Source organism: Colias eurytheme, chromosome 15 (assembly GCF_061535395.1).
Source record: "Colias eurytheme isolate Ceu_HAF_F1 chromosome 15, ilColEury1 Martin Lab GWU primary, whole genome shotgun sequence".
Lineage (NCBI taxonomy): Eukaryota > Metazoa > Arthropoda > Insecta > Lepidoptera > Pieridae > Colias > Colias eurytheme.
In genome coordinates, this window is record NC_142994.1 from 1,958,281 (window position 1) to 2,030,369 (window position 72,089).

Sequence of the window (72,089 nt, forward strand, 5' to 3'; positions counted from 1 at the left end):
TTTAATGTAAGATTAAATGTTAACCTGTGTATCGTGTTATAGCTTAGAGCACGTAATTAAATACCAAAACAATTCCAAACAAAATAATGTCAACAAATTGTTTGTAACGTATCCATTTGAGCACTTAAACGCTTCCACTAACCCGCTTCTAGTAAAATCTAGAAGGTATTCGCAATATGTAGGTACTCCGTGTAAAAGCTTATGAAATAACCAACTTTATACGTAACACACGTACCTTACTTAGTCATTAGTTTGCTAACAGATGACTCACTTCAGTAACGAGCCACGAAGTTGTGCCATAATCCAATCTTACCATATTACTTATGAAAGAAACGCTTCATGCTAGATTATCATTGAGTAGTTCTGAGAAAGTTGCGCGTTGTTTTTGTGTGTGAAGTTTATGGGCGGGGAAATTGATTGGCTGTAATATGGTATGTTTTAGAGATTCTAGTGGCGTCTGGAATATAAGAGGAAGTGTTAGATTTTGTGGAAATGTTAATCTTTAATATATGTATATAAATCTCGTGTCACAATGTTTGTCCTCAATGGAATCCTAAACCACTTAACCGATTATAATAAAATTCGCACTCCATGTGCATGCAGTTCGATCCAACTTGAGAGATAGGATAGTTAAACATGTAGGTATCACGAGCGAAGCCGGGGCGGATATATAAATGTGCATTATACAACTAATAGGTATGTGTATTGTAATATTTATTGCATGCATTTTCCGATGTAATCATATCAAGCTATACACTTTGATTGACGATAACTTGGAAACAAGATTAATCTTTAACAAATGATTATCATTTATCAAATGTTATTGAAAACCAAATGCACTGTTACCTATAAAACAAGAGCGTATAAATTGACTTTAACATTATTTTTTATCTACAAACAATATTCCAGATAATTAGTACGTAACAACACCAATACATTATGGATCATAATAGTGGAATCATCGGCGCGTGTCGCAACACCCACGGATTGAATTTCAAAGCGGCATTCAAATGAAAAATACACCATATTGCTGTGCAGCGGCAATTGTCCTACTTCGCTTGGCTGAAGTAAAGGAAACGAAAGGCATAAAAGCAAAAATATGCTCCATTTTGTTAAAGGATCAGCGCTTATTTCACGGATTCCGAAACGGCAAATACGAAAATTCCTTCTGAGAAACTCGGTTTCTGCTTCTCAACCTATTTATCACAAATTATGCTTGGAGAAACTGCTGAAATTCTTGTTCGCGTTTACTTTTCTATTTTAAATGTATTTTTAAGTTTTTATTGCCGTGTACGAACTGGCAGGTGCGCATTGAAAATATAGAGGTAGGTACAGTTACTGTTAAATAGTTCTTCAACGTTAAATAGTTCGAAGTATAATTGTTTCTGCAATTCTGCATGAGTTACTTTGGTTTTGGTTGTGTTGTTTTTCCTATTAGTAATTTAAATTCTTATGTAAAATTATTATACATTTTATAATGCTATTATATTAACATACTCTGATTCTCTTGTTATATATTTTTAAGATAACAATATGTTATCGAAGATAACATACGAATCCGCTCGTAACTTTTTGTTTTCCTCCTTCTTGACTAACCATAGAGGATGTATGACAATTAATTTGCTTTTTCGGATATTAATTCAATATCGTTCCTCATTTGGGGAGACTCACGAGTCTACATAAATAAACTGACATTTTACATAATGTTTACTGAATGTTATTCACTTGAAACTAACTTTTTATTTATTACTATAAAGAATATAGAGCACATTCTTTATACAGAGCATATATCACATTTCCCATAAGTATCTAACAGGTGATACATTACTCCATATTATAGTGAACTTAGTGAATTCTCTAAGCGGTCTTATATAGGCTGTTACATACACTCGGCTTGGGAAGACCCTTTATGGGTTGAACATAAAAATGATAGATCACCACCTCTTGCTTCTTGCAAGGCTGTGAGGAATATCAGCTCATGTTTAGGTAAGGTTTATGGCAGTTTGATGCAAGTGATATTAAAATTATGGTAAGGTGCGTTTAAGCGCCCGTGATTTTCTGAGTAAATAGGTATGCTGTGGTGCTTTTATTGAATAAGTACGTATATTTTGAATTCTAACCTCATCTTGTTTAAAACAAAGTATTGTGTAACGATCTTCAATTTGTTTAAATACATAAAATGATTTTCTAATTGAATTTACGTTTTTATGATCAGAGCTCAGCTAAGAGCAGCTTCTTGCAATTACTATTCATCTTTATTTTTATTTGCTACAATCTTTAAAACATTTTGCCATATTTTGCATGATAATAATTATTAATAATTCAACTATAATTTCACTTAAAACTTTTGGATTTCATTTCGAAATTCCATAATTTTTAAATTTCATAAAGATAACAATTGGAAATAAATCACAAGCTAAAATACAGAACATACACTAGACACATAACCGATAACATAACGTCAAGATATCCAAGACGCCAATGCATTGACCCGACGATAGAATCAAATATCCGCTCGCCATGTACTGGGAGATATACGAATCTGAACAAGATACTCGATATCAGACATATGGCGAGAAATATCTTCACGACATAGCGTGGTTCTTGTATGAAATATTGCGTGGTTCTTGTAGTAAGGGTAAAATGATATGAGAACCTTATTGATTTCTCGCGTTTTAAATAGATAAATATAACTTTGGAACTGGCGGGTTAAGATAATAATTAATCAGAGATTACAGTCCTATAATAATGTCACCACTTAAACAAAATTAAAACTTAAAAAAGTACCCTACTTTTCTCCAACAACGTTGAAAAATAAATCCCTTGCTATTATTAAATAAAAAGCAGTATCACGTCTCGAAGTCGCAGTCGTTTAAAAGGCTTATTCACTCTTATAAAATGGACACTTTGAAATGTCTGCCTTACCTGCAGTTCGGTACTTAGTACTATCGCGAAATAAACTGTAATTGTTTGTTGTCAGTGTCATTTAATAAGTACACTTAAAGCTTATTGAGGTCCCTTCACTTCCATGTAATTGAGTTTTGTTTTCCAACCGCGAGCTTTTAGTAATGTTTTTGTAATAAAAATAAATAAAGGTACAAAAAGTTTAGTTTTAACCACACCGAATTAAATTGTATTTATGATCTGTCTGCAATCATAGAGCAATAGAAGTAATTTTATTATTTCACCTATCCTATCCTATCCTACTAATAATACCTATATTATAAATGCGAAAGTTTGTGAGGATGGATATGATATGTGTATGTATGTATGTTTGTCACCCCTTCACGCAAATACTACTGAACCGATTACAATGAAATTCAGCACACATAATACAAAATTGGATTAACACATACGGTTTTATCCTGTAAATCCCACGGGAACGCGGGTGCGGGTTTTTCCTTGAAAACGGGGGCGAAGCAGCGGGCGGAAAGCTAGTACTAAATATTTTAACAATTATAAAGATTTATAATTCAGTTATTTTACTTACTATTAGTTACCAAGTTTAGATTCAAAATAATGAAGCATTGATCTTCGATGGAAAGCAGTGTGGCATGCTGTCCAGTGGCTCGCACTGAAGGAACACTGCATCTGACGGTATGTGCAAAATTGTTCATGTTATTGGTAAAATGTTCCTATGGATATTGTAATGTTGGTTCGTTTGGTAAGTGTTGTGTGGAATAAATGTGAAATAGATAGCTTTTTGGTTTTAAAGGAAATAAGCGAAATAATTTTTTAATATTGTACCTACTGAATGTGCATTGAAGTCTCATTTTCTCGCTTGATACGAAGTTAGCCAGTTTAAAATCTAAAGGTACTAATATTATAAAGCTGAAGAGTTTGTTTGTTTGAACGTGCTAATCTTAGGAACTACTGGTCCAATTTAAGAAATTCTTTCGGTGTTAGATAGCCTATTCATCGAGGAAGGCTAAGACCAACAGGAGCGGAGCCACGCGGGTGAAACCGCGAAGCGAAGCTAGAAAAAAATTTAACCGATAACATAAAGACAAGATGTATGTATATCCTTGATCATTCACAATTTTTGAATCTTTTAATAATAAAAAAGAAACCTTCGGAAGGCGGAATCCGAACCCGCGTCCTTCTCTTTACCGTACACTCACTCTTCTGTTCATCTTCAAATAGTCATAAATTAAGGTTATAAAAATATTATTCTATGGAAAAAACATATGTTTATTAATATGTAATCCCGCTCGTGTAACCTTTTAATTACAATAAAGCCCTTCAAACAATATTTACATTACATGAAACTGTTCCACGCCAGTGCCACGAGGGAGTTACCTAGAATTCATCAAATTTAACTAAGTGCGTAAATTGAATGTTTTCATTATATAAGAAGTGTTGAATTTGTATACGAAAACGAGGTAGGTACATGGGAATACACACAATCTATACTAATATTATAAAGCTGAAGAGTTTGTTTGTTTGTTTGTTTGAACGCACTAATCTCGGGATCTACTGATCCGATTTGAAAAATTCTTTCGGTGTTAGATAGCCCATTTATCGAGGAAGGTTATAGGCTATATTTCATCACGCTACGGGCAACAGGAGTGGAGCCACGGGGGTGAAACCGCGCGGAGCAGCTAGTATATAATATACGTAGCAATAATAATGAGTATTAGCGTAAAATAGATAATACTAAAATAAGAAGAAAACTCCATATAAGTTTGGTTTCGACATTATAATATGTAACATGAGTATTGATATCAAAACAATAATTGTCAGAGACGATTTTATACAAGCAAATACGATAATAACAAAAAATATATTATATTGCGAATAAAGCTAAAGCTAATTATATACTTTACGTGAAATCTTATACGTGAATTTCGAAAATAACACGAGTAAATCACGAGCAAACTTCATTGTTACACGTCATGACGAAAATTTTAATAAAACTACCACTATGAATGCACAATGTAACTCTTAAACTATTTAATTACAAAACTCAACCGCGACATAAATAGAGCCATACAGTGCTAATAGCTTGCAAACGTCTACATTACCACAAATTGAAGTTTGAAGGCACAGTTTGCACCAAATACCTTACGTGTTTTAATGTGAAAACTTTCTCCATACACCCCACCATAACGACCGCGACGCTGCTATATTATTAAGTCGAAACTTTGTTAATTTTATAACTATTTTGATAGAGATTTATTGTTACTCCATTTATACGTAAACACTGCTGCTTCCTAATATTATAAGTGCTAAAGTTTGTGTGTATACTTTGGTGTGTTTAATGCCTTGTGTTCGCTGCATCAAACATGGAAGGAATATTCAGGGAAAATTGTTTGCGAAATTACTTGTGAGAAACAATTTTATGGGTTTATTAACCGAATGTATCTGTAAATAAAGATTAGTATTAGGTTGGTTAGTATCTCTACATGAAAGCGTCAAAAAATTGCGGATTGTTGTACCCAAATCCTTTTTTCTTTCTTTCTTGAGGCAATTTTGTTTAACTGTTTACTTGGATATTATATAGTACAAAGCAGATAGAAAACTGTTCAGAATTTCTTTTATTTTCTATTTACATACATTAACATTGAATGGATACGTTTTACCACGGGTCGAGTGGGCCTACTTCGGGCCTGTATGTCCAGATTCCCACGAAATAGGTACTCTGATATAATATATTATAATAAAAGGATAGGATATAATAAATAAAAAAGAATAAAATAAAAGGACTTTCTAAAGCAGGTATAGGTAAATACATACATAAATGGAAATACTGTGTATAACATCATTCTTTTAATTCTCTGTGGTCTTTTAGCACATAATTATATTTTTAAATAAAGTTAAAACAACTGAATTGACTATTTAAATTATGTTGAAATAAGAAGACAATGTTGTTTATACAATAGAATACCAAAACAGGCATTAATATAATATTTTCCTGTTTTGTGTGTTCGTGAAATGCTTTCAAAATCATTATAATACGAGTATAATATAAGTAGATTCCATCCTTCCCCGAAAAAAGGTGATCTGTATTTCATACCCCCACAAAATGCTCATGTACTTCATTACAGTTGTAAATTTATGCCATAAATTTTAATACTCAGAAAGTCAAAAACCCCATCCAATAGCTAACTTATAGAAAACTTTGTTTCAATCATAATAGGTAAACAAATCTTCGCTCTAACGTATTAACTGAAACGGTTGTTTTTTTTAAAGAAATCGTATCAATAACTATCATATTAGAACGATTACTATTTATTACTAATTACATTATCTTTATAACAGACTATCTCTTATATATAAAAATGAATCGCAAAATGTGTTGGTAAGCGCATAACTCGAGAACGGCTGAACCGATTTCGATAATTCTTTTTTTATTATATTCCTTGAAGTACGAGGATGGCTCTTATGTAGAGAAAACGTAAACATGTACCACGGGCGAAGCCGGGGCGGACCGCTAGTGTAATAATAAAAATATAAAATGTAACCTATGTTACTTCTTATAGATGCAATGTTTCTATTGGCTAACTGACTTATCAAATCGGTATCGTATTTTTAAAGTTTATTCGCTAACAAAAATACACACTCCTCAAAACATTAGTAAAGCTAAACTTTAGACTATCAAGTTGTGCACAAATATTTCCCCAAGTAAGATCGAATCATCTGCAATAGTTGATTGCTCGACGAAGCCCGAATTTGGTGAAGTTTGTAGAAGCCACTCAAGGCAATTAGTGACGCCAATAAGTGTTCGAGGCTCTTGTTGGTGACGTGATGCTTTAGAAATGTAATTATCATATTCATTATGGAGCACTACGCTTTGATTTTGATGAAATATTAATGGATATAATGTAGTGGTGGACTGTTTGGTTTTAGACGGTGTTCTGATAATCGTTTTGAATTTCGTATATTGGTATTTTAGATTCACGTTTTAATGTTTGTTTTAATTATGTTATCAATAAAAGTTATATACTTCAGAATACTAACTAATATAGAACTAAGGAATAGATATTAAGTTTCCAGTTTGTGTTTTAGACAGAAGTTTAATATTGACGAAAAATTTACTCTACTAAAGGTAACTATTGACAGCAAATGCTTTTCATAATCAGAATTTATTTACTTTGTTGTTCGAACATAAACCTAACGAACAGACAATCATTTTTATATTTGTTGTTACCAAATAAATTTAACTGTTTGATTTTATGAACATGACACTATTTACATATTAATATTCTCGAGTGTTGTACATCAAATATGAGCCTAGTATATTTAGTTTTAGCACTCAATTTATACCGATATTTACACACAGTAACCGCGTTGTTCAAACAGCGTGATTTGCACTACAGTTTCAGAACGAACACAATTTGTAAATAAATGAATATATTAGGGATTTATTTTCGTTACATTAGCAACCTGTTTTGATCAGCTGGTATTTTATTTTTTTTATTTTTTTATTTTTTATTTTTATTTTTATTTTTATAAGAACACAACAGTCATACATGATTAATATAACAAAGTTCTAAAACTAATTATGACCACACAACATGTTCTATTATTAAAAAGAAAGACAACATATATAAAAAAGAAAACGAGCCTCACGCAAAACGCAAATGAACTAACTACTAATCTTAATCTTAAAATAATAAATAAAGCCCACATTTCATTACAAAGTTATAAAACTAAATAGTTTAAACTATACATAAGTTATACATTAGTTATACAATACATAAAATGCTATTTCTTAATAATTGATGTCTATAACTATTACAAGAACATTGAAAAATATCTATGCCTAATAATTCATCATTATAAAATTTGGCTGCTCTTTTTAAGAAGGCATTCTTGGCGTAATTTGTGTTACAGGGTGTGACCTCAAATGTATATCTGCAACGTTTTTGTTGGTTATTTAGATTTTTATAAAAGAACTTTGGTTTGTTGAAACATAAAAATAACTACATACGTTAAAAACCGACTTCAAAAACGGAAAAGTAAAAAATAAAAAAGATTCGATATTATTAATTACTACATAGTATTTATATGTGCTATTTACTAAATAGGTTTGATATGTTAGTGAACTTAGGAGATCATTTTTAGGAGATCAAAAAAAAATGTGAGTTCTTATCGCGTGCAGTTGAGTTCTACAGTTCCTGATACTTTTTAGAAATAGTTCTGGCGTTTTTACCTTAAAAAACGACATTTAAAAAAATGATCTGCCAACTTCCCGTAGCAGATCATTTTTAGCAGATCAAAAAAAAATGTGAGTTCTTATCGCGTGCAGTTGAGTTCTACAGTTCCTGATACTTTTTAGAAATAGTTCTGGCGTTTTTACCTTAACAAACGACATTTGAAAAAACCCGACCTGGACCCGGCTTAACGTGATGCTACGACGTGATGCTACGGCATGATGCTACGGTGTGATGCTACGGCATGATGCTACGGCATGATGCTACGGCGTGATGCTACGGCATGATGCTACGGCATGATGCTACGGCGTGATGCTACGTCATGATGCTACGGCATGATGCTACGGCGTGATGCTACGGCATGATGCTATGGCATGATGCTACGGCATGATTCTACGGCATGATGCTACGGCATGATGCTACGGCATGATGCTACGGCATGATGCTACGGCATGATGCTACGGCATGAAGCTACGGCATGATGCAACGGCATGATACTACGGCGTGATGCTACGGCGTGATACTACGGCGTGGTGCTACGGCGTGATGCTACGGCGTGATGCTACGGCATGGTGCTACGGCGTGATGAAATATGACATAAATAAATTTTCTAGTGTTTCATTTTACGCGAGTATTTATAAAAAGTATCAGGAACTGTAGAACTCAACTGCACGCGATAAGAACTCAAATTTTTTTTTGATCTGCTAAAAATTTAAGTTGGCAGATTATTTTTTCAAATGTCGTTTTTTAAGGTAAAAACGCCAGAACTATTTCTAAAAAGTATCAGGAACTGTAGAACTCAACTGCACGCGATAAGAACTCACATTTTTTTTGATCTGCTAAAAATTATCTACTACGGGAAGTTGGCAGATCATTTTTTCAAATGTCGTTTTTTAAGGTAAAAACGCCAGAACTATTTCTAAAAAGTATCAGGAACTGTAGAACTCAACTGCACGCGATAAGAACTCACATTTTTTTTTTTTGATCTGCTAAAAATGATCTGCTACGGGAAGTTGGCAGATCATTTTTTCAAATGTCGTTTTTTAAGGTAAAAACGCCAGAACTATTTCTAAAAAGAATCAGGAACTGTAGAACTCAACTGCACGCGATAAGAACTCACATTTTTTTTTTGATCTGCTAAAAATGATCTGTTAGTGAACATAGGTTTGATGTCAGTGCACGGGCTAAGTCGTTGGGCTAAGTGCTAAGTGCTTAGTGCTTGGCAACGACTTCAAACCTATTATTGTGAAATAATTAAAGATAACATTTTATTTTTTACTGATGATAATAAATAACAATAATAGAGATAATCGTTAAATTGTGAGTATGTAGAATTTTCTATATACCTATTTAAATTTACTTTGAAAAACAACAATAATTATTTAACGAGATAGTGCTAAGCTTGAATTTTAAAATATTAAATTAATTTAGATGCAAGCAGAGTTAAATAAATAGCTCATTAAGGTTTTCTTCTTTGAGAATATTTTATTTAAAATTCTCTTGAAGAAAACTGTTCACAATTAGACACAAGGCTATTCCACTTTCGAATCGTCATTACATAAGTATTTTTAACATTTACCACCGATTCGGAAAGCAATATCTATGGAGAAGAATCGGCAAGAAACTCCATAGTTGCTCTTTTATTTCTTAATTAACTTTACATAATAAATAATTATTATTTTTTTTCCCCAGCTGATCCCTATTTGGAGTCCTATATAATAACATCAAAAGGATCAATAGAAAACGCAAAAAAGCTACTCGACAAAATGTGCACAGTTAAAACTCTGATGCCTGAATTCTTCGAAGAACTAAATCCTAAGAAGGACTTGGACGTAATGTTCATGTCATGACAAAAACATGTACTACTTATATACATAAACATTATAAGCTCTAATTTTACAAAAAAAAAAATATGTCATTACATCCTACTTAACCGATTTCGAAACCCATTTTACAAGTCGAAAGCTAAATATTATCTTTTCCTGTAAACCCGGGCGAAGCCGATTGACTAGTATTTAAATGCCGTCCAAACTAAAACATTTATAAATTCAACCATGATTTTTACCGTTACTTTAAATCGTTAGCGTAGATCGATTTATATATATCTACCTATTCGGAAATTGCCAATTTATAAATTAGTTAAAATTCTAGTTTCCTGTAAATATTAACAAAGGATATTAATACTTAACCCATGTGAAAGAAGCCGGGGCGAGTAGCTAGTATGACATAATCAAGATTGATTCCTGTCTCCATGAATATTCATAAAATCTATGAAGATTTCACTTTGTTGAAAATTGGAATGGTCAAGAGGTCACCTATACCCGACTTGATTAAAGGTAACCTAGATTTCAACATGCTCCCAATAAAATTAATAATTTTAATCACGTTCCTAGAATGCTTATAATAATATTTTATATTAAAATTCAAAAATATCTGGCATAAATTTGAGTCTTAACTTTTTTAATTTAATAGAGTTGTCCAGATTCTGGATTGAGTAATTGAGTATTCGACGTTGAGAAAGTATTAAACTATACTAAAATGCTGCTTAAATATCTTCGTTGTATAAGCTTTCTAAAACGTATCAAATTAATTCACAATTATTCAGAAATCGGCCTTTCATTGTATAAAACAACAAAAGGCTGATAAAAATAAGTATAAGTGCATTATTTGTTCATCTTTTGTATTGTAAATGTACAATGCTACAGAAATAACAATAAAGTAAATTATAGTCTTCTAAGAATTGCAGGATGTTGAACCGACCTTCTTCGATCTTTGAGCAAAGCGCATTGACACTAGATAAATAATATTATACTTTAAGTACTATTTTTAGGAGTATATTCATAGAAAAGTATGTGCAGATACACGTTTTTAACTTATTACGTGGGTTATTTCATACGGTTATTTATAATCAAAATCCTACCAATAAATCTCATCCAATTAATTTAATAAAGGACTTTCTCACTTCACATAACTACGTATCTATAGATAGCTAGTCCAGCTTTTCGTCACTTTCGTCGCAAAATGGCAGCAATTTAAAAAGGGTTAATAAAAGACCGCTTAATGAAAATCACCCTAGCGATCTAAAACCGCCCTAGCGTATCACATGTCAATTTACCGAAGTAATATGGGGTCATGTCCCTATATTAAAGTCCTAACTCAAGTGTGGTGACGTCACTTGGACCCTCGTTACTCAAAAATGGATCAACACGTGTTTAATTTAAAGTTAAGGTGCGATGAATTCCAAAATGTGGACGAGCCATAAATTGTTTTGTCTCGTGACACGGGATATCGAGGTAACGTAATATGATAGTCTTGTTTCATGCGATAATTTGAATTTGACATCAAAGTAAAAAACTATGATCACTTATAATAATCTAACGCAGTGCACAACGTACGAGATTTTGTTAATGTTTCTATCACTTTATAGACCTTTTTTATACAAATTAATGAAAAGTTTTAAGCTATTGCATAGCTTCTATCGCGGGCCTTGAGCGAAGGGACTGAATCTAGAAATTCCGTATTTAATTTTGTTTATACGTAAGTTCTATCTTGCTTCTTGGAAGTAAAATTTAAATTAGCGAAGCCATGAACAATGTTTACTGCAAATAAATAATATCATTATAATTAATCTTATCAATATAAGGCCGGCAAAGCACCTGCAACACTCCTAGGGTGACAAATCAACATCGAGCTATGCTGCGCTGTACTGCGTTGTGCTGTGCTGTGTTTCTTAAGCTACGTTTTTTTAACAATTAAACGATGCTGCGCTGTACTGCGCTGTGATGTGCTGTGTTTCTTAAGCTACGTTTTTTAACCTGCCTATACTCGCGCGTTGGTCTGTGAGACCGACGAAACACATTTTCGTAATTATTTTTATGAAGGTAAATCCTGTGAAGTCGAGTTCCTTGCTAGTTTCCGGATTTGGGGCTAACTTCATTTTAGTGCACGTCGCGTGGTCGGCAGAAGTTCACGTGTGTGTGCGATTTTTTTTTTGCATTTGGCGCCAATCGGTCCATGAGACCGACGCGAGTATAGGTGCAACTTTTTGTGTAAGTATTAATATTATATACCTATTTTGTACATTTATATATTTTTACAGACTTTGAATTCTTTATGAAGTATGTATAGTAAAATATATGTATGAATGTTGCTCTTAATTATATTTTGGCCAATTTTTTAGGCCATACTTCATGTCAAAATGAACGATGATCAAATCAGATTGTTGCTGGAAGAATCAAGTTCTGGTTCTGCTATGAAGACGAAAATGACAGTGAGGTGGAAGACAACGTGGAGGTACAAGAAGAGACATACGAAACCGAGCAAGACGATGACAATGAAGAGATATCTGAGGAAAAACACAGTGAAGTTCCAGTGATTTTTACTTGGGAAAAGATGGACAGACAAGGCTCAAAACTAAGCCAAACATAGATAATTATATTATGTGCTTTGATATGTTTATTATTATTATTTAGAAGTTTATTTTGTTTTGAAAAAGAAGTTCTGTTTTTAATTTAGTTTTCCCTAGTACTTAAGAAAAACATCTCAAATTCGAGGACTGATTTGTGATAGACTATAAGTCAATAAAATAATTAATAAACTAAGTATGATCAATACTATTTTGTTTCAGTACATCCTAAACAATCTAGCTCAGTATAAAGTAATCAGCAGCTCGTGTAGTCGTTTATCTCGTCAATTATAACCCTATTTTCAAAAAAAACGTAAACATTACGACATAGTTGAATCCGATGAAGATGAAAGTGAAGAAGAAGCGGATATGGATATTTTATGTGTTATTTTGTCGTTAAAAGAGTCCAGTCACGGTAGCTTGTTACCTCACACCATACGTGAAAAAAAAGGAAAATTTTAATGAATTTAATGCGGCGATGGAGGGGCACGCAGCGTGCTCCAAACCTAGCATAGCTCGACACAGCGCACATGGCAGAGCTCCATAAAAACATAGCACAGTTCGGCACAGCGCGGCTCAGCACGGCGGGTAGCGCGCCTCGCTCGAGACTGCTGCGTTTTTAAACAGAGCGTAGCCTCACACAGCGCAGCACAGCATGGGTTGTTTGTATCCTCATTAAAATATTAGACGAGCGAGTTGACCAAACACAGCACAGCGCAGTACAGCGCAGCATAGCTCGATGTTGATTTGTCACCCCTAGTGTTGCAAGTGTTTATGGGCGGTGGTGACCACTTACCATCAGGTGGCCCACCTGCCCCTTTGCTTGCTCTGACATAAAAAAAAAATTGCCATAACATCTTCTAAAACATAAACTCAATAAAACTACATCCTTTATTACAAAGTACAAGGTGTTAAAATGCAAGTGGTGTGTCTGTTTCTCTCTAGAAGCAAGGTTTTAGCGTTGCTCCTTAGAGTATTGCAAGATGGTTTATATGGTTGAACTCGCTCTGGTATAATTGATTCAAACTGAATAAGAATTGTATTATGTTTCAGAAGTGAAACTTCTTTAGGCGCGTTGATAGTGAAATTTCAAGGTCCCGTCATGGCAATACCGTCATGTCATGAATTAAGGTATCTTTGAATCTTGCCAAAGAAGTTTCACTTCTGACTATGCTCACAGATACATATTCTTTTTTATCATATCATGAAGAATAATCTTCACACAAATCACAAATCTCACATAATAATATAATAGCTAGCTATGGATATACTTAGAATATAGAATTGATCAGTGCCGTGTTTACTTACTAGTAGTTTTCAAAACTATTTTACTTTCAATAATTTTGTATAAAGCGTGATTTATAGATTCTAGTCCATACTCATTTAAAAACTCTAGATATCACAGTAAAACATTGTGCTAGTAGATCTTATTTTATCCACTTCTTTTATAAACTTGATAAAAATATAAGAAAACATAAAAATTGCATTACATTATGATATATGAGAGAATAAAACGCTCTAAAAATAGTACCTCTTTAATCTTGATTTCATTCACACCTGCATGTAATGTGCATTACTAAGCACAGTATGAAATTTAAAACTAGGCAACATTTACTAGAGATTAAACGTAGAGCCTTTGGCAGTGAACGTACGTAATTCAATGCACGGCCGAAGTAAGTTTGCTGAAAATATACAGGCGTTTATTACATCGAGTATTCTTATAATATTATGTTTTGAGGTGTTTTAACACGCTTTTATAAGCTTTACCTGTTTTTTTTATGTAACTGAATTCTTTAGACTCGATTTGATCTACTATAAACTGTTGTACACTAATCAAGGATCGGTTACGATACAATTATTTCATGACTCTATATTCAAATTAGTCAATGTAAACAATTTGGTTTTTCCTTTATCCAATATGTTTTGGTACCTACTATTTTTGAAACTCTTCAGTAAAACGCAAACAGCTGTTGATACTTCAGTAAAAGTATCAACAGCTTCCATCTTGATGAAGATCTTTCACTTTAAAAAAAGAATAATTTAGTGTCAAATACAATTCCAATAAAAAAGGGAGAGATGTCTAGCTTTCTAGTTTACAGTGTAACATAATATAATAATAAAATTATACAGCTCTTATACCTAGGGAATTGGTAGCCACAACTTCCAATCAGGTTGTCTCCAAGTATATTAAATTTTTATTCCTTATTGATTGTATATAAATCACTCCATATAACACCTCGTATATTTTCCAAGGTACGTATTTACATAATGTTCATTGAAAAATAACTCCTTGTGTTCGCAGTAAAAAGTGCAAAGGCGTACATCAGAGCAGCGTTTTGTCAAAGCTAAAATGAAACAGAACTTTTTGCGTCCACTATTTTAAAATCGTGTTCACAGCGTAGCGTGGAGTAAAATGTTGTTTTATATTCGTATACTTTGTATTTTCATTCTGTTTTTTGTGGATTTTTTCTTACGTACTAATCGAATGCATGGTCGGTTTTCAACGAGTCTTTGTGCTAGTTGAAGTGAAGTCTCGTGTTTTAAATACTAGAGTTACAAAGTAAAACGGCTGGTAACGTTTTAACATTGTTGAATTTAATTATTGGTTCTTTAAATACATTCTATTTACTCGTTGATAATATGTAAATATTCAATCTGTAATTTGTTTTCGTATAGTCTCTTTATGTATTAAATTAGCTTTCAAATAAATTTATATGCGTACCTTTGGCATCCCTATGCTACTTACTTATATCTGTAAGAAAGAGTCCCTACTCTTTCTTCTTATAAGTAAGTCTCGTATTTGGTAAAAAATCTGAAACTTAAACACAACAAAAATTATTATTTGCCGATTTACTGATACTAGCTGATACTTACTAACATGAATAAATAAATAAATGAAATAAATAAATAAATGAAGTGGATTCATAAATAAATGAAAATGAAGTGGATGCTTCATATAGGTATGTGTGTTCGCATATTCCTAGATTTGATGTGGTACTGCTGACACGTAGGAACGTGTGTTGATAAATATTATACAGGTATATATTTGACCTTTGAAATGTCCTTTTTGTTATGTACGACAAAAAAGGACCACTTAGTTGCCTATTTATCTGTCTATCAAGACCCCTTTTCTCAGAAACGAGGAACGTTGACCAGGATAATAAAACATCTCAACTTTTTTGTCGCACGATGAGACGAATGAGAAAATGTGTGACATCAGAAAAATAACATTACTTATAGTTCAAAATTTTTTAAATACCAATTAATAATCTGTCATAATATCATGTTAATGATGAACCATTTCAATATCTTTATAAAAACACCAAATAGCATTTTACATTAATTATATATTTTTAAACTATGTAGGTAGATCAAGAATTATATAGACAAAGTAAAAACCATTTACATCTATCTATAGAGGTATACAAAATTCATCCTAAATGCTCAGAACGTATCAAAAATGCAAGGGAAGCACAAATTCGGTGACATAGTCACGTAACTGACCCATTGCAGCATTAATTTGCGTAGCTGTCGGTTAGTTTTTAGGGTTCCGTGACTTAAGATAGAGAAAATATTTTTTATAAATTTATAAAGAATATAAAAAATTCGATCACGAGGAGGGACTCGAACCCGCATCCTTTCACGCCAATCCGGGGCCTGAAAATATTTTTGTTTGAAAACTACTGAAATTGCCATGAAATTATTTATTATAAAACGAGGTTATACTTTATAAAAATACTAGCTTTCCACCCGCGGCATCGCCCGCGCAGTCAAAGAAAAACCCGCATAGTTCCCGTTCCCGTGGGATTTCCGGGATAAAACCCATCCTATGTCCTTTCTCGGGTATCAAAATATCTCTATACCAAATTTCATGCAAATTGATTCAGTAGTTAAGGCGTGATTGAGTAACAGACAGACAGACAGAGTTACTTTCGCATTTATAATATTAGTATAGATATATTATGAATGAAAAAATAAAACCGGCCAAGTGCGAGTCGGGCTCGCGCACAAAGGGTTCCGTAGCAGCAAATATAATAAATTACAGTTAAATCAACCTATCTCAAAAACTATAAGAGATACTTTGATCAAACCAAAAATCGTTGAAAGAGTTAATTAGCATGCATCACCTCTATTTTTTTTAGAATTTTATACCCCGTAGTTATAAAAATAGAGGGGGGGGGACATACTTTTTACGACTTTGAGAGCTGATATCTCAAAAACCGTTCACTTTAAGAAAAATGTTTTTTAGAAAACTTTATATCATTTTAAAAGACCTTTCCATTGATACCCCACACGGGTATGTACATCGAAAAAAAAAATTTCATCCCTCAGTTACATGTATGGGGGGCCCCACCCCCAATTCTTTTTTTTACTATTTAGTGTCATATTTTTGTAGCGGTTCATACAACACATATTCCCATCAAATTTCATCACTGTAGTACTTATAGTTTCCGAGTAAATCGGCTGTGACAGACGGACAGACGGACAGACGGACAGACGGACATGACGAAACTATAAGGGTTCCGTTTTTGCCATTTTGGCTACGGAACCCTAAAAAACAGAGTACGTAGGTTTAGGGAAACTATTAAAAAGTTATGTAGAAGATTTAAACATATAAATATATTTTTCAAAGCATGTAATAATGAGTATGTACCGGTATGAAATGTTGAACGATGAATTAATATTTGTACCTCCTTTAAAATATTATAGTTTTAAATCTAAATCAATGTTAACGTACGACAGAATAAAGAAACGTATACTAGCTAAGTATATGTAATATGGTAGGTACTTGCCTGTGGTAGGCATATTTTATAGCAAATTTCAAGCTTCACACGAATGAACAAATTATTATGTAAAAATTCAAGATACAAATACGGACTTTTGAACGCGCGTTCGATCACACTTGACCGGTTTTACGATTTCTTCAAATTGACACGTAAAGCTTGTGTGACAGTTTCGTGACAGAAAAGGGAAAATGAGACGTAGGAAATATTTTATGGTAACGAAAATCGCTTTTTTAATCTATTTCCGTACTATATGTAGTCTGGAGAAAATGGCTTGATAGCAAAGATACCATAAATTTATATTAATGGATCTTTTAAATATCTATTTCTTTTATATGAACGCGCTAATCTCAGGAACTACTGGTCCGATTTGAAAAATTCTTTCATTATTAGAAAGCCCATTTATCGTGGCTATATTATATTATCACGCTAAGACCATCAGGAGCGAAGCACTGCAGGTAAAACCGCAGGGCACATCTAGTGTATAATATAATAATCATTATTATACTAGAACCGTTTTAAGACATAGCTGGTAATATCTGGTTTAGTATAATAATCTGACTTCGTTTCTCAGAAATAATGTAATCCTCTATGATGAAAGAATTTTCAATAGGTATAGTTTAATTGTTCCAGGAATCACATATTTCACCTATTGTTAGTATCGATAAGAAGATAATGTATATTTATTTGTCTATTTATTTATCAATTTAATATACCACACCAAGTAAAATATATTTACAACCATACAAAATGGATTAATACGGTAGGTACATAAAAATCACTTTCTAAGTTTAAGTAGTGATGTGCTTATTATAAAAATATTCTTCGTTTCCGCCCCAACGTTAAAAGCGCCTTAGGTTAATATCTCAACTTTCATACAAAAACGAATTAAAAGCTCCAATTCCCATCACACAATTCGTAACAATTGTCTTAAATCCCTGAATTATTTGAACGAGTAACTTCATCGCATAAATCAGAGCTTTCATAATACCATATCCCCACTATTCAGAGGTAATTGAATTCTAGCTTCGGTCGTACCTTGTTCAAACAGTTTGCCACTGCCCACATGTTCTTTGCATGTACGGAAATTCACACTTCAATTTTATATTGAGTTAATACAGTTAATATAGTTATAGTTGGTCAGTAAGTTTGCATAACTTGCGCTGTGATTTTGATCCGAGGGGGATGATTCGATTTGTGTTGTACTCGGATATTATATGACGAATTAACATCTCTTGGCGTTTATTATTGACAGAAAACTTTTGGGATTGTTCAACAGTGTAGCTATCACAATAATTAAAGGTATTATTTGCGTTTACAATATTATGGATCAGCTGAATTAGCTTGAAATTATTAAGTCACTGATAACTCTTTGAAACATATATATTTCAAATATTATTCCTCATTTTAGAGATCATTTAAAAATATCATAATATTGTCTATTTACTGTTCTATTATTTCATATTAGTAGAACAATAATTTATGTTTTGGAATCTCTTGCCGCAGTGTTCACATATTGACCTTGAAGCTTCCTTTAACGTTCGTTTTCACAAACAGCTTATAATATCAGCTTCAAACAGGCTCAAACGTGATGAATAAAATATTAATTTCCGCGGTATATCTCAACCAATTAATTCCCGAAAATTGTGCCATCGTTTCTTCGAAATACCTACTCTAATCCCGTTTCGTTTAGCATGCGTCAGATAACAAAATTAATCCCTTTGAAATTCAGCGAATAAATCGAGAAAAGACAAATGGTCGGAAATAAAACAATAGTGAGTTAAAAAGACATTAAAGCCGAGTTGTGATTACAGTAGTAAATTAAGACGGAGTTACAGGTGTTGAATATTTAAAAGAAACGGGTCTCGTAAAAGCCACTTATTTTTCCAATCACGTAGAGCGTAGCGTTTAAAATCGCTTACTGACTGTAAATTTGACTATTTTACAGACTTTTTTGGGTAATATTAAGTAAATTCTTTTAATGTATATGAGAAGGTCTATTCAAGTTTGCTGTATATAGTGAGGACAGTACCTGAATTTATATTTAACACTATATACTCATTGCATTGTCTCAAAATATACAATCGGTATAGAAATCAAAGTGAATCGAAATTGTGTACATGTATCGTCTTAAAGTAGCACAATAGTCTTAACATAGAATACATTGGATGCTATTCTTAAAGTTTATTTTATTGCCTCCTCACATGATCAATCTGTACGTGTAATAAAGTTTTTCGACAGATTTGAATTTACAATAAAATCCATTATATTTTTCACACAGTGAATAACTTATACATAAGGACATTTAACAATTAAAATTTATATCAAACATAAATGTTACTTAGAGCTAAATTGCTCTTATTAATGTAGTAATACTTATTGCAAAACTAATTCCACGATGCATATATTCAACATTTTATTTATAAATTAATCTGGACATATTACCAAACTCAAACTTAATGAATATCAGCAATATGAATTTGAATATTCAGTTGCCATTCCGTTAGCAAGGGATATAGATAATAGAGCGTATAATAGAGCGTAAACGTTTAATAGCACAGGCCTGATACCGTACAAGCCTTCGAACATAGTTTTAACGCGCTCTAAAATTTCCTATGAACATCGTTAAACTTGCAGGACAGAATGAGGTGTGGAAACTGTATTGAAGTATATGACTGTATTGTTTTATCTGAAAATGAAAAAAAAAACGTATAATATTATAATGAAGCACCAACGAGGCCTTGATGTTATCTAATATTGTTTAATAGGAATCAGTAGGTCACTGAATTATGTCATCTTGTTAACTGTGAAGAAAAGATCTTATCATTTTGATTACGCATAATAATAAAAAATCAACATTAGATTATCTCAAATAAATTGCCAAGTACACATTATTGTTATATTTTAAAAGCGAAACATAATTTTCACAAACTACATGTTTGATAAAATCCAAGGCTGGGCCTTGGATTATCTCTATCTTTGTTAAGTTATTTATAAGAACTTAACAAAGATAGAGTCCATTTGAATTTATCTTAATCCCATCCCATCCCACTTAGATAAATGTTTGAAAAAGTGCATTGAAAATATAAATCCCATAATCCAAGATTTAAATAGAACAGAATGTCTGGATGTCCATTAACTATGAATTACTTAAGCCCGTTCTTCGTTCCTTTATTTTTATCTCTACAGAGTCGTTAATTTATCTGTCGATTCGTTAATTGAATAAAATCCTTCAGGTTTAACCGGTTTTCTATTTTCAATGCGGACGTGTCTTTAATGCCTTGCGTTTAAGTGAAACAATATTGCTTTGGGAGTTAAATAGTTTTGGATTGTAAGCGCGATTTATTGCTGCTGGAGTCCACCTGTAAAATTCTGAAGTCGGGATAAATAGACTTACTGATAATATTATAAATGTGTTTTAGACTACAGGCCCATGTTGAAAAAAATATGGGTCATTTACACCTGACCTATCTAGAACGATATAAGAGCATAAAATAATAAGATTCAGCACTATGCCGTCACTTGTACCTAAGCTGTCCACCTGAGTGCAGATGAGAATTTGAAGGTAGAGGTAGAGATTTTTTCCCCTTGTCCCCATGATTTTTGTACGGCGTTGCGGAATAATGGATTAATATTTGTGTGATTGATTGGATTGTGTGATGAACGTAGATGTTTGCTCTGTGTCTGGGTGTTGATTATCTATATAAGTATTTATTTAAAAATTCTGTGTAAATATGTATGCTTATCAGCCATCTAGTTTCCATAACACAAGCGAAAGCTTAGTTTGGAATCAGATCGTGCCGTGTGTGAAAATTGTCCTGAAAGATTTATTTATTAAGCTATTGCATAGCTTCTATCGCGAACCTTGAGCGCGGAGACCGAATCCAGAAATTCCGTAACGAAGAAACCTCACGCTCCCCACTCCGACGGGCACGGAGGTGTGGCTTGAAGGCATGCTAAGCAATAGTTTTACCGCGGCAGTCCTCGAGTGCCACATGTCTTTTTTTATTATTTTAATGAGATATAGCGTTGTTCACAATGTTAACCTTAAACACATACACATAAAAATACAACAATAATCCCTCGAAAACGACCTAAAAATTGAAACAACAAAGTTCGTAAGCCAGACAGCGAGTCTCCGGCCCACAACAAAACGACCACAGAATTTCATAGTTGCATTATCCACTCACTTACCTAACGTTTAATTAACAAAGTTTAGCACTTAACCTAAATCCTTCTGCCAAAAGCCAGGTCAAACGAGTGTATAGTAAACACGACGTAATTATAATTAAATTAGAGAAAGCAATTTCGCGTTAATAAGCAGGGTAATTAGAAGATATAATTTGTTTTGTTCCTGTTTTCTTGTATCATAAAAATAATTATTGTATGGGATACGGGAAATTTTGATCAACGGTAACAATAGGCGGAGTAAATTAGGATTTACAAAAATATATTATTATGATGGTATAATAAGGAGGGAATTTATTATAATAATTTTATACACAAATTGAGGTAAATTCAAGTACAGTGTGAATAGACTGAAATAATTCATGACTTTAATCAAATTATTATGCAAAGAAATATAGAATAGAATATCTATAAATCCAGTGTCGGATCAATTTTATCGTTTTCGTTTTTCTACAAATAATTTTAAAAATATTTTTCTACTTATTTTGAACCCAACTTATTCTTGGTGTATCAAAATCCGATATACACGTTCCTGGTTCCACGAATTTGAAATGTCCGCATAATTTTCATAAAAATCTGAAAGATTCAAAGGGAAGATTTCAAATTTACCAACAAACCGTTTATTTTTGCTTCCATTCACTATTAACAATCTGTGAGGTTTTAATATAAACACAGCATCGCGTTCATATGACCTGAAAAGATTTATATCATCAGCCAAAGTCATCGGTAATGATACAAAATTATGCCAAACTTCTGACTACTATTGTGAACACATCTTCCATTACTCGCCCATTACCAGAAAACAAATATCTACACCGAACAAACGCCGTAATGGATCTTATTCCCACATCAACTTCCACTGCACCGAATATTTGTTGAAGAATGAATATTAAAGACTTGCATCATTCATCAGCGACTTGGTTATGATCGATGGAGCAAGCTGGCTTACGTCAGCCGTGGAACATTATGAACACTCATATTTCTTAACTCGTTAAATGAACTTTTGAATAATTTCTTCCGACGGCTGCAGAATTTGCAGTTGGAATAACATTAGCTCTGCAGTTGAGAAAACAGAGATAAGATTTATGGATTGGAGACTTTTGGGATGTTATTTATTTGATTATGCTAAGGAGATTATGACTTCCGAATATTTTGCAGCGTTGGCTCTGCGAACTTTTAGTTTAATATACATAATATTATGTAGTTAATTAGTACTGTGAAGTATTGTAAATGCTCAGAGATATTTTTCATAAGAATAAGTATCAGAATTATTTGAACTAACTATGACAAAACTTATAAAAATATACATATTTATACAGTGTCTAGATCCAAAGCAGACTCTTTACATAGTTGGAATTAGATGCCATTGTAAAAAGAAATTAATTGAAACATAAACCTTTTCATTTTGTACATCATTTTTCCTATAATACCCCGTATACAATAACAAACATCACATCTAACTAGTCAGTAAGTAATCAGTTCCATAGCCGCGTATATTTTTAATAAAACCCTAAAAGTAACTATCAAAAAGTAAAAATAGCTTTTATACATCTTCGAGGGTTTTCATATTGACCCTTATTATATACGTCTTTCAACGCTTCAAAGGAAATTCTTGTTATTCTTTTATCACAAATATTTCTGTATAAGATACTTCGTTTTTATGAGTTTTTGTTGAAATCAAGAACCATGTATTACACCCCTACTATAGTATTATTGTGGATGGAATTTACAAAGATTTTCAATACATTTTATTAGATACAAAATAAACGTGTTCAAAGACAATTTTGTAAGATAATATGTTAAACCGGTTTATAAAAACTAATAGTAAAATTATGCGTACTGCATTCATTTATTTATTTACTTTGTTTGTAGAGCACTATCTTTCAGCCTGTGGCCTCGTTCGCCTTATCTAAAACATAATAAATTATATATATTTATAATATATACGAATGCATAATGCATAATAAATATATACGAAAACATTTTTCAAGAACCACTATTAGAAAATACCGCATCAAAATCTGTTGCATAGTTTTAAAGATTTAGGCATACATATTACATATAATATTTAGATAAAAATATATCAAAATACCTGGAAAAACCATCAAAGAATGCCACATTCATACCTTAATTTCCTCAGTACAGCTTCGAGTGACGTTAGAAGGGTGCTCCAGTAATCTTCGGGCCATGTAACAAGTGACATGATAATGCTTCGAGATTTTATTGACTGTGAGAGGGAATTGAAATTCCCCGTTTGTGTGACTCTTGATTTGGCAGTTATTGAAAATCGCGGCTTGATTTACGAAGGAACGTAAGTTTTATGGGCGCGATTTCTGTTCAATTCTTCAAGTTGATAATGATTAGATGTAGATTTAGGTTAAATAATGTTTGGATCTGTTATATTGAATTGGAATGTAATATATCTGCTAATATGGAAATAGTATATCACTATATGTTGGAGTTTGTTCTTATAATTTTCTTTGTTAATAATGAATAGATTATTCACGGTTATAGTTGCTAATCATAACGGCAATTGCCTCTAGGGCAATTTCATAAATATGAAATTAACATTCAAAACGTTGGGTAATTGAACCGAATTGGTGATGATACTAGTATGAAATGGTTCAAGAGTGCTTGTCCACTAATAATGTGCAGCGAAAAAGTGTTTTTGTAAATAACCTAGTATCGCTTCAAGCGCTAAACGCTAATCGCTAACGCTAATCTTCAAAATAAAATAAATGAAGCTTTTTGATAGGTGGTTTACAAATAAATTCATCGCTACACATCCTCGCAAACTATTGGTGGAAAAGCAACCTAAATAAATTGAAAATAAAGCACATAATAATGTAATTTATGACAGTCAAAATAAAATCGTCGTTTCATAAAGTGAATAAATGCATACAAACAAAGTCGACACTCGAATATTTCCATTACGTCAAAGGGATATCTTGTGTTAAAAAGCACGAAAGCGTAAACAATTTGAGATTGTGCCGTCTACCTAAACGGAAGCTCCTACTCAGTGGACTTTTCAATTTTGTCGAGTGCTGAGGAATTTATGCTGGCTGCTAGTGTTTTCTTTTCATTTCTAAAAGAGCATTCGCTGCGGGATCTTTGCTGACTTCTTAATATCTGTGTTGAATTAGTATTTGTGTTATAGATTTGCGAAAGGATTATAAATGGTACTCAGCTGTTTGGGTGTTTTGTTAACAGAATATTGAATTATGAGACTGTGTTTTTTATTGTTTATTTTTTGTGTTGAACCAGAAGATTTTTAAAATGTTGTTTCTCCATGTTACTATATACATTTTTAAACATTAAATTTCCTAATTATTATTATAAATTTAAAAGTTAAGGAGTATTTGCTATTACTTCACTCTAGTAGGTATAATTATCCAAGTCTATTTTGATATATTACAATATCATCACAGCTATTATTAATATATTTAAATGGTCTAAAGTCTTAGTGATATAGTTAAAAATAAACTTACTACTAGACAAAGTTCGTTACTTCATTTACATTTTCATACGAAATTCTCAATTTTGCGTTTATAATATTAGAAGGAAGATTTAAGCCCGAACTAACCGAATCAGAACTTTTACGTTGAACTTATAAGGAATGTTATAAAATTTTCCGAGTATATTCTCCTTGGAATTATAAAATCAGTGAAGTATTTAACTATCTACCTGTATACATCATCTCATTAATAGATAATTATACAAGATACTTCAACTCTTTATTCATTTACTATTACCATAATTGAAAAATAAGAAGTTGGTAAAATCTTTTAATCAACACACAATAAATTAATTTATTTCACACATTTCCGTGCGATTTTAGGAATTATATACATTTCCTAGGAATTGTATACAATGACGGATTACAGACATTTCCGGTAACTCAATGAATGTACATAAATATTATAATTTATTTCCAAACATAAAGAAGTTTAAGGAAACAATATTTTTAACGGTAAGTATTATGCCCCAGGGATTCTGTATTTCTTGGGATAACATAAGATGAAACTCCAGTGGGGTTCATGTCATCACCGCTCTGAGCTTTGTGCGGAATAAAAATGCGTGTGCAGTTAGAAAAATAACATCTCACCTTTATAGAAAAAGCTACATTATTTTACTTTAGCTATTTTCATAAAATAAGTACAAAAGACTGGTTTGTCGTAGACAGACAGATGTCCTTTTTTATATACTTTTTTAAATAAACGGTTATAGCCAAATAATTTTCAATAAAATCGCTCAAACTAGTTCTCAAAACAACGTATGATTACGTCTTCAAGACACACATGATATATTTCAAGTAACACCAACATGAGATTTCGTTCCAAAGGAATCAAGACACGTTTCCCAAATCACCAAATTCCGTTATCCATTATCCAGCTATAGCGAATAAAAATGATAATTCAAGATCCCATTACATAATCACGTCTTAAAATGACTTGAGTTCCGTATCTCTTGTACTTATCTTCAGATTTCCCTCGGCAATTTGAGAGCAGCTGTTACCAGCTTGGTCGAATTCTCTAAAATTCATACGCTGAAGCTTTATAGCTTGCAGTTATTTGATTTTTTTCTAGAAAATAGCTAATGTGAAAACATGCGGATGTTCGTTGCACGTTATGGAAATGATACAAAATAATATATGCACGTTTGGATGGTTCGAATGAAATTTAAATTTGTAATTGTGGAATAGGAATGGGTTAGGTTGAAAGTATTATAATTACTATTTACTAAACTATGTAAAATAAATATTTGATTGTTCAAGTGTATTCTTCATGACGAACTTAATAATCACAGAAAAAAGTTTCAATTCTTTGTAACTGAACGTAACTTTGAGGCTAATGCGATTCGTATTGCGAAACGATTCCTATCATAGTGGTAGGAAGCTTTACAGCTGTTTCTCGTAGATATTTAAGAATATTTTCAACACATAGGTAATGGGAAAAATACACATCTTAAAGGAGATAGGGCAACTTTTCAATGTCATGACATTGCTCATAGACAAATCGCCCTTGTTCATCAAAACCAGTATTTAAAAATCGATACACGCATATTTATAATCACTAGAAATTAAAGCCCACACGCATTCGTTGTTTGTTGAAATGAAAAGCCATTCATAAGAGTCGGATTCGCAGAAATGCAAAGGCAAAGATTGCCTCCGATTATGCAAGCGTACCTCGGGGTTGAACTATACCCTGAATGAGTGCGTTTAGCGATGTTTACAGACCCTTCGCTACGCATACTCCATCTCTAGATGATATGGAAACGGTATACTGAATAGAGGTACCCTTTCTGAGATGCGATGAAAAGAGATTGAATAACTGAGTTGCTCTTTGATCGATCTCAGCTTGTGAAGCCGCTTGGGGTAAAGATCTAGGTAATGTTGTCAAGATGGTGAATTTAAAATTATACAAAATGAACAAGTTTAATGTTGCCACTATAGTTTTTTATCTAGGAAAAGTCTCAAACCCTCAGCGTATACCACAGTGCATCATTGCCCTAAATCAAATTATAAATTCTACAAAACAAAAGAAAGTTTAGAGCATCGTCGTCTTGTACCCGCTACATAACTTTCCTCAAGACTATAGTGCTGAATTTTTAATGGCCGACTACAATGAAGTTTTGTATACTTCTGAGATTTCGTTCATGAACATAGACAGCTTTTATGTTCGAAGTGCACGGTGGACTTAACATTTTATCTGTCATAAGACTTTTATTAAATACTGGAAGCTTCTGACTTCGCGGGATTTGAACATTGATCTATGAAAGATATGATTTGGAATTTTTGAGTGAATTCCCTTTAGGGGTGACAGTACATTATAAGCTTAATTTATACCCTGTCAGATGGAGATTACGGTTATATTTTTCCAGTGTTTACCGGAAGCATCTTGGCCTTTTCTGATTGCATCACAAACGCGGTCGTTGGAAATTGAAATGTTATAATCACAAAATGCGTAGAAAAAAATTCGTGATGATAAAGTTGCCCTTTAAACTTTAACCTTTAAATATGACACGTACACAATTTGCGCTCTTTATTGAATAGAATATCTATCTGAAAACCTTTAAAGTCATCACTGAATAAAACGAATTTATTTCAAGCCGAAATCACGAAAAAGATAAAGCCGCAACAATTCTCATAAGAAAATTACACCACCGTCAGCATAATTTCTTGTTTATTATTAGATTGCCTATCCCATGGCCTATTTTTCAGATTTTATAAGAGCGTCTATAAGTCTGCGTTATAATATGGTCCCTTGAGGGCGGCATTAACACTGATATAGAACAAAAAACCGTGGCTCCGTGTGTAAAACAATCAGTTCCAGTTAACAAGATGCGACGTCAGCACGACACATTGTACTCATTCCGCCGTTCTGTTAAACCGTGTTGACATTATAGTCCGAGATACAGCTGTGTTTACAAATTATGTTACTTATTTTATGGATTATTTTATATGGTTTGACTGTCAAAACCTGGGAGATTGTTTATAAAGGTTATAAGCGTGTGCTTTAGAATTATTTATTTGCTTTGATTGACAAAACAAAAAATTTTTTGTAAAGGTTTTAGGAAAGCTGTGATAAGTTATAATATGAGCAGCGTAATAAGTGCCGCGAGCGTTAAAAATGACTTTAGAGTAACGCTCAGTGCTTATGCAAAATTTAAGCAGTAAGTATAACATTCATAGTGGCTCTCTTTTCATGATCATTTATTTATATCATACATAGTTATATTTCAAATTATGTCATTTTTATAAGCTGTACTAGGTTTTATATTTACTTGGTAATCTTTAATTTAAAGCGTAAAAAATAAAATTGTATAGAACATTGAAATTTATTATTAACGAACTTGATGATCATGAGTTTATCATGAAAAACTGATGAAAAAATAGTTAATTCAATTCCCAACGAGCTCTCGGCCTATACAAATCACAATGAATGAGGATACGAGTTGTGGGATTCCCAATTGGAGGTTTATTTTATGAGACAAAACGTGATTCGATTTGAATAAAACCTACCAACACCCAATATGTAAATGTTCAGAAAGATGTCGAGAAATAACAGCGTATTTTATTCGGAAATATACGAACGAATGTAATACTGCATTTGTAGGCAAAAGTCAAAACATTTCTATTTTAGTACATTTTTGTTGATACCGCATGTATATTATAATTTCATCAAAGGCACATTCACATCTTAAATATCAAAGAGTGCTGAAAGGACATGAAATTTTAATATTCAACACATAATGAGCTTCTGCGTACAGTTTCCCATGGTGTTAGTAAGGAGAATATTATTTACTCTTAAGACAGAGTTTTATCAACATGACACTTTTTTAATAAGTACCTACTCATAAATATTAATATTAATGTTTTTTTTTATAAAATAAACATAACGCAACAAAAGTAAACTAACATTTAGATCGAAGAGAGATTAAGTTCTCTTTCAAACATTTTCCTATTAACTAGACTGTCATAGAGAGATTATGCAATTTATACATAGAGATTATAATTTCATACGAGCAAGTTATCATATGAATGGAATAATTCCATTCTAATTTTAGGCGTAAAGTCCATCAGTTTCATCATTATCATATTTTTAGTATCCTTAATTAAGGGAAAAACCTGCTTAATTACAGCGGAACAAATAATAAATAAATATAAAACTCACCCACATTTATAAAACAAACACAGTACGCACAGGTTTTAATGATTCATTAACTTATTAACGACTATCGCAGTCTTACCAAAACAGGGTCACGCAATTAAAATCACGGTGATACAAATGATGTTAAAAAAACCGGCCAAGTGCGAGTCGGACTCGCGCACCGAGGGTTCCGTATGTGATGTAACTAAAAATTTATGGTTTTCGTAATTTTTCCTTTATCTATGCTATAAGACGTTGCTTCGTACCAAATTTCAAGATTCTGAGTTCACGGGAAGCACCCTGTAGGTTTTGATTCCCTTGCAAGTGTCGAAAATTTGCAGCATAAACGGCTGTATCTTTTGATTGCGTTGGCTTAGAAGTTTGATTTTTTCACAGCTTCAAGGGACAGTAGACCTGAGTAATTGTTATAAATTTCAGCTTCATACCTCCACGCGTTCCTGAGAAAAAGGGTCTTGACAGACGGACGGACGGACGGACGGACAGACGGACAACAAAGTGATCCTATAAGGGTTCCGTTTTTTCCTTTTGAGGTACGGAACCCTAAAAAGCAGTAATATTTCAGGTCGCTTCACAATTAAGTCTTCATTATGAGAGCCAATACGATACAGATGGAATTCCACGAGCAAATAATATGTCATAGTCAATTAAGAGTGTCCGTGTGGAGCGTGGGTTTGTCCAACAGACGAGAATATTGATATATTCTGAAATCAATGAATTGAGCTTTTTAAGAACGCTTTTAATTGGCAGCTTAAAAATTTCATATTATGAAGGCTTTCTGAATAGACGACGGGTCATCATAGAGCTGAGATCAAAGTGTAGTTGGTATCAAAGAGCCTCGCGAAGCAGTTCGGCAATGTGGGAGTGGATCGGCAGAGGTAAATTACGTGGTCTGTCATTTTTCTGCACTCCTATTGACGTGCGCATGATTATTGCATAGTAAGCATATTTGCAAGATGCTTTTCTTCACACCCCTGTCGGCCATCAAAACCTAAACAAAAAAAAGAAGAATAAATAAGGATATTCTTTAAATGAAGTTTAGCTGAGTACTTCTCGTTCTGTAATCAGATATCGCTAAACTATCGAGTTGATTATTGCACACAAAATCATATTGATAATAATCTAATAATGGAATCACTTTCTACGAAACTGTTTGTTACTAATATACAAAAGCCTAAACATTATAAATTATAATCATCACATTCTACGAATATACCATATACCTACCGATAAAATAGCAGCTTTAAAATGCAGTCTAGTGTGGATTACAGTGAAAATTCAAATGGATCAAAGTCAATTAAGAGAGTCCACACCGACCGCGTTTGTTCAATCGACGAGCCTATATTTATCTACATTTATCCACTTCGATATGACTGACAAGCGTATTCCAGTTTATATCTGGTTGATCGAACTATACTCAATATTGGATAGTAATTTCATCCTAGAAAATGTTTGACGCCAATTTTTTTGTGTGATGAATATTTTGTTCGTCAATTTTTGAATACACTTCTGTAAATAACACACTCGCAATATCTTTAGCATTGTAGGTGCATATGGGAGAAGCTCATCGTATATCTACCATCACTTGTGTCTGGTCACTTGCCTCCTCTCTCATAAAAAGATATCTAAATTTTTTCTTTAAGACATACCTAATATTCTAGTTAGTAATTACTATTCATGGTATTCCAGTTATACAGAATTTTCACTCATACAGATTTTACTTTAATGTAATAAGCGTTAAAATGATAATGTTCTTTTCAAGTCAAATTTACGGCATATCAGAAAAAGTGATACGGAATTTAATCAAAGTATCAAACAAATATTCTTATTTCAACTATGTTTCTTGCTAATTAATAAAATGCATTCAAAGAGACAGATTCCTTTCCAAAAAAAAAAGAAACAGTAAAATATTCTGTAATGAAATTTATGTAACTAAACAGAAATACTCTGAAATTCCCTTCCTCGAAATATCGTCAATAAGAACCGCTTTCTGAAAAATGGACAATTCTCATTGTAAAGAAGCTCCTTGGAGTATTTACATAAACATGCTTCCCAGAACTTTAATAAACTATTCCTATCAAATATAAAATGCAAGACCGTTTCATTTATTAAACGTCGCCGCAAAATCTTCACAGCGGTTGCGACATTAATAAAACGTTTTACAGTTATGAATGTCCTTAGAACTCTTGGAATATTACCAAAGCTATCCACAGGAGATGAAATTAAAAAGATCCGGCAAAGTGGGCTAAATGTACGCAGGTGCGTAGCCCATTTATATTCTTTCTAACTGAAATTGGGTATTATAATGTCTCGTTTTGGGGTATGACAGTGAATTTGCACTTCATAAGCGTTAAATTGGTCATTAGACCGCGCCGTCGAGTGCGGTAGTAAAGTGTGAAGAATTTATTGCGGGCCTGGGATCAGCTACATTTGGTCGTGATGCGTAACTGATTCGTACCGAGGGTGCAGTAATGTACTAGTATTGATCTTCAATGAATGCAGTGTCATGATAATATAGGTCTGAAAATTAGGAACGTACAGATTTCGTTATTTTTATTCCATGAATACGGATTGATTTACCGAATATAATTGAAATTATTAAAAATGTTATCACTGTTTACTAATATTAATGTTTTAATTGAGGTAGAAGTTTATTTAAACATAAAAACGTTAATTTATAGACAATCAAAAATAAATATTCGGTAAAAATCTTAAAAGATTACACAATATCCTATTTCCTCGCTAAAATAAATTGACCTTTACATTACCTGTCAGGGCGAAAATTCGTGCGACATAAATTAATACTTCCCTTCCAAAATGCTCCTACCTAAATATAAAATAAGTGTATATTTCAACGTGAGGTAACGTCTCCTTAATCTCAATTTCATTGCTTTCATTATCGTCTTCTAGGGTCGGTTTTTTCAGGAACGAGCACTTTTTATTCCGTTGAAATAATCGTTTAATGCTGAAATGTAATGTTCTTTTTGTGGCGAAATTCATTTAGCCCGCTTTGAAATATGTTGAAAAATGAGACGTGATTTTAATTTTTATTGTCTGCTTAGAACTCTTTATGATTGTAATTGCAAGAAAAATTATTACAAAATTTTACATTATTTTCTACATTTGTCTGGAATTTAAATAACTAGCTGTGCCCCGCGGTTTTTCTTGAATTGCTCCGTTCCTATTGGTCTTAGCGTGATGATATATAGCTCATAGCCTTCCTCGATAAATTGACTATCTAACAGTAAAATAATTTTGCACGCCTCATAAGCGAAGCGTTGAGGTGGGTACTACTGTCACTTCGCGCAAAACATCTGATTTTTCAAACTTAAAATGTCTTTATGTATCATACATTGCACTTGTAAGATAATACATACACACACATATTAAGAAAAAACACTATTTTTAACATTCATGATATTTTTGATGTCATTTTTGTTATTTAAACTAGTTAAAAAACAGTTTAAAAAAGTTCTGTCTTGGACGTCCGTGTGTCTGTATGTGCGGATCCTTTTTCTTGTTAACACGATAGCGACCGAAATACTTTACTAATCGAGTCTTTTTTTTCTCTTACGCTTGAGTATGCTCAGGAATAGAACCCTTTCATTTTTCAGGGTCTGATTCGATGTGGTTTAATTGTTATTAAATAAACAAAAAAAAACTCGGATGTTTTTTTTTTTTTTTTTTTGAAGTGAATTTTTATATTTTTATTGAAATTGATTCCAGAAGATTACTGGGAACTTTAAAAATTCATTTTGTTACTTTTATTAGTAGGTACGATCCTTATAAGTATTTTAGTGTATTCAACCAACTTAAAAAAGTGTGACTATTTTACAACAATTTGAATATGAATTGTATTATTGTATACAATATCGAAGCTTTTTAAGAAATGTATAAAATACTTTTTTAAGAATTATTATCATACATAATATTATGTTACCGGCAATATATTAAAACCGGCATTGTATGCAATTCTTAGTAAATGTATGTTATTCCGAGAAACAGTCGGAATGAAATAAATTAAATTCGCCACATTACCTACTTATATCTTTAAATCTGAACTTTTCCTAAGTAGCAAACACATTTGCAAATGTGGGTGGTTTTTGGGGTAGCTATTAACCAATATGAGGTCAAAACTAAAATCCAAGATGGCGCCGACGAAAATTTGAAATCTTTTCGTCATGGGTGTCATTTTCATGGTTTTTGGGGTAGCTATTAACGAATATGAGGTCAAAACTATAATCCAAGATGGCGCTGATGAAAATTTGACTATTTTTCTCTTACGCTTGAGTATGCTCAGGAATAGAACCCTTTCATTTTTCAGGGTCTGATTCGATGTGGTTTAATTGTTATTAAATAAACAAAAATAATAATTAATAAATAATTATTTAAAAAAAATTATGAGGCGTGCACTTTTGGATTTTCCAAACTATTTCAAATTGGACTCTTGGTTCATGAGATTAGCGCCTTCAAGCAAACAAACGAGCTCTTCAGCTTTATATTAGTAGTATAGAGTTGATTTTTAATACAAATAAAAAAAAACTATGACTCATAAATATTAAAATCAACTAGTACCATTAATTAATTAAAGTACATTACGGTTCCAACGAACCCAATTCGAAACATTAACAATTTTCCAATATGAAAGGGACCCGTATAATCGTTAGGCTCTTCAGAAATTCGGAGATAAACTGAAAAGTAAAGTCATTTCCCTTGGCCGATATGGACGGTACGGAAATAAGGGTGTAGCCCTTTATCGAGTCTAATCGAGACCGACCAGTGGAATAAGATTTGTGCCTTCCTGATACTTTGACAATCTTCTTGACTTGATAAGATACTGTTGAGTTGTTTTAACTTTGTGTGAAGTTTCTGTGGGATTTTATGTCGATTGATGTAGATAATCATATTAAAAGAAATCGTTAACATCCTACTAATATTATCAATGCGAAACTTTGAGTACGGATGTATATTGTGTGTATGTTTGTTACTTTTTCACTACTGAACGGATTTTGATGATACTTTGTAGAGTGTACAGTGATAATATTATGTAGGTACCATATTCACCAGACTTAATTTGATGTTTCTTCATTCGTCTTCAACTTCCGTTCTGGTAGGTATTTTACTATGGTAAATACATGGAATTATAATAACATGAAGTCATTAATGTATTTGTGTCGTGTTATAAAAATCGGTATATTATGATGTCGTTAGATTGAGAGAGACTGTTTAACGTTACTCTTTTGCAAATATCTATTCGATGCAAGCAGATTCCCAGATTGTCAATATATTTTTAAAGATTTAAATATTTATTATTACAAAAACGGCTCTTCCTAGTTGGATAAATAAAGAACATAAACATAGAATATCGTAAAATGTTTGCTCACTCTAAAGAGCGGCATCGCTACCACAAACACAAAATAGAAAAACACAATCATAAATTGTACGATTCAAATGTAAATCAAGGGAATTTTGTTCGCGAGAAATTTTAAAAATTCCAAACGGAATTCAGCACGAAACCGGCTGCCCAGATAGTATGTAACTGATGTTGGACGTATCATTTATTATATTGCTTCCTAGTCCATTTAAAGGATAGTTTACTCCGCCCATTTTTCATGCCTTTTACGAAACACGTTTTAAAATTTTAATGTAAGTTGCGCCATGACGGGGAAATATGAGACGGATTTAAATTTTAGAGTCATGTGTTTTGATAAACGTGCGACGTGTGTGATGTAGGTTGCTAGTTTGGATTGTAGCGGAAAGTTTTAATGTTTAACGTGAAGTTACTTCGCGTTAAAATAGTCCCTAGATGGTATTTTTTTTACGTTAAGAGCATGCAAACGAGCAGACGAGTCATGACGTACTAAGTGATCTACGTCATGCAGAAAGACATGCGTTACGTGGTAGTGGTAGTAACTGATTGATGATTCTATTTTATATTCTACAAGTTAAACTGACATGTAGCTCGATCGTTTAGATCGGTACATGACTTGCAAAACTAAGTGTTATGCGCTATAGGTACCCGACTGGTGAACTGTATAAAAATGCAGGATTACATTTTTTTGATCGTTCATGCAGCATGACAAGTCATGTAAACGAATGTCATGCTTGAATTACCTTCTATATGTACTGAATGTAGGTAGCTGAAGACCCAGAATAAGACATAGCTACCTTTTATCCCGGAAATCCTACAGGAACATGAACTACTTATGCAGGTTTTTCCTTGAAAACGCGGGCGAAGCCGATAGTCAAAAATAATCATCATCATCTTGTAACACCAGATACAAGAACCTTAAAATGCTCCATTCTATTACAGTATAAGTTAAAATTTTAATTATAACATTAATTAACAACTTACCAAATTAACTGTAGTAAATAGTTTAAGAGAGGGATTACGCCTACAACTACTGTTCTATAATTCATTTTAAGAATCAGCTATTTTGCAAGACTCGTCTGTAAAACAATTAATTAATATCTTAAAAGTAACGAGAAAAATATTTTAGTCTAAACTTTGAATAATGCAAAAGTTATCAGACAATAAGCAAGTTTTTGTTTCAAATATTCCAATTAAATTTGTTTCTCCTAGCTCAGAGCAAAAGTTGGAATTATCAAAATAATAATAATAATCTACAAGTTGAGATATCAAAATATAATTAATGAATAAACTTCGCTTATTTTAAACGTACAAATTCAAATACATTTATTTTAGAATTACAACTATTGTTTTGTTAGTCGTAATTGCTTTTGACGGAGTAAGCAGACTAGAAAATTTGATGAATATGAAAATTTTGCGTATTTGATGTTTTCATAACTCACAAATCTATGCGTAGATAAATTAAAACGTACAAAAAATGCGATGCCTTTATTTCTCTATCTACATAATATTTGTCTTATTTCTAATTTCATATTTTTAAGGCCGATTTTTAGCTGTGTCATTTAAACAAATGAAGAATAGATTAGATTATACTTAAAGATACACAATAGAAATATAGAAATATCAAATCTTGTATTACAAATATTTATTACTAGCTGCGCTCCGCGGTTTCACTCGCGCGGCTTCGCTCATGTTGGTCTTAGCGTGATGATATATAACCTATAGGCTTCCTCGATAACTAGGCTATCTAACACCGAAATAATTTTTCAAATCGGACCAGTAGTTCCTGAGATTAGCGCGTTCAAACAAACAAACTCTTCAGCGTTTTAATATTAGTATAGACTTCTGTCACCATCTACCATTATAAACAGCACGAACCTTAACACTGTTATAAATACACACTAGCCTCTTAAAATATGAAAAATCGTGTACGTACAAAATCCCCAGTGTACTTTACCAACAAGGGGATGTTGTCACATACAACTAACTTGATGTTTGGCTCCTAAGCGGCTTATCGTATGTAATCCGACCCCACAAAGCTTTCGCTGCAATTAGCCACGCTGTACTGTGATTTAGGACGCGAATTAATTTTAAATCCATGGCCTTGTTAATTGAATTTGATTTTATTGTTTGACGCGAGTATGTGTGTTTATAAATATAGGATAGGTCTTATCTTATCAAAATATCTCGTTATGTTTTAAAGGTGAAAATTTTTCGTTTGTGGAAATGGGTAGGTGTTTGTATCTATGTTTGTAAACACTTAACCGAGATGTATGATACTTGCTAGTGATGTAGCTTGCTTGATGTACCAGAATAACACTTAAGCAATATAAAAATATTAGTGCTAATGTTATATTAGATTCATGTTTGTATATTTACGAAGCATTTGAAAAGATTTCGAGGTTAGTGATTATTCTAAAAATAATTGTAGAAATATGCTATAAATCTCACTAAAATCTTGTAAAAGTAGAGTTTAGAAAAGTTATATCTAATATCCACTTAAGAAGACAGTATGATAGCAAAAATATTGTAGAAACGTGATGTTGTTGCACTTTTTAAAATGAATAGAGGAAAATAAGACTTATATTATCTAATCTTTTGCAGTCTTGTAAAAGTTCAGATATATTTTTATACATGTTTATAATGTATAAAAATATATCTCGGTCGGTTTATATCGGTTTATAGAAATAAAAGTGTAAAAAGTATAAAAAGTATGTATTAAACAGAGAAGAAGACATTTTTCTACAATGTAACTACTATTTAAACTCGTATTATCGTAGTATAGCGACAAAGAAAACATTAATAATTGAGCTAGTCTTTCTGCCTTATAAATTACCCATTTCATAAATCACTAGAGGTCCGCCCCGGCTTCGCCCGTGGTACATATTATTTCGCCATAAAAGGTAGCCTATGTCCTTTCTCGGGTATCAAAATATCTCCATACCAAATTTCATGCAAATTGAGTCAGTAGTTTAGGCGTGATTGAGTAACAGACAGACAGACAGAGTTACTTTCGCATTTATAATATTAGTATGGATTATCGTATAAAACAATCACACATCAATTTGATGAAAATCGAAAATAAAGTTACACATAAGATCTTACTTCAACAACAACATATACAAATTTATAATCCCAGTAGTTAACTAAATACATGCGAATAACCGCTTCAAAACATGTACAATATTCGTGAAACAGTGATGTGAGGCTATCTCTGGATTGGATTAGAGCCGTGTAATCCGGCAATCACCCAGTTTAAGTCTCGCTTCGTTGCCTGTAAACCAATATCTAGTTGACAATGTATATGACGATCATTTTGTATCACACTGTTTATTTCATAGTATGGTACAGTACTTATATTTTAGTTTCGAAACATGTGCTACAAAATAGTATCAAATATTGTCTTAAAATACTGTAATTACTCAGTGTGTGTATAGTATAAAACGAAGTCGCTTTTTCTGTCCCTGTGTCCCCATGTATGCTTAAATCTTTATAACTACGCAACGGAATTTGATGCGGTTTTTTTTAGTAGTTAGAATGATTCAAGAGGAAGGCCGAAGGTTTTAGTATATTATAGTTTATTAGGTTTTAGACAAAGCGGACGAAGCCGCGGGCGGTAAGCTAGTTTATAATAAAGTATTAAGGGACTATCAACTAAATTAATGATTAAAGCCTTAGCTCTAATAAATTCCCATTTTCTTGTCAAGTTTCAACGTGAAAACTAATATTCAAATATCCACTTACATTATATCCTAACACCATTCTACAAATTACGTTACATTTTTAAGAGACACTATGACAGAGTTCGCGCCAAAGTTGTAATTGGCTCTTAAGAGCGCATATTCTATTTAACGCAAGTCAAAAACTCCGCGATCTATTACGATAGATCGCGGCTTGCGCTATCCTTTTACTATGAACAGCATAGGTCCGCAGGAGAGCGCCGAGCAACATGTCCTCTCTCTGGAAAGGCTCGCTGCCGACTGATTTTAATCGGGTCGCGCGCAGTGTTTTATAGTACTTTAAAAAAAATTGTAGAAAAATAATAGAGGTACCTTAGTTGATTTTTTAAATTTTATCTTATAAGTAAGACATTCTTTTATTGCAATATGTATAAATTATATTCAATAAAGTCAAATATCTTGGTGAAAATAATAATTTTGTCGACTATAATTTCTAAAAAAATTCACATTGTTCGGATTTTAATTTCGTAAGTTAGGAGTCCAAAATAAAAAAATCTTTTAACTAACTATTTTAATAAGGATTTTTGCAGTTAGTTAAAAATAATTGTGTGTTAAATCTGTCAGCAATTTCAGATATTTTTAGCTTCGAAATTGACACTAAAAGTGAAATCAAGTAATCATCGGATCAGTTATCTTGATGGTATTCAGAAATACTGTATTAATTGAAAAAAACTCTTAACTAACTACATAGACAATAAAATTTCCTAAAATTATTAGTAATTCATATGTTTGTAAGATAAGTGGTTGATGGACAATCTGGTTTGAAAAATCACATATTTGAGCCAAACAGCGCACGGACCGCGTACACAGCCTTAAGTTGTTTGGAGTGACGTCACAGTGACGTCGTGGCGACAAAAAGCAGACAAACTTGTGAGCTAAGGCAGTGGCCTAATTCAAGCTATAACTATTGACTATCGCTTTTACTACGACAAAGTTAGTTTGGGAAAATATGTTATGTAAATATTCATAAATTCTAATATAGAGGATCGAAGAAGTTACAGTCTTTATTCTTCGATCGATGACGACTTGACTTATTTTAAACGTTTTATTAGATTCAAAATGGAACGATTCAATTCAGAATGGATGAGGGATCGGTGACAATACAATAATTACATGAATTCAACTTATGAAAGCGTTATTTTTAGTTTTTTTTTTAATTGTAACTAAGAAGGATGGAACTATAATGTTACTTTAATCTTTTATTCAAAATAATTTATCAAATGTGATAAATATCAATTCTGTAGTAGGTAGGTAAGTACCAAGTATTCCAATATAATATTATGAAAAGCATCGATCGACGTGTATAAATTTGAAGGCAATGTTTTGATGGATGAAGAAACAGCGTACGTGGTGATATCAGAAAATTGCTTTTTCCCTTATTAATACGTGCACCTGGATATAATATTTGAGCTCGATCTTCCTAACATTTTGGACTAAATTATTCTCCGTGATGTTTAAGGCGTGAGTGAACTTTCTTTTTATGTTAGAAAGAGTGTATTTATAAAATTAGTTAGGGACAAAATGTTAATTCATAATTATAAACATCTTCATTCCTTTTAAAGTCGTCATAAAATTTCATATATGTTATTTCTTGCTCTCCCTATGTTTTTTAAGTGTCTTATTATTTATTATCTCCTGTTAGTTATGTTACAATAACCAGCCTAGCTATATAAATTATTATTAATTATTATAATAGATATATATAGATATAATCCCATGATTTTTCAGTTTTTAATTTATATTGAAATTTATAGGTTCTTGATTGTTATCATTGATTGTTATTCTCCCATTTTTTTGAGTTTATTCATCCTAAAGTTTAAAACCACTGTGTATATTAACAGAAAAATAAGAGCAGATGAATAAAATATCCCAAACATCAACAGTACGGAAAAATATTCGTGCAGTTTAACTGTTTTCAATTTATTCTTTGTTGCCGAAAAACTACATGTTTCTGTCATGTTTTTCAATTGGATACTCTGTTTATTTTATCCACTTTTCCTGGTAAAATTTCTGCGGTCACAGGGGGAGTCGAAAATCACCATTTCAAATATGGCCATACAAACAAGAGAGGCTACAAACATAATATTTACACTGCACTGTATCCTTTAAATGTAAAAATGCGATGTTTAAATAAGTATATGGTACTGAAACTGGTAGATTACAGTTCGAAATAATACATTTTATATGTCGAAGTAACGTAAGAGCAGCTAAAACAACATGGAGGTGAAATGTATGTTTACTTTATTTTGAAATGTAAGTATTGATTGAAAAAGTTGAAATTCAACTCAATGATGGAATTCCCTAAATTATTTATCTAGAAATTTTCAGCTGATATGTTTAGTTAGATTTATCTGTTTATTTTTTTCTATTAATATAATTATTTCTATTTATATTATCACGTAATAATATAATTATTTTCTACCAAAGAATGATTGATAAATCCAAAATAGATATTTAGAAATTGATTCAAATTTGATTAGAACCTGACCGATTCTATTATAATATTATCATATAATTGAATACCGAATTTTGAATTCATTTTAGCCAACAGCAACAAACTTTTCTTCGTTTCAAACTGTATAAAAACTGAAAGTTATACTCTAATGAAAACGTTGTAACGAAAGCATCGTATGTTTTGATTCAATTTCACATGCGCTAGAAAATGCTGTAGTGTAGATAATAATTACTATTTGAAATAAGATAAAATTATTTGAAAATACCTTCTACTTCTACTATTTTAACATAACTCAATTTCAATTAGGGATAATTCTAAGTTATTAGATAAAGAGTGATGCTTTCTAGTGGTATTTTATTTGTTATAACAATAAAACTCTTGGAAAGAAAAATGACACTTTTTGGGCGCTAAAAATAAACAAAATTTCCTTAGGATACATTTTATTAGCCACCGATTAAATGCATCGACTAGAGCGTACATTATAGTTAAAGGTTTGATGAAGATTTTGTATAATAAGATATATAATAGGATATAAGTATTTTTAAATATTACTGTATAACTTTAAAAACGTCTGAGTAAAACAGACAATGGCGCTTGAAAGCAAAGTGTACACGTCTATCAAAAGTCAAAAGCAATCATTCTATTAAAGTTAACACTCAAACAACTGATATCGAGCGCGTGTGTAACTGTGCCAATAGATTAGAAAAAAAAGATCGAACCAAGTGATAAAGTACACTCACTGCCTCAGAATCTAACCCTCCAGCATATCCTTTCAATCGATTGGCTAAGTCTTTATTGCCCTATTGGGCTCGTTTTTTACCCGCTTAGCGCTCGCGCAACCCTCCCGAATATCTTTAACAAATTTATTCAAGCCCGCTCAAGATGTTTTGTTTGGTCGAAATAGTCAATAAAACGTGATAAAGGGTTTGGGGAATTAGTATTGGGTGGGCTAAATCTGGAGCGAAAACTGTTATATCAATATATTGTGTAACTAGGTATAAGGTACCTATATATTTGATGAAAACAGCTAGGTTTTGAAATGGTTATTGTTAGTTCAAGACATAGGCCAGCTTTTCTTTAAATTATCGACTACCTACTTTTAATTTGCACGGGATTGTTTTTGAAACGACTAAGAGCTAATTTTAATTATACTTTCACTGGATAATAAAAGAATTTAGTAACATATTATTATAGTTGACATATTTTAATTTCTTTAAACGTGGATGAAATCGTGGTCAACACAAATAAATAAAGAAAGAAATAAAGAAATAATAATATATATATACGTATTATACTATTAATAATATTTGAGGCATATTGTTTTAGTTCTCTGAGTAAACTCTAGTAAGTCTATTGTAATTGATCCCTCCTACGTATTTTTAAGTATGTTAGAATTAATATTAATGTACTATGACGCTTTTTAGGTCGTAGGCTACATAAAAGTTGTTTTGAATTGCCTGCTAAAGTACTTATATATTAAATATTTAGTATTACTATCATAAAGTTTTAGTCATAAAATACGCAATTAAAAAAAAGGTCGTAAAAGTCTACCCAGGCGGAGCCGGGGCATATTTATAGTATTGTTATCAGCTTGAGTACATTGTATAATATTATTTTGGTCTAGAATAAAACAGATTACGTTCAAATAAAATTAATATATCGTCATCGGGGATATAGCTCAGTGGTAGAGCATTCGACTGCAGATCGAGAGGTCCCCGGTTCAAACCCGGGTGTCCCCTAAATGTACCTATTTTTCCTTGTCGCACAAATTTTGTAATTTTTTTGTGTAATACATCATAGTTTAAAGTAATGATATTTTGTTCAAATTATAAAGCTTCTATTCAATTGCTTATTCAACCGAGGTAATTTCAAAAACTCATAGTTTGAATTGAAAAATAAAATTTGCTATTTGAATAATAATAAAAATGTTTTTGAGAACATAGATGAAATTGCGTGTGATATTTAATCACGATAATGCAATTTTCATTCTTTTGCATACAAATGTCGTACAATCTCTATAAAATCTTTAAAAGAATAAAAACAAGCATTTATCCAACAATATTTACATATCGTAGCGACAGTAATTGCACGTTACTCGCTTCAGTAATGCGAGAAATACTAATTTATAAGCCAATCACTACGAATTCGTATCGTTTGAAAATATTTGAAGCTAAAATGTATATGGACTAGTTTAATAACTGCTTGCCAATTAATCTTTTTCATTTGTTTGATTTATTTAACCATTTATTGGTCAAAATAAATAGATAAGAAGAGTCTGCATGTAATTTCAAAATATCCGTTTTTTTTTGTTTTAGTTTAGATTTCTATAGAGTGACAAAAATGAAATCAAAAAATTATTTATTGCGCGCAGAAACAAGTATAAATTTAGAAGAATAAACAATCTTATCCGTATAACAATCTCACCCAAAACATGCAAAAATAATCTTTTTTTGAATAAATAATGTTTTATGAATTTTTATAATTCACGATAATATATTATTATAATTTTCCGTTCGGCCTCCCGGCATTAAACATTAGGGTAATTTCGTCGGTATTATGTAAAATGCATTAGGGAAATTTTATGCAAATCACTTTTATGGCAATATTCTCAAGTAACCCTTTTAATTTTAAAAGGGACCTCTTGCCAAGCTCACTTCGAGCGACTTCTGACTCTTAATTTTAATAGGATTATTTTTTAAGTGTCAACTATGATTTGTAGATAAGGTTTAATTCTATATTTTACGGTTATCTAACTAGATATAAATTATATTATACCTAATAAATCAAAAAAGGCTGAACGGACTTTAATGATTTTTGATGTGCATTTAAAAACGGATGAGGGAGCCAAACAATACCTAGTTATGTAACTAAAAGGAAAACGTATTTAGGTACATAAATCCAACTCAAATATTTATTTATTCTATTGCATTTCATCTACAAGCACTTTTGAATCATAACATAGATTTACCATGTACTTCGATAGATAGGTTATACTCTGGATTACCCCATATAGACCGGGAGATACTGACACAAAATTTCGAGTCATTTGTAACAGGATGGCGGTTCTACAGGGTTCTTAGTACGCAATGACAAAAAGAAAAATGATGGTGTGAACGCTGGTACCGGCGGCTTAGTCGCGTGGGCGTTAGTCGAACTCGTCGGAAAATAGCGAAAGTCAAACGATTTGTAACAGTATGGCACTTATTTTTCCTGTAAGTTTGAGGATCAACGAATATAAATACAAAATTTCAAAGATCTAGGTGTTGGAAATCTTCACTTATATAAATTAATAATAAATTTATTTTTCAAGTATGACAACACTTTTTCCCCCTACTAGAAGTATGGCAAATATAATAATGGTCACATTTTATCAAATTCTCCAAAAAGCCAAATGCAATACTGGTACAAAAAGATAGGCGAAATAAAAAAAATTTGCAGATTTTCGGCGGTATGGCGACCATTTGGCTTCGTCCGAAAAGTATGGCATGGCGATTTTCGTAAATGGCTGCACGACGATGGTTACCTGTGCAAAAGTTAGCTTGGTACAAATGGTTGAATAATTGTTTTTTTTAAATCAACACATTCGCGTCGGTATGGCGGGCTGTAAGTCATACCGGAAAAGTATGGCATGACACTACCGCCTACTTCTTTTTTATGGGCTATCGGTAAATTCTAAAATTTTTGTGTTACAAATCGTTTGACTTACGCTATTTTTCCGACGAGTTCGACTAACGCCCACGCGACTAACCCACCAGTACCAGCGTTCACACCATCATTTTTCTTTTTGTCATTGCGTACTAAGACCCCTGTAGAACCGCCATCCTGTTACAAATGACTCGAAATTTTGTGTCAGTATCTCCCGGTCTAATAGCATATTACAGTACTTTTTATCGGTATAATATCACACGACTGAAGCTGCGCGAACAAACTTACTCTTTATAAGGAACCTAGATAAAACTTGCTTTAAAATTTCCAATATATCTCGATTCTACTGCTGTTGAATCCATACTAATATTATAAATGCGAAAGTAACTCTGTCTGTCTGTCTGTTACTCAATCACGTCTAAACTACTGAACCAATTTTCATGAAATTTGGTATGGTTTGATACCCGAGAACGGACATAGGCTACTTTTTATCCCGGGAAAATGACGCAATCCCGGAAATCCCACAGGAACGGGAACTATGCGGGTTTTTCTTTGACTGCGCGGGCGAAGCCGCGGGCGGAAAGCTAGTAATAAATAAGCGGGTTGCCTATTATAGACAGACTGACGTTTGGTTTAGATAGTGCTTTTGTTTGTAATATAACTGTCACTTTGACGAATTTAGAGTGATACGGATTATTATTAACTAGCTTACCGCCCGCGGCTTCGCGCGCGCAAAGAAAAACCCGTTCCCGTAGGATTTCCGGGATAAAACCTATCCTATGTCCTTTCTCGGGTATCAAAATATCTCTATACCAAATTTCATGCAAATTGGTTCAGTAGTTAAGGCGTGATTGAGTAACAGACAGACAGACAGAGTTACTTTCGCATTTATAATATTAGTATGGATTAGAATTTTAGGTTCAATCCCGCATACTTTTCTTGTATGATAAGGTTTAAGATTTCGAAAACAGTGTTCAGTTTTAGTAAGATTAAATAATTAAGTAGATGGGTACATCATAGGGGATAATACATAAAATATAGTTATTGAAAATTGAAAATATATTATCATATCAAGGACAATTTAATTATCTCTACATTTAATAAAACAGGTTAGGTTAGGTTATGTTTAAGACGTTACGCGTGAAGCAGGCAGAGAGCTAGTGCGTAGTAAATTCCAATATCTGCAAACAAAAGACGCCTTTTATTATTATTTATTAATATTATCTATTAGATAATACAGCATATAATATGCAAAAATATAATACAAAATTGTAAGCGACGATCATTCCACAGTAAGCTGGAAGTGTTGACACAAGCTTATCGTTCCGTTACACGCAACTCGAAATACGCTATCAAAATAATCTTTCGTCTTGGAAAGTTTCATTTTAATAGTATTAATGGATACTTAAGGAAACGTTATGATTGTTAAAAGTTAAGCAGAAATTTGGAATACATTTATGTAAACGACGAACTTATTTTCATAATAGTACCTAATAAGTCTTATACACAGAAGTATTTAATGTATAGGTATTAAAAATCGGCATCAATATTTTTTTTGTCTAGTAAATTGGTTCTCTTTATCAAACCTTCCCCCTTTATTTATACACGCTTTATATTAGCTTCACCTGTATGTTTGTTTGTTTGTAACCGACTTCTTTCTGATTTCGTTCAAACTTTGTAGATTTATTGAGGACTTATGACAATACACAAATTTGATAAAAATTTACTATTTTTTAGTTCGGTTTTCTATAAAAAGCGTGTTTTTTAGTTTTTTTTAACTATTATTATTTATTAAATCATGCTTTAAAGTTCTATGATGTATAATAACATCATGTATTGTAATTTACATTGAGTTATCACTAGTTCTCATTATAATTCCAAGACCTTGACATTTAATCTCAAAGCATATCTATAAATAAAAGTTCTAAAACGTAAATGTAGAAACATATTCCCAAATTTGGTTAGATTCGCAGCCAGAAGGCTAACCGCGTGACCACTGCAAGTTTTGATTGAAATGTTCATATTGATTTTGATCAGTTTTAGAATTATTTATTTAGGTATATTATGTTGGGTTATATTATTGAGTTGTATTTCTGCTTATTATAAATGGAAGAGCATATTATATTATCTACTATAGTATGGAATAATACCAGAAATAATTACTCGAATATAAAGGAGCAAATACGAACGTTTAATTTGGTTTTATCTGCAAGATAGAGAGGCTATTTGTATTTTTTTTAACGAACACACACTAGTAAAAGTAAGACTTCAATGAATAGAAAGACAATGTTAGATTCTTGTAGAGCATAAAAAATAGGTCTTATCTTCAAGGCCATAATCTAAATAGAGCAAATCTAGTAACTATGATTAGGTTTTAAAGCTTCTTACATTTAATTTTAAGCAATAAAATATCAAATAGAATGAATAGTTTCAATATTTATTTCCTAAACACGAGCATTACTTATAAGCCCAAGAAGACACAGGTCTGCGTGTTCTCGGCAAAAAAGTCTTCCTTTGGCAATGCACCCCGCTTTCAGGGCACTACCCTAAGCATTTCACCCTACATCGGAATCCTTGGCGTTGATATTTCGAGAGACGTCCAATTTCGCGGTCATTTGGAAGAAAAAGCTAAACTGGCTTCTAAAAAGTTGGGTGTGCTCAATAGATCGAGGCAATACTTCGAGCCAAATCACCTTCTGCTGCTATATAAAGCACAGGTGCGACCCCACTTGGAGTATTGCTCTCATCTATGGGCTGGAGCCCCGAACTACCAACTTCTTCCACTTGACCGCATCCAACGTCGAGCGGCTCGAATCATCAACGACCACAGATTGACCGTAAAGCTTGACCCTCTATCGTTAAGAAGGGACTTAGGGTGTCTTTCCATATTTTACCGATTGTATCACGGGGAGTGTTCTGAAGAGCTGTTTGAGCTTATTCCAGCAGCTCAATTCCATCATCGCACAGCCCGCCACAAAAGCCTATACCATCCTCACCACCTGGATGGTTGGCGCAGCACAACGGTGCGTTTCAACCGTAGCTTTCTTCCACGGACATGTAAGATCTGGAATAATCTGCCATCGACTGTCTTTCCGAGGAACTACAACTTGAGTTATTTCAAGAAAAAAGCATATGTGTTTCTTAAAGGCCAAAAGCACACCGCTACCTAATTCACGGTTAGCTCCACCTTTCTCCTTAAGACCGTTTTTATCCCATCCCATTCCCCTCTATGGTAGGCAACACCCATAACGTATGTTATGGACGTCTATGGGCGACGCACTTTGCCATCAACATCGGCCATTGCGTCTGCTCGTTTGCCTTCCAATGCTATAAAAAAAAAAAAAAAAAAAAAAAAAAGCCATTTGAAAACGCAATATTTGAAATAACTTATAATTACGTAAATGTTTACCTACTAGTGGCCTTGGCACAAAGCTTTTTATAACGTAAATTAATCGTCCTTGAGTTTCAAATGAAAATTATATTCAATTCGATTACAAACAATGTTTCAGTCGCCATAAACAAAATTCAATTACGGGATTTGGATCTTTATTTCTGTGCTACGGAGGGGACAGTTCTCTATAATTTACTGATTTATGTATACTAACTTAACATTTCTTGCATCGAGTCTGCCTTCACGCCCATTCCATGTACTGGCTTGTAATGACCGTTCTAACGTGACTCAATAAAGCGGATTCTACTTACAGTTCGTATACAATTACAGTTCAAATTTCACTTTAAAACTATAATAGAATTCAACTCAATTTGGTTAGACATAAAGTTGATTTTCGGTTGACACGTATGATCGTTAATTCAATGGTATAATCTAAAGGACTGCGGAATAATAGTCAGATGATTATGCACTGTTTGAACAAACAGTTATTGAAATACAAGGAATTTAAGATTAGCGAATGCTATTAATTTGGGTTTTACGGTGGTATTGGTCTGTATGGGTCTGTAATGGAGTACATTTACATTTATTGTTAGTATTTTTATTTTTTTTACGAAAAATACTGTACCATGTTATTTAAAGACAAGTATAAATAGGTGTAACTCTTTAAATAGTGAGTTAATTTATGATTATTTTTGATCAAAAAGAGGTCCACCGATGAGTAACAAAACTTAGTATAATCCATTGGAACTATGTATGAGAATAGAAAAAAGAACAGAAGAAATTATAATAATCTATGCAGGATTTCATCAATAACTAGCAAACCCGGCGAACTCCGTTTCGCCACCAGAGACACCTTTTCTTTGCTACAAACCTCACGGAGCCCGAGACCATTCCAACGAATGCAAAACCGTGGAAATCGGTTCGTGCGTTCTGGAGTTATAGCGTCAGGAAGGAAAACCCGACTTATTTTTATATAGTAGTCAATAATTAGAGATGAAAACCTATCTACCCTATTGTTCTTATTATTACTTACAAGGCTTATAATAATAATATAATCTCATAATTAAATTAAAATGTAAAAACGTTATAGATTTTGAAGAACGTATGAATTCTATAACTTGGATCTTTACAGGTAAAGGTAAGACAGGAACAGAAATCAAAATCAAAATATAGCCATATATTTTCATTTCTTGGAACATCGGTATGTACCTCAATTCTAAGAAACCAGAATTGTTTGAGAAATTGAAATACATACACGAAATAGCAGTATATTTTAGTATACATATTAATTATGTATGAGTAATGACCAAAAATGTTTGGAACTAATATTTAAAGAACCTTTAACCCTAGAAAGATAATCATATTGAGTAGTACGGGAAAGATAGTCATGCGTCAAATTTACGCATGTTTTTTAGTTAGCTCTAAGTCGCGGTATATTGTTTTTTTTTCTATAAATTGTAAGTTATTATATATTTACAGTTATATTAGAATAATTAATATTACAAATAATTTATTTTTAATTATTTTTATACCTATAAAAAAACGAAAACATTAAACGTCTGCTTTAAATCTACAATTCTTGTAACACGTGTTATTTCTAATAAAAACTTATTTTTGGCTACAATTATCAGACTTTTTTTATATGTTATATATATGTTGTACATATAGTTATATAAAAAATTGTGAGAAACAAGTTTAGCACATATCAACGTATGCTCACGACATATAACTATGTTACATTTTTTGCAGGAAGCATTTGCCTTTCGTCATATTTCAGAAGGACAAAAAGTATAGTAAATACTTTTTTTTTTATTGAAGTCCTCCTCAGTACTTTTTTACGATGTACCAGATACTTCATTTGGCAAAAAATTGGAGAAATTATCACGCAAATATCTTATCAAAGCTGGTGATTCTAAACACCCACACATGAACAAAGAAGACGGTTCCATGCTTCTATATTTCATGTTTTTTTGACTCAGATGTTTTTGTGCTTTGTTGTTAACATTGTGGCTATAAATTTAATATGCAATATGCAGGCAATTTTATTGATTCCATAAAAAAAAGCCATTGACCATCTCATTGTCTTCCTACTATCGAACATCAGGGAACACATTCGGTCTAATGTATCTACTCCACCTTTTGCTTGAATGTAATATATCATCTTTGCTTTGTACCTCATCAGGAAAAGCTTCTTCTGTGTCACTTTGCTCGTCAGCTTCAATTTCGTGATCCTCCTACTTCACTATCGGTTTCTTCACAGGGACCCTCATCGCTTTGCATAAGAGCGGCTAGTATACAATATTCTTCCAATTTTCTATCCCCAATTGTTTTCTATATTTGCTTCAATATGTATAAAAATAAATTTTTACAGAAGTCACAATATACAGTAAAAATAAGCTAAATAATATTCAAACTACCTTAGAAGTCAAAATCTTAAAAGTCACGGTAAAGATAATCATGCGTAATTTTGACTCACGTAGTCGTTATATTTCAAAATCGGTTACTCTAACTTTATTGACACGTATACCATAGGGTAGCTCTCAGTGACTTATGAAATGTCCTATAAGCACAGTTATGGATTCGCGACATTTAAAAAGATACAGCTATATTTCGAAAACGCAGGAGTCATTTTGACGCAGACTATCTTTCTAGGGTTAAGGCTTCATTAAAATTATTTTCTTCTTTATGTTATCGGCTAAGATAAAGTCTCGGCCTAGTTTAGATTAGTATTTAGTTTAAGTGGCAATTGAGTGGCATGTGGATGAATGAAGTTTTTTTATTTATTTACAATAAAAACTAATGCAGATGTGTCAAAAACTCTCTAGTTGAAACAGATAAGAGACAAATTGTAACAGAAATTGTTTTGACATTATAATATGCTTAAATCCTTAAATTTTAATCACACATAAATTTGAAAATTTGAAATAAAGAAAGAAAAAAAGAAAATACATTTTTTAAAATGCTTTTATTAGCTTCATTTGTATGTAACCGACTCTTTTTAACTTGGTTTTAACCCACTTTAAACGGACAGATTGAATTCAGATCTTTGTACACTTATCAATGATCGGTAACAATACAATAATTTCATGATACTAAGCGTGTTTTTTTTAAACTATACATATTAATTTATTATTCCTTCCCTAAGGCATAAACCTCTCGATCCCAACTTTTATATTCCTAAGGTTGACACTAAATTATGAACTGAATAGAGAAACTAATTTCAACTTTATCAAATCTCATGATCTAACAATGATATCGACGGAATTTTTTCATTTTTATATCCCGAGTTTTGCATCGAAACTTAAGCGGTAAAGTTTTCTCGTTAAAAGTCTTCGAATAATCAAATAGACCTATCGAAGTGTGACGTAACAGACCAATCGTATCTCGGTTATATAAACGAAATTATGAGTTAACCTCCAATTTATAATTTACTAGCTGCGCTTCGCGGTTTCACCCGCATGGCTCCTGTTGGTCTTAGCGTAATGATATTATAATATTGCCTATAGCCTTCCTCGATAAATGGGCTATTTAGATAGATTTGAATCGGACCAGATATATTATTATCATCACGCTAAGACCAACAGAAGCTGAGCCACGTGGGTGAAACCGCGGAGCGCAGCTAGTTTAAATATTATTACATGAGCTTCGTTCTGTAGTTTGTATGTAATCGACTCCTTTTGATTCAGACCATATTCAGACTATGTACCTACATTTATCAAGGATTGGTGACAATCCAATGATTTGATGCCTGTATCCTATTAAAGCGTCTTTTTTTTTAAGTTAAAAAAATATTATTTTGAATTTCTGCATCGGAATTTTCTTATGCTATTCGAAATAATGCAGTAAATATGATAAAAAGCTTACTTTTAACTTGAGAAAAAATATAAAATATATCACGCAATGTTATTAATAAATACTTCCACGTACGTTGTTTTACTGCAGCTCATAAAACGAAATTTACATGGACGTGACGCGTCATCGTGTTCGGTGAAATCCGCCATTTTAAACATTATCACGGCTTATTTATATGACGTGTGAATTGCCTATGGTTAAATCGAAGGCGCTGAATGAATGCGGTTTTTCTGAGGGTAATACCACAGGAAATACATAATGGACTAAGATTATAATAAATTGATTTATTTGGTAACGATTTCGTCTTATTGTATGTATTGTTTGCGCTAAACTTATTTGTGAAACGTATCCTTAATTTACCTACGTGACAATATACGGCTGGTATGTGCAGATAGGAAGTCGCTATATTATATTATTGCATGACGGTTCTGAGATGAACAAAATATGTTTTAATATATACCTACTTATAGATGAGGTATTTTTAGAGACTTATATTCTAGATGCCTAGATGCTATGCTATGATACTAAACTTTTAAGATGATAGAAAGTACCTAACAAGAAAATAGAGTATATTACTAAATTTACATTCAAAGAATAAATAATAATAAACTTTTTAAATAAAATCCTACAACGAATGCATCATTTCTCGCTATAAAATAAAACGGCTAATGTAAATGCACATTACAGTTCGTATTAATCATGTCACTCATATTTATTTTAATTTTGCTTTATTTCAGAATGGCGTAATAACAAAATGTTCATTCGGGATTATTAAATTTAATATGTTTACGCGGTTAACTGCGACTGTAATGTTTTCGACGTATGATGGATTTAAATCGACGACGCGGTTGGCGCAGTGGTAAAGTAACTGCCTACTGAGCCGACGGTCCCGGGTTCGATCCCCGGTCAGGGCAAATATTTGTGTGATGAACTCAATTATTTGTTCTTGGGTCTGGGTGTTATTATCTATATATGTATTTATTAAATATTATATTTATCGTCGCCTAGTACCCACAACACAAGCCTTAATTGAGCTTACTGTGGGACTAGGTCGATTTGTGTAATAATGTCCTATAATATTTATTTATTTATTTAAATATATTAATTTGCTGTTTTTATTTATACCTAAGTCTTTTATACACACTTAAATTAATAAATTTTGTCTTATATTCCACAAAAACTGTTCAGTAGATTAAGCAGTGTTTATACGTATACTTATAGAAACATTAATAAAATTGATTTTATTGTAATGGCGTTATCTTTTATCAATGAATGTATTATTTATTGATTAAATAATTCTATGTTTTAGTGATTAATTAATTAGAATAGTAGTTAGGTAATTTTATGAAAATGTAAATAAATAAGGCGGAATTCGACTGTTTTTACAGTCTATAATTTATAACATTGTTGGTGAGAATGTCTGTTTGTAAGTTAACTTCTAATAGAACCTAATTAATTTCTTGTTATCAGATAAACTTTATAATAATCCCAAGTAACAATATTAAAATATCTTATTAAAAGTCTTCAAGATTTTCCATATAAAAATCTACCTATTACCTTCAGTGAACGTTGTAACAATCGGAAGCTGTCAAGAGCCAGCGTTTTTCGGTTCACTGCCCTCAGACTCTTACAATATTATATTAAGACTGTATGTAGCTCTTATGAGAAAATCTCAAACTCATTATCATTCAGTTAATTTAAAAAGCTGTGTATGCAACCTGTATATTATGCAAATTACTTGCAAGCGCTGCATGTGGGTTTATTTTCATGTGGGTATAAAATAATTGAAAGGAGTTGTGTTAATTGAATTATGGAAATAGTATATTAAATTATTTTAATTAACATATATCTGAATAGTTTTTACATAATATTTTTCTTTATCTAAGAAAATGTTATTTGTGTAACAACAAAAGACAAGGTACTGTCGGAAGAGCGAGATGTTCTAACACAATCATTTAAATGCTTAAAAGGATGTCTCAATGACTGGAAAAATTGTAAACAAATTTTGTTACTGAATAAATATTTTGAATTTTTGATTTTTATTGTTTTCTTAAAGGCTAATAACTTGTTGTAGGTTATCTTGTTAATTACAAAAAAATAAAGTTGCAAGGAATTGAATTTTTTATCTGGGGGCACGGTAGTAGAGTTAAGTTAGGGCGTGTAGTGTTAGAAGCTTGGCACTACATGAGATCTGATAACTTTTTGACAGTGCGAGTCATATGGGCTCGTCTTGGCAACATTTTACATGAAAATGTTTTTGGTGGGATGTTGATTGACGCAAAATAAAATCAATAAACAACTTGACTTACCTAACTAACATCGTCAACGATAAGACAAATATTTTTTTTTGCAAAGACGTTAGGTATATAAAATATTATATAACAGATAATATTATAATCTCGATTATTATCATACTGTACTAAATATTTACATAATAAGATGGACCTGTATTATTTAATATTTATATCACGGAAAAGCACGAGTTCAATTACTTATTTTAACATTACACAGTTACTTTATAAAGCCTAATTTAGATAATACTTTCAAAATACAGATAACCTATAACCTTCGACCTGTCAATATAACTATATCATTCCAAAAAGGTTCCAATCGCATTAAAAAGGATACAATTTAACTTGGCAAGGGCAATCTGTTCTCAAATAATATTATACTAGGATTGTCGGGATTACGACGTCATTCATATTCAAAAGGAAGCGGATATCCTTTCATAAGAAGAAAATTAGGCCGTGGGACAAGTATTACATTGTTGTAAATGACCCATTATTATGATAGCCTATTTTTGTTTAATGCATAATTACGCGTTTGGACATTGTTTTTCAGATCCTTTTTTGTTTATGATGGTGGATTTTTTAAACCTTAATTATATTGAATGATTTTCTAAAATAATGCATATTCTTTGTATTACGATATCTGTTAAGTTATTTGTAATGTAATTGTATCATGTACAGCACTTTTACGATAAACCTTTAATTGAAGTAGCTAATAAATCTAGAAGATGAACAACATATTATGCATAAAAATATAAAGAATGTAATAAGATATGTTTCTAGTTATTACTATTGTTACTTAAAAGTTATTCATTTCACACCTCGATTTAAAGAACATTTCAATTGTAAAGTCAAATAAAGTACAATTATTATCCACGAGTTGACAAACTTCCCGGCTTGCAATCAAAATATTTTGTTTATAAAACAAATTGGCACTCAAAGCAAGCGAAACTTCCGTACTCCAATCAACTCACAAATTCAATCTAAAGACGAAACCGATAAATAAATAAAACTTTTGTTTATTACAAACATTCGAAATATTACAATTGTATTGCATGTTCTTTAACTGATTTTCCTCTTCCGATCGGCAAATAGCTAACCTTAATAAGTTATTTGCATAATCTTCATTTGAATCTGAGAAATGAATAAAAATTGTCATTTGTATAATTTGTGACCTTGTCCTTTTACAGTCCTACTTTACTAGTCACTTTAACGACATTTCTATCTTTACTTTACTAATATTATAAAGAAAAAGAGTTTGTTTGTTTGTTTGAACGCGCTAATCTCAGGAACTACTGGTCCGATTGGAAAAATTCTTTCGGTGTTAGATAGCCCATTTATCGAGGAAGGCATATATCACCACGCTAAGACTAACAGGAGCGGAGCCACGCGGGTGTAATCGCGAAGCAGCTAGTAAAATATATTATAAGCCAATCGCGGTTATAAATTTATAAAGAATAGAAAAAATTCGATCACGAGGCGGGACTCGAACCCGCATCCTTCGCGCCATTCCGGGGCGGATGCCTGACCAACTCAGCCACTCGTGACCCGCCAGAGCAATCGAATTTATTCTATTCTTTCAGTTTTATGTGTCTGAAGGGACACACCAATCGTGGTTTCCGTAGATAATAACATATATTACTAGCGGTCCGCCCCGGCTTTGCCCGTGGTACATATGAAAAATAGATGTTGGCCGATTCTCAGACTTACCCGATATGCACAGAAAATTTCATGAGAATCGGTCCACCCGTTTCGGAGGAGTATGCAGACTAACATTGTGACACGAGAATTTTATATATAAGAAGATATCAAGGTAAACATTACGTCTCTATCAGTCAAGAAACAAACAGCCCTAAATCTGAACACGTTCGTACTTCGATAAATATTATCAAAGTAAAATTTACGATATATTTCTGTATGCATATTGTTCAGTGTATCGTTATTTTCGTCACGATCCTATTTCGCATTCAACGAAGGTGTCTAAGCACCTTTGGGAACGTTTGATACTCGATCTAAAGTAAGTTTCAGCCGTAAGGGAGAAATTTTAAGTCTTTTTATCGTTATTTAAAAAAGAGAATGAAAAGGGCATCTCTCTATCGAGCGTTGGAGGTTTTTTACAAGACGTGAACAAAAATTCTATTTATATCCTTGCCTCTTTCTGTACGATTCAATTGAAGTAATTCCTGTTACAAATAGAAATTTTTTGCAATGCATAAGTAATATTAAATGTCACTCTGCTGATTCTTTATTGATATTTATTGCACTACTTAATAGATTGAAAAATGTACAAATAGGGATTTTAATACTGATTTATGATAAAATGTAGGTAAGCTAACTAATAAGTGTTCATCCCTACTATTATTATAAATGCGAAAGTAACTCTGTGTGTCTGTTACACTTGTCCACTTAAATCTCTCAACCGATTTTGATTTTGGCACAGACAATCTTTAGACCCTGAGAAAGAACATAGGCTACCTTTTATCAAAACACCACGCGGGCGAAACCGCGGGCGGAAGCTAGTTATTAATAAGCAAGTCTTTTTTATATAACTCTTACTTCATTCATAATTCATATGCTCACTACAAATTGCATCTCACAAATCTGATTGAATTTTTGCAACCTAATCTTAACCCGCTCTGTTGTTTGTTTAGAAAAATCGACATGTATGAAAACGGAGTTATACGTAAGCTAGAATTTCCAATCCTATTTGGTATAAGCTCATCGTAAAAACAAGCTTTTTCTATTATAAATTTTCAACGTATTTTTCACGCGGGCCAAAAAAGGAAGTATATTTTGGAGTACACGAATACGTTTTGTTTATTCAGCTATAAATTCGTGATAATACCTATACCTATAGATTTTGACTGACAATTTAATAATAACAGTTGTTTAATTATTTTTTAATTCACTTAACTATACTACTTTTATACTTACAAATTATGGATTTTATCCAGTATAATATAATCTAGAAAGTATATCAATGACTTCTTTCAAATGTATAGGTAACTAGCTTTCCGCCCGCGTTTTCAAAGAAAAACCCGTTCCCGTAGGATTTCCGGGATAAAACCTATCCTATGTCCTTTTTCGGGTATCAAAATATCTCTATACCAAATTTCATGCAAATTGGTTCAGTAGTTAAGGCGTGATTGAGTAACAGACAGACAGACAGAGTTACTTTCGCATTTATAATATTAGTATGGATTTGAAAGAAGAGTTTGATATACTTTCTAGATTATATACGTGCAAGTACTTACTTAAAGGCGTTAGTACACCGACGCATTCGCGTGCGGCAGCGAAACAACGAAAAATCTGTCAGTAGTGTGGCAGGATTTCGCATATGATATGTCTCACTCTAGCACATAGATAGATGATATAGTTGCGTCCTTGTCAGTTTTGTTTCGCAAGGAACTGCGAAATGGCCATTACACAGATGCATTCCGAAAAAGTGGCGAAAACATTGCTGTGTACTAACGTACCGCAGATATTTCGCTACGCAGTAGTTTCGCAGAGATTCGCTGCCGCACGCGAATGCGTAGGTGTACTAACGGCGTAACAGACTTACCGTTTTACTTACGTTTTGTACTATGTTATAACACATGAAACTTACTATTCATCACACCCCAACCCCCTTTCTAGCACAGCCTTTTAAATATTATAATTCATTCTATTGCCATATTTAGTACTTTTTAAGAACGTTTTATTTCATGCAGCTGACGTCTGATAACAGCAAATGCACTTTCCTATAATTCCAGGGAAGCGCAATATAAAATTCAACCAATGTGAATTGACAGCGAACGTACAAGAATGAGCTTTTAAATGCAGTTTCAATGTGTTGGAAAATAGAATTCAAATTCAAGACATTCAAATCTTGTTTATAAATGTTGCTGATTTTTGGTGGCAATATGTAGAAAGTACGTGATAATATTTTCAAAATGGGATATTATCTGAAAATATTGAAGTGAAACTTCATTATCGGGGTTGGAAAAAAATTTAGTGTAACATTTTTTCGTTACGCGTGACATTTTTCCGTTACGCGCCATCTTTTTCTTATCCCTTACCATGCGTGATTCGACGTATTTCTGTAAAGTTGCATATAGTAAATTATTTTTTGAAAAATAAGGTCATAAAGAAGTTTCACTTCTTACGTGCACTAGTACACGCACACATTTGTATTAGTTAAGATTATAATATACGTCTTGTATTATTACAAAAGGAGGATGGCCACATATGACCTGAATGCGAACATTAATCATCGGTGTATCAAAAAATAGTAATTTATGCGTGCTTTTACTAACGGGGTCTAACTTATTTTTTTCGGGCCGGGAAAATGTTATGTATTATTAATAAATAAACTCAAATTCATAACATTGTTTGAACGCATCCAAACGTCTTTCATTTTTACCTGTGTCATGCGTTTCGTTTTCACAGCGCAGCGGGAGTTCATTAGCGATTACGTTTAAAAAAATACTAGAATAATAATATATATTTCTTTGTTTTATTTCACCTATCATATTTAATAGCAAAAACAGTAAGAAAGATATAATTTATAGATTTAAAAAATATTTTTTGCCATAAATACATTTAATAATATACCTAAAATATGTAAAACGGAACGTATTTTTTACCGGCATAATAGACACAAAGGTTAGATGACACATGACATGACTGACGCGTAGCTGAAAAACATGATTTTGTTTATTATTTGTCACTACAGTGTTGTATTGGCTTATATAACAATCAAATAAATAACATAGGCTACGTCGTCCACCCTTAGAATTTAGTTATGGCTGTAGGTATAACTCTAAACAAGCTCTAAACCATATTCATTATATACGTAGCCATAACCTCAAAAATGGCAAATTATGTAAAAATTCTAAGCTCCACCACTTTCAAATAATATATATTTTGCAATGTGGTATTGCTAAGGGTGGTTAGGCGAACCATTTAAGCCCTATATTAATCATGGTCGCGACATTTCATACTCAGGTCTTGGTATGTATGGGCAGTGGCCGATGTCCTTTAACAGCAAAGAAAAGTTTTAGTTAATATATTATATATTTACTTATAATAAGAATAATATTATCTTAGACCACGTATTGATATACGTATTATACCCAAAAAAATACATAATTGGCAAGTATATTCATAATAGCTTAACAAATATGTGATCTTTGATTCAATTTATAAACCAACATAAACAATACTAATGAACCTTTCAAAGCATTAATTAACGCATCTATGCAAAAACAGGTTCTAAAAACTCGAAGTATTAACATTATAAATAATTTAAGTAACCAAACTCGACAAAACTTTAAGATTTATTCGCCCTATTAATTACGAGCTACTCGGAGACAGGGCGTAATTATTTTGTAGCGGCAGAGTGAAATCCTACGCTCGAAGGCGCTTGTATTTTAAATTTATTCCACTTTCCGCCTTTTATTTATGCGGTATGCTGTAATTTCGACGACAATGCCCTTTTTAGGATCGAATGGGGATAATTTTATTAGCTGTTTTTTAATGGCTGGCCATTATTATAAGGGTCAGGTTTGAGACCAAAAAAGTTGTAATGTTCAACTTCAAGCGAAGAGTGAACCGCTACCTACTAGGGAAGCGTGTTCTATCTTAGACAGCATTAGTCGAGATTGTCGTGAAGCGCTTCCCTATCTAAAAAAAACGTATAAATTAAATGATTATGTACTTGATCACAACCCGATGTAATATAATTGAGTGTAATCTTAAAAGACGTAGAACTAGAAAATTCCATAAAAACATAAAAATAAGAACGCTGCTTTTGTACATTGAAATTTATAATTCTAAGCTACATTTTTTACTCAAATCGTGACGTTAATGACAATCAGAGCAGAGTATTTCCTGGAAGGCACTTTATATTTCCACCACACGTAGCTAAACAGCGTTTCAAAGGACACGACAATTTAAAATTTGATTATATACAATTTTTTTTCATCCTTTTGAGAGCTACAATACAACAATATAATATAAAGACAAATCTAATATTATATTTTGTATATGCTGGTTTTCGGGATTTAACAAATTATATTGTAAATTTTTTTAACTTCTCTTTATATTTATTGGATTCCTCGTTACATTCATAATATTAATATTTTAATAATTAATATAACCATGATCACGTTTTAACGTAATGTTCACCATAATAGTAAAGAATAAACAAAGCTTATAAAATGCATGCAGTATTTATCGTACATAAAGTTCACTTAATAGCCATATTAAGTTGCTTTTATATTACTTAAAGTTGTATAAAATAGCGCAAAGTAATCGTTATAAAAATGAGCCATATACTTAGCTTAGTTCATGTGTAATAAGGAAAAGTATGATATAAATAGTTTTAACTGGTGCACAGCTGTGAAAACTCGACTCATGTTTATATTTCAAGTTAAGTGAATGTGGGCTAGTTTCAATAACTAGCCTCTGCGGTGCCAGATTGCATAGTTTTTAAAAGTGTTTCATGCAATATAACATCAACATTAGAGATATTTTGTTTATACTGGTGCAGATTATTTAATATCCTTTCTTTTACAGGAAACCAGAATGAATTCAATTTCATATTTCACAATTATTTCGTATCAAAACTTACACAATTACGTCAAACAGAAAACATACATGTCACACCTTATAATTTATGTATACGTAAAATAAATGAATCCAATTAATCACCAATTACTATTTAAAAGTTTCCTAACTTCATAACATTAATAAATAATGTAAGTATATTTTTTCATCATATTCTTCAATATTAAACCAACTTTCATTTCAAAAATTTTCCTTCCTATATTACTATTAATCTACTGAAACTCGAAATTAAAAGATTACTGTCAATTAAGCTGAGTTAATGCAAAATTTATTTAATTTTAATTTAATCCCAACTCGTGCGGGATAATGTTAAATTTTCAATGAACTTAATGATTCGATTCCACGTAATTCAGGTTATGAAATAATTACGAGAAAACTTTAATTGAATAATATGTGAATACAAATAAATAAAAAAAGGGATCTGGATGCGTACTTTGGGCTCCGTATACCCGTATTTAATATAGGTTAAGGGATAGGTTTAACTCTGATATTAGAAAACCGGTCCAACCACGGTCCAACCATGGACCGCCTCCTTGGTGGACGCGTGAGCGTAGAACCGCAGGGTCCTGGATTCGATTCCCGGTGGAGACGAAAAATAAAATATTTCGGTCTGGCAGGACACAGAAGGCTACCTACTTGTCCCTAAAGAAAATCGATCAGTGAAACAGTTGTATAATGCATCTGCCCCTTACCCCACTAGGGAAGACGGGACTTCATTTTTATTAGGAAATTGGTCCTCGTACACTTAGCATGACTTTTATAATTTGCATGCATTTAACTTTAGTATAGATTGTGGTATAGATAACTAATAATATTATCTATTTCCTAACTTCGAGAATATTTAAGATTCAGCAACTGTTGTATCTGTAAATCTATACGATACTAGCGGTCCGCCCCGGCTTCGCCCGTGGTACATATGAAAAATAGATGTTGGCCGATTCTCAGACTTACCCGATATGCACAGAAAATTTCATGAGAATCGGTCCACCCGTTTCGGAGGAGTATGCAGACTAACATTGTGACACGAGAATTTTATATATAAGATTTTATCTGTTCGTTAAGAAAATCGACCAATGTAATAAAAATAGGAATATTTAGGAATTACTGTATGAATTTCAAAAATTCTTTCACTATTAGAGATCTCTGAGTACTGACTACAGTACTATGATACTAAATATCACGGGCGAAGCCACGGCAGGCCACTAGTATATAATGAAGCAATGATTTAATTTTACTACTTCCAATTTGACCTCTAATAATCTCTCATTCACAAAGTTCAAATTGAAGGTCTTCTCTCTCCAAATTAGTCGTAACGTTGTTAAAGAAAATAAAAATCACGTTGTCAGTAAAAAGGAAATTTCTAAAAGCTTTATTTAGATCTAGTTTTATATTTGGAGATCTGTTTATAAGATTTTTTTGTAAATATAACTTTACGTTACTAATTATTGTATAAGTTAATATTTTTTACATAGTATACTTTTTTTTATTCATAAAATTTTCACTTGTATTAAGTATAATATTATGTGAACAAAATACGATGTCCAGTACAGTCCAGTCAATTGAACCAACTTATAACATTAACTCAATCCTGACAAAAACAGAAATTATCGGCCATAATTTGGTACCACCAACGCTAAGAAATTCCCTTTTAAAATTTTTCGGTCATAGCATTCAGTGATCCCTTTTTGCCGGCAGCATTAGGTAGGACCTTTGATGGAACATGGCCTTTCATGCCACGTTGCCACTGGCATCTCTTGATACAGTCAAATATGTGATACATACGGGCTAAAAGAAGTCGCTTTGATGTTCTGCTTATGATTGGCGAGGCTTTTGAATTAAGTGGGTATCTGGTACTGCTTTACGTTTATTTCAATTTTAAAGTACATTACAAGAACTTAAATACGATATAATATGGTTTCAATAATAATTGTAGCCCACAGTTAAATATTGTATTATCTGACCGCCTCCTTGGTACAGGGGTTGACGCACGTGCATATAACCGAGTGGTTACTGGGTTTGATTCCCGGTGCATACGAAGAAAAAAAAATGTCTCGGTCTGGCAGGACACAAAAGGTTGATCACCAACTTGTTTCTAAATAAAATCAATCAGTGAAACATGTATGAATAATGGATCTGCCCCTTACCCTATACGGGTACACAGACTTCACTTACAGTTAAATATAACAATACTGATCTAAATAGATGTTCCTGAATGGTTTGTACCACAAAAACTCTTGCAAGTGAAAGCGTCGAATAAATTTTAGTTTCGTCCGCAGCAGCCATATGTCTTCCACAGGATAGTGTCGTGATTGCAGCCACATTTTAATTACAGATGGTAATCTATTTTCCACGCCATTGCAGTGACGAACTTTGTCTGCCGTTTAGATTTCAAAGGACCATCGTCAAAGCCTTTTTCGAAAGTTGAAAAGACGTACGTTCCCATTCAGTGCAAAAAGTTTCGTAAAAGAGTTGTTTGCGTTTTGGTGCCTGCATTCGGTTGATGTTCTAATGTTTTATAGTTCGCGAACGTGAACTGAAACTGTTTTAAGTGCTGTAGGAGTATTAGTAAAAAAGTTTGGAATTCGTAAATAAATTTTAAATACTTTTTAAAAATGTTTTTGTAACGAGCGATTGTTTGTTCTGCGAAATGACTGTGCAATTTTTTGTGCGTTCATTTGTGCAGTTATGAATATATATTTTTTGATGAACCCTTATCAATTTTCCACAATTATCATAGGAGTCAAAAATTCTGTAGTCAATACTTACTTAAATCTTTCTTACTTAAATGGTTTTTGCTAAATCATGTCAATAAAAATTCAAACTGTGTCTTATATTAGCTTTTACAATAAAAACTACCACTGCATAAAATTTACAATTTCCATTGCAAAATTGCATTCTCAAGAATACTGGTTGCCTTGTGTTGAGATTAAACCAATCTTGCGTATTCAAAACCAGTCGTCTATAACATTCTCGGTCTAGTAGCAGTGACAACGACCACACAGCGCATTCACAGAATAGAAAATAAATTGTCGCCCTACCGAGAATTGCACCTGAGGGCACTAAACACAACTTTATACCAAGACACGTCCGCACCGCACGAACGCTCAACACAGAATGTAGCTATATAGACGATACACTTATTCCCTCTCTTCATAACAAGGTTACGGATATCGGTTACATTGTAAACAACGGTGAATTGAATATTTATTTCTCAATTCAGCGCCGAAGCAAACGAGGCAAAATCTACAGACAGTAACACAATAGTGTTTGTCAAAACACAGTGATATATAGCAGCCAGCGGACAGCAGATTCAGAACAAGCCAAGCGTAATATTTGGCTGTGAAATTTAAAATACGCCAATTTTATGGTCCGTAACTCCGTTTAGATTTGTTTGATCAATCGCCGTGGTTGTATTTATGATGTATTGGTTTATTTTGTATTGTTACTATACAAACTTTTGCGATACTTCGTGGTGTATGTTTCATTTAATGTGGTTGGGAAACTTGCTAGAAGTAGGTAATATAAAATTAAGGGAATCAGATAGTTTAATAATCGTATAAAAGTATTACAACTTACAGGTGTACATTATGCAGAATACAATAGTATAATATAAAAAAAATATTAGGAAGTAATTAATATTTAAGCTAACTACAAACAACTAACTAAGGACAGCGTAACGTTAATAAAAACTAAAGAAATTGTTGAGAAATTTGCTCATTGCTTTCTTCATTTTCGAACGGAATTATCATGGGTAATAATTGTTTACGTTCAACATACATACACAAATTTCTTCAAATTCACAGATCTTGATAATTGTGGACCAAACACAAGCTTTATTGCTCTCTCTGCATAGTATTATAACGTTAAATAATTAAATTTATACGAATCTGAGTTGAAAACCTAGATTTCCATCTAAAAAACATGCCAAACTTCAGATCCTAATTACGTCTAATTAGCAACCGTCATGGGCTCTATCATTTTGTATGACTCGCACACTCTCGTAAATATACCCTCTTCCGTCTTAATAAAGTCTAAAATAGCGCATTTGGGCTTTTGTCCAGGGACATACCGTCGTCGTTTTAAGATTTACGACCCCTGTGTGGCATCCATTTTACTAAAACCTGGTAACATGCGAAAGCACTCCCGTGAAAACTCAGAACTACTCAGTAAGCATCCGAATGGAGTAATTAAATAATTTTCAGGTCTCGTTATGGACTCGGCTGAATCAGTAAAGTTTTTTATTGTACATGTCGTTTATATTTAATTTGAAACTGCTTAATTACAGTGAAAAAGTGTTGGGAATTTTAGCTTTTCTTAAAATCATTATGACCTCTGAATCGTTAAAAGTGTATAGTATATAGTATATAATTCGTAACATAATACCAAACATCATTGTAACTACGTAGAAGTATTAATATTGAACCTGTAGTAATGATATTGAACCTGTTACTGAACCTATCAGGAAAATCCTACCTGTATATTATGCACAATTAAATTGTACTTTTCCACTTATTTTTTAAATATTTTAAAATGATTTACTTTGTTAATAAGCTTTGCAGAGATATTTAAAATTATTTCACCATATAGAGACATTATTTCGGAGTGTCATAATTGTTATATTAATTGTTTTTTGTAATTTCTAGTCAACATAAAAGAAGCCAAGCATGCGACTGTTATTTAAGTTGTTTTAAATCTTAATGCTCATTTTAAACATAAAAAAAATCAAAACATTTTTAAATCATAAGTAAGGAAGTAAAAAATAATTAACCAAATTTGCATGTCTAATTATATTTACAGGGCATAAATCAACAAAATACAAGGCTTTCATTACGAAAATAGTAAGTGGTGTAATTTGATTGCTAATAGCAATATTGCATGTACTCGAAAAGGTTCAACATTTGTATAATTCATAATATTATGTTACGTATTTAAATGGGTAATCATAACATTAGAGTCATTTAAATTTAATTGCTGTAAAATTGATCTTATAAATATGCAAAAGGTTGTGGATCATCTATACTAATATTATAAAGCTGAAGAGTTTGTTTGGCTGTTTGAACGCGCTAATCTCTGGAACTACTGGTCCGATTTGAAAAATTCTTTCGGTGTTAGATAGCCCATATTTTATCGTGGAGGGATAAAGACGTAAATATCATAACGTTAAATCCAACAGGAGCAGAGCAAGCGGGTAAAACCGCGATGCTATTAGGTTTAGCCATTTTTAAAATAATTATTGCCTTTATGTCTACACTTTCATTGGCAAATTTCGGGTAAATTATTATATTTTAGTTTAATGATTTTTCCGTAACAAAATGATTTTTCACCCTTAAAATAAAGCACTATCATAACATCATTTATTTTAAACGATATACGAATACATTTAATATTGATTTACAATTTCCAATTAATACTGTGACCCAATAATGTATACGTATAATTACGAACAAATACGTTCTCTATTATCCTGCAAGCTCATTTTCTATTACCGGGTTAAAAACGCTTCTTCAACAGCACTAGAAATTACAAGAGACAATCCAACTACGAAATAGAATCACAATATTGTCTCTCAATGCGCTTCTGAAGCCTTGATAGACCGCGGAATGTTAAGGCTAGAGCACAATACGATGCCTTACAAATGCAAGGAGCAGGATTAAATATTGCCTCATATAATATGTAATTATCTAATTTTGTCAGTATGATATGGTACTCCAGCGCCTTACCATTCAATACACGTAGGTTCAGAGATACGATGTATTCAGTTCGAATAAACACCATCCAGTATACTAAATTGTAATAATATGAAATTTGTCATTGGTGCTACGTTGCTACGAAATTATAGCGTTACGGCCATAATATAGCTACAGTGCTACGGCGCTACGACTACCACGCTACAACATTACGCGGCTGCGGTCTTCGAGTTTTACAGCGCGTCGGTTCGTACATTACGCGCGATCGTATAGTAATATTATGAATTATTATCATGTTGCTATACTTAATAATAATCCAATGGTGCTACGATACTATAGCACTACGTTCATACAGCTACAGTGGTACGGCGCTACTGCTCTACCACTCTACAGCATTAGATTGCTACATTCCTAGAGTGCTTAAGCCGTATTATAATGTACTACAAGCGTACATGTTTCAATTCATTGCCGTTCCACAATCCCCAATGTACGCTAACCTTCACGATTAATCGTGTGCGCCTACCCTTACTCCTGCCAATTAGCTCAGAGTTGATAGCAGTCATCCGTCACAATGACACAGCCCGAAGCGTCATTCTAGATAAAGAAATAAAATTTCTCCTTGTCCTCACAGCTATTGTTTACTGAAGACGGCGCTTTTGTAGCCTTTGTTTTCTATAAAAGAATCAGTCCGAGATTCCCGGAATGTTATCCATTTAATCTTAGCTATTTGAGAATGAAATTTTAATTCGAATGTTTGATTCTCTTTTGTGTATGGATGATGAAAGATTTATATATTTAAATATGCACCGAGAAAATAATCAAGGAAAGGTAAATAATCTAAAAGATCTGATCAGATCAGAAATAAATACTATGATCATGAATCTTGATAGCTGCATTTCTGTATCGAACATTTTTTTAAACAGAAAATTTTCACGGTATTTGAAATGGGTTTTTTTGTAAATACATAGTACGAAAGAGGGCAGATTTCAACGACTCTAAGGAAATCAACACAATATATTTAATAATATGTTATAAATATCGTACTTACTGCTATTTCATTTCCATACTCAGATTTAAGTGCACTTCCCGTTATCGCACGACTACCCGTATGCATTACAATCCCCTATTCCTCCCCCTTAAGGCTTTGTTTTCGCGACAAAGGCTATGTTCTTCTGTAAGCTTGCATTTGTCTCTGTAGTATTTAATATTGTGGAAAGTAATTTTAAGACTTATCAAATTCAGTAAAAATGTGACAAAAAATAGTTAGAGCTGCTTTTACTTTATAATATAAGTAAAAATAGAGTCTAAATTGACATTTTTGTATGATACAAATTAATACACCATACCTCAAGATGAAATGTAACGAGACGGCCTTATTGTTAGAAGCGATCTCTGCCAAGCAACCCAGTTAAAAGATAAGAAAACTGCAATTAATAAAACAACATTAAAGTAAATTTACCAAAACCCCAAAGTATTACCACTTTACATTGAAATGGCTCATCAAAAAAACATTTATAATCATTAACCAAACAAAGGCATAAAACAGCAGTGAAACGTCCTGTGAAACCTTATATTTAACTTGCGGGGTCTAGAGGTTAGGTTACCGGGAAAATTACATTAATCCTAATTCAATTCCTCGGTAGGTACGGGATAGTATAAAGAGACAAGTAGGCCAACTCCCGACGTTTAGGAGCGCACGGTACCTACACTCGCGAGGCGCAGGGTTGTTACTTGTCACATTGATATTTTAAATAATTTTATAAACAAACATCGACCGCTCACAGCAATGGCGCGGCCCTCACGAGAACGGGCCATGAGAAGGAACTGAGCGGCGTTATGTGCGTGTGCAAGTTTGCGTACGTATATGAACGTGGTGCGTGGCCAAGCGCTCCGCGTACATACAAACGGCGCGATGTACCTTTGTTCGAAGATAACTTACTTTTCCCTTTAGACTATGGTACGGGGAAGGAAAAATGAAAAAACTTATTTTGAATCAATTTGAATTGAAAATGAGCGAACCGCTCGGTTAATGTTCGTTATATCGATTTACATTTTTATACCGTGAATTTGTTTGTTATACGTTTTGTTGGAGCAAATTGTGTTTTATGTGATGAAATCTTTGTATCTTGAGGATAAAATAATTCCACTTTATACGATTATGTTTTTATTGCGTGAATATTTATTTAGAACTAGCTTTCCGCCCGCGGCTTCACCCGCTTTTTCAAAGAAAAACCCGTGCCCGTGGGATTTCCGGGATAAAACCTATCCTATGTGTTAATCCAAGTTACCCTCTATATGTGTGCTTAATTTCATTGTAATCGGTTCAGTAGTATTTGCGTGAAAGAGTAACAAACATCCATACATACAAACTTTCGCCTTTATAATAGTACTAGAGGTCCGCCCCGGCTTCGCCCGTGGTACACATTTCGCAATAAAAGGTAGCCTATGTCCTTTCTCGGGTGTCAAAATATCTCCGTACCAAATTTCATGCAAATTGGTTCAATAGTTTAGGCGTGATTGAGTAACAGACAGACAGACAGAGTTACTTTCGTATTTATAATATTAGTATGAGAATATAACGTTATATGTTTACAAAAGAAAGCCAACAGCGGATTATTAATATGCTTTTGCAATTGATATGCCATCTTTTGCAATTTATAAAATTTAATTGATAAATTTTTTCCGTTATGCATATAATCCTTTACTGTAATTAGTATAACATTACAACAAACATTTAACGAAGAAAGTCGCCTTAAAATTCTGAAAGTTCGCAGATAATAAATTTAATTTACAGTTAACATAAGCTACATTAAAATGTCATGAGAACATTACTTGTCTCGTTGGCAAGTTTTTTATACACTCAGTTTTTAACTATTCTTACGTAAAGTACCTTTATCAAATTATTAGGTTTCATGATTGCACATAGTTGCTATCATACCACATGCGTAAAACAACATCCTTACTTTATATATTTATAACATGTCTGTAAAAAAACAAAATTCAAGTTTATCGTATTCCAGGTTTTAAAGGTGTGAATCGTAAAAAATTGTTGTGAATATAGATACTAAATAACATAGGTACTTTCTTTTAGACAACATCATTTTATTTTATTCTTAATAAGTTTTACCTTTAACTAAATAAAACAAAAAAAATGTACATAAATAATCCATTATTTTCTCAAATTTACACCAGTTTTAAACCACCTGTCTTTTATTATTTCGTCCAACCACTTAGAGTTAATTTTAGCTCACAGACCAGCTAAGTTGAAAATGGACGTGAGGGTTGAATTTTTGATGGCAATTCTTCCAACTAACATCGCTGTGACATGCGAGCTTCCTTTAAAGAGATTTTGTATCGTCACTTATAACATACCTACCTAAATATTATATTTTAACCGATTTTTTGTCATATAAAAATTATATTTTATATCCTTAAATTTCTACGTAAGTACGATCAAGCGAACGCCGTAAAATTAAGTAATCAAATTGTGTTTTATGATATTATTTATATTACTAATAATAAATTATAATTAGTTAAAAAAAACATAAAAATTCACAAAAATCACTAAATAAACTTCTATAATTTGCCAAATTTTGTGTAATATACAACAAGTACAGATATACAAAGCCAATAGCTGGACATTTCTTTATAAAAAAAAGACGGGTTGCACTCCGGGAATGCCGGCAGAAGTGAAAACTTGATTATTAACGTTCAGCATGTTTGATATTTTGGAACGGTATCCGTCTTACGCATGGAATATAAGGGCTAAAAAAAAAATTCGTCTTACGCTTTTTCGATCAGGCCACGTGTCCTGACGCGAGTTTATGATTTTATACCCAACGCCGCTAAAGAAGTTTTCACTTCAAAAAGTTCAGTTAACACATCCTGCAAATAGTTCGCACTTATTACGAACGATCACAATACGCTATAAGCATTTTAATAAACCTAACGTTCACCAAAAAACGGTGCAGTAGAAACGTTCAAAAGAAACGAACTCCAATAAAGTTTGAAACGTGTCCAAAAAACGAACACACGGCGCCAAAGGAAAATAGAATAGTTGGACGGTCCACAGGATGCAATAACAATCATGGCAGCAGATAGAATAAGCTTCACTGTCGATTGGCAGAATACAACCTTCGACACCACTCATACATAATGCAAAATGCCTTGAAACAAATATCGCCCCTTACACCTTGCATTGAACGTTGAAAATCGCTCGGCCGGACCGAGAAGGCGTCATCAAAGCCTCTGTAATGTATCGGTGACACTTTAAGTTTCAGGACAACGGATAGTCTGATACTGATTGAATGGGTGTTTTTTATTCGTCTGCGTTGAGCATTGTGTTTATTTTAATCATACTTTTTAATACAATCTGTTTGTCTCGCGATGCGATTATGGTTGTGATGAAATTTGTATTTATTTATTGTTGTTTCCAAGGAATGGTATTGATGCATTTTTTATGACATTAATATTGCGTTTTAAATCGTAAGAAGATAGTCATAAAATATTGATATTTTTATAGAAAATTTTCAAAAAGACATACTAAAGAGGAAACCTTTAAATTCTCTATTTTTTTAAAATAAAATAAAGAACATTATTTTAGACTAACTTGATATTGAGAATATTGTCCGTTTAAACAATTTTTTAAATAAAAAAAAATTGTAAAATCTACAAGAAGACAATCCTTTCTATCATTAACCGTATTTTTTTAAATCCTTACTAATATTATAAATGCGAAAGTAACTCTGTCTGTCTGTCTGTTACTCAATCACGCATAAACTACTGAACCAATTTGCATGAAATTTGGTATGGAGATATTTTGATACCCGAGAAAGGACATAGGCTACCTTTTATTGCGAAATATGTACCACGGGCGAAGCCGGGGCGGACCTCTAGTATGTTAATAAACTTGAATATAATTAACTTATAAACCTATCCAGACAGATTCATTTCTTTCTATAATATCCACGGATTGTGCCTTTTCTCGTTCCTTTATCAACCTGTCAAAGGTAGTTGAACTAAAAGAACAAAAATATTTTAATTTTACAACTTAATACTCTTTGTATAATATTTTTATAATATACACTCATATGCTAAGTAAAAGCTTAATATTTCTATTAGACGACACGACTAGCCACTTAAGAAATTCTCTTTTAAAACAGAACAAAGGAGTTTTCACGTTGTTCTAGGTCAGTGATTCTCAAACTTTAGCTTGATATCTTCAGAGATCACAAAATATTAGGTCGATAGATCGAATTAGGTAATAGACTTCAATAATACTGAAATAATATTCTATAATAATGAAAGTAGATTACGGAGACACCTATTTTTTTTTCGAAAGATATTATTTAAAATGTAATTCATTCTCTCGGCTTAAATTTTCACTTAAACGAATTATAAAATTCATTACAAAATGTCTGTCATGTAAATATACATATAAAATTGTGTTCACATGATACCAAGTACAGAAAAAAAAGCTATTCTATAGTATTTTACGCGGATCATATTTTATGCGGATCGCTAAAATATAATGCATCCATCAACATGAAACTGAATATGAGCATACAAAAAATAATATGTAGACTACCTATTTGTTTTGGCTGAAAATTTCAGATTTACTAGCTGACCGGTAAGCGTTGTTCTGCCTACACTTTATCACTTAGGAGTATGGCACTACTGTTTCCGAGGATATTTTAAGCTACAAATACAAGAGCAAAATTAATTAAATTTAATAAATGATCTTAAATTGTCTAAGGCACGTTATCCAAAATTAGAATCATTAAAAAAGATTGAATACCACTTTCGGCATGCGTACATAAATATTCGACTTATATTCTAAAATGACAAACGC

At 32.4% G+C, this 72,089-nt stretch overlaps 1 non-coding gene across 1 annotated transcript; it reads left to right on the forward strand.

Moving 5' to 3' along the window:
- The first annotated feature begins 42,433 nt into the window (after positions 1–42,433).
- Positions 42,434–42,505, forward strand: TRNAC-GCA (transfer RNA cysteine (anticodon GCA)). The gene has a single exon. It is a non-coding gene; the product is annotated as a tRNA-Cys (tRNA).
- Positions 42,506–72,089: the final 29,584 nt, after the last annotated feature.